Source organism: Triticum aestivum, chromosome 2B (genome assembly GCF_018294505.1).
Source record: "Triticum aestivum cultivar Chinese Spring chromosome 2B, IWGSC CS RefSeq v2.1, whole genome shotgun sequence".
Taxonomy (NCBI): domain Eukaryota; kingdom Viridiplantae; phylum Streptophyta; class Magnoliopsida; order Poales; family Poaceae; genus Triticum; species Triticum aestivum.
The window spans coordinates 374,424,613-374,496,701 of NC_057798.1; the positions used below are offsets into that span (position 1 = coordinate 374,424,613).

The 72,089-nt window shown below is 45.9% G+C and overlaps 1 protein-coding gene and 1 pseudogene across 2 annotated transcripts; both read left to right on the plus strand.

Moving 5' to 3' along the window:
• The first annotated feature begins 38,650 nt into the window (after window positions 1-38,650).
• LOC123044988 (U4/U6 small nuclear ribonucleoprotein Prp31 homolog) lies at window positions 38,651-47,811 on the plus strand (annotated as a pseudogene).
• LOC123044990 (reticulon-like protein B8) lies at window positions 47,506-50,356 on the plus strand. 2 transcript variants are annotated; one of them, XM_044467896.1, is made up of 7 exons: window positions 47,506-47,524; window positions 48,528-48,578; window positions 49,008-49,199; window positions 49,309-49,489; window positions 49,613-49,754; window positions 49,877-49,946; window positions 50,047-50,356. In XM_044467896.1, the coding sequence occupies exons 3-7, from the start codon at window positions 49,019-49,021 to the stop codon at window positions 50,214-50,216; spliced, it is 744 nt and encodes a 247-aa protein (XP_044323831.1). In that variant the 5' UTR covers window positions 47,506-47,524; window positions 48,528-48,578; window positions 49,008-49,018; the 3' UTR covers window positions 50,217-50,356. The 2 variants fall into 2 exon arrangements, with proteins under 2 accessions (XP_044323831.1, XP_044323832.1); XM_044467897.1 differs by lacking the exon at window positions 47,506-47,524 and having other exon boundaries at window positions 48,511-48,578.
• Window positions 50,357-72,089: the final 21,733 nt, after the last annotated feature.

A 72,089-nucleotide genomic window follows, 5' to 3' on the forward strand; every position in this document is an offset into this window, starting at 1 on the left:
TCCATGAGCACCTTAGTGAATTTGTATCCACCAACTTGAGGCGCCACCACCAAAGCCAAGTGACCCAGATTATCAACCCGGGGTGAGTGATCCTCTCGGCTCCACATAATGGTTTGCTCAGATATTGCAAGTAATGGGGAACTACCGGCTCAACGGCGTTCACAACCCTCTTATGGAGCTTCTGGTCCCGCTTGCATAGACTTGTGGTGAAGACGTGGTACTGCCCGCTATTCAACTGCTTTTGATGACTTTGAAATCCAGATTGCTGATGCTGCTGACCCCCCTGACCGGATTGTTGATTGTAACCGCCCTAATTGCCTTGATGGTTTTGATGACCCTGGAAGCCGGAATTAGAACCGCCACCACCATAACTCGGACCATGAGAACCACCACCACCAAAACCTGAGCCGCCACCCGGCCCATGGTTTTTTTGGAATAAATTAGAATTTTTGAAATCCCTCATAATTGAACAATCTTTCCAAAGGTGAGTGGCTGGCCTCTCCGTGCCATGCTTTGGGCAGGGCTCATTCAGCAACTGCTCAAGATTGGGACTTGATCCACCGGTCCGAGGAGGCGGCCTCCCCTTACGACACTGACCGTTGATCTGCGTATTGGTGTTAGCCACAAAATCTGAGTTACCATCAGCCTTGCGCTTATCGTTGCCCCCCTGATTCACCGGGTTATGCTGCGGACCCTTGGTGTTGCCACTCTTCTTTCCCTTTCCCGGCTTGTCATCATCAGACTCGGGGTCCTTGGTACTATTAGAGTCGGCATATTTAATTAGAGCCGCCATCAGCTGCCCCATATCATTGCAATCACGCTTGAGCCACCCCAGTTTCTGCTTAAGAGGCAAAAAACGGCAATTTTTCTCCAACATTAGAACTGCAAAACCGGCATTGATGTTATCAGATGAGTGTATGATAGCCTTGACCCGGCGCACCTAATGGGTCGTTGATTCACCCTCCTCTTGGGCGCAAGTAGATAAATCCACAATCAACATGGGCTGTTTGCATGTATCTTTAAAATTCTGGATAAACCGGGCCTTTAGCTCACCCCATGACCCGATGGAATTAGTAGGCAGTCCTTTTAACCAAGTACGGGCTGTCCCATCCAGCATCAAGGTGAAGTATTTAGCACACACGGCATCGCTGACCTCCAACAGTTCCATGGCATTCTCATAACTCTCAATCCACGCCTCAAGGGGTAAGTCGGCTGTGTAGTTAGGCACCTTGCGAGGTCCTTTGAAATCCTTGGGAAAACGCTCATTACGCAGAGCCGGTACCAAACAAGGTATGCTTGTAGTCCCAGAGGTCACACCGGCCTCCACCGATGTCGTCGGATAAACCAGAAGATGCTGATGAGCCGCCTGCCGAGCCGCCTACTCAGCTTTGCGACGTGCCCTATCCTGAGCGGCCAAACCATGCACACCATCACGCGGAGGGGCATGCCCACGTGGTTGGTTACGGCGCTGGTCATTGCTTGAAACGGTTGGTGAGTCCATGTGTCTGCTATAACTCCGGCTTGGGCGAGGGGTGGAATGAATCCTATCTCGACTGTAAGAATATGCCTCATGCTGCACCAATGTTGTTTGAAGAAGCTCCCTAGCTTTAACATCCCAAATTTCCAATTTGAAATGTTATACATTAGATCATCATTGCAAATAATATTTTATTGCATTTCGGTTAATCCTAGAAATTCTAAGTAACTCAAAGACCCACGTAGAGAGTTGGGGATTTCGTTATTTTCATATTTGAGTATTCTCAAGTTTTGAAAAGAGGATCATTTGGTTTTAATTATTTTTCTCTTTGAATATTTCTTATATGAAAATAAAAGAGAGGGGATAAAATCACTTCTCCAAAATAAAGAAATATTGGAGTAGAATATTAAAATCAAATAAGAATTTTATTCGGAGTTTTATTGCTATTTTATTTGAATTAGGAAAATTTTGTTTTCCAAAATTGCATTAGAGGCCCAAATAAATGTTCACCTTGTCCGCTATATTTTTAGAGGATGGGGAAACTTTATTTTAGGATTTTTGGAGTCCGTTTAGTATTTTTTTTATTTGTTTTTCCGCATGTCGGAATTATTTAAAAAAAAGTGGAACCGCCTTACCGGGCCGTGTCCGCCCAGGACTCCAGCTCGGTCGGCCCCTTTAAAGGCCGAGGCCCTGAGCCGCCGCCAGCCCAGCCCCGCCCCGCCGAAAACCTAGCCCCGCCGTGCCGATGTCGCCGCGCGAGTTCGCCGCCGTCGCCGCCGCGACGCCAACGCCCCACGGAGCCGCCGCCATCCGCCGACGCCACCCCGTCGCCTCGGCGCCGACACCGCCACCCGTCGCCGCCGCTGTTGTCCCGCCACCGACCCCGCCGCTGAGGTAACCGCCGCCGCGGTATGGTTTTTCTCGGAAAACCGATCAGTTTAAAAAAAACATAGATCTATTTTTTTAGATTAGATCGGTTTTTTCGGTTTAGTTAAATAGCGGACGTTCGTCCGTATGTTCGATTTAACGAATGATGTTTGTACCTTAGCCGCAGACAGCGAACATTCATTCGTTAGCCTGTTCATCAGTTTCTCTTTTTCCAGGGTTTTTCTGCGATTATTTTCGATCGTGATTTCTGCCTTGATCTTCGTTTTAGTTTATCTTTTCGCTCGTTTATCTGAATCTGGTGATTTACCCGCCTAGATCTTCGTCTCGAAGCCCTCTTTCTGTTTAAACAACTTGAATAAGATTTTGGTATTGTAAAATTTGACTATAGTTAGATTAGTAAACGGATCTTGTTTCTTTCGCAGTTTGAGTTTCGTTGCTCCGTTTGATTTGATTCTTTTAGCAAACCGGAGTTCTTCAGTTGAACTTTCTAGTTAGATCTCTTATTTGAGTTTTACCTGTGCTTCTAGTTGAGTGCTTATGTATGCTATTGTTTGTTTGCGATAGAGTACCCAGAGTGTGAAGCGTGCTACTACGAGTTTCTAGGTTTTGCGGATCATCAGCAAGGCAAGTAACATACCTCTTTACTACCAAGTTTTTATGCATTAGATCAACCCTCGAACAATTGCATGGTTATGATCTGTTTAACATGTGGGTTTTGGGAAGTAGATGATGAGGTCGAACCTATTGTCCTGTTTATTATCAAACCTTTGGGAGTTACTTCTACGTTATACTTATATTGTTATGCTATGCTTGTAGACGTGGTTTGGGTGAGTGAATTCATGACAGATGTGAGTATTGTTAATTAATGGTTAACTTAAGGTGGCTACTTAAATACACATCTGGGTGGATTGCTTGAGGCACCCTGGAGTACCCAGTGGTTGTCAGGGCACCTGGAGAATCTAGTGTTGTCCTAGGATATCCCGGAGTACCCGTGTGATCATCCTACGGTTTGCCACCCAGGTTCAAAGGGATCATAAGATTATTCATGCTGGAAACTTCCATGTGCAGCCACAAGCCAATATGGGCTCTGGCATAGTTGAGTAAGTTGTGTGAAGCTCTTGAAGAGGTAGACTAGTAGATGTAGTGGGTTGTAGGTGGTACTGTCTAGCCAGAGTAGAGAGTTAATACTTAAGAAAGACTGTGTCTCGAATCTCTGATCATGGATGTGTTCGCGTCTTGTGGGGAAAAGTGCGCAAACCTCTACAGAGTGTACGAACTAATCATGGTTAGCCATGTCCCTGGTTATGGACATCTTGAGTATCTGGTTCTTGGATTATTATGTTGATCGCATCACTCTAAAATTGATTTGTTGGGTTTAATGATGATGCTTAATTGGGATTGAGTTGGAGGAATCTTCTCAATGTTTAACAACCACCATGATAGTTAAATAAAGTTTATTCCTTTGTTGTAGGGAAAAATTAGCTTTATGCAAAACTGTAACCATAGAGCTTTCCACCAGCCATATATGCATGTAGTGATAGCATGTATTCCGTTCCTTACTCTATGTGTTACATTGCCAGCATATTCCATGTGCTGACCCGTTTCGGGCTGCAACATTTCATGTTACGGACTTTTCAGACGACGAGTAAGGTGCCATAGGTATTTGTCTTTCACTCAGCTATGTCGTTGGAGTTGATGGACTCACTTTATCTTCCAAGCCTTCCGCTGTTATTGTTTTTAGATGGCCTTAAGCCATATTATTGTAATAAGTTCTCTTTTGAGACATTCGATGTAAAAAGTGTGTGAATGAAACTCTGTTATAAATCCTCAAGTACTGTGTGTGTCAGCATTATCGATCCAGGGATGACACTGATGCATAGAGACTAGACTGTTTGAGGTCTGGTCGCTACAAGATGGTATCAAAGCACACGCTGACTGTAGGACACGACCACTAAGCTAAAACCATAGGTCACTCTTCTCTTCTCATTTCTGACTTCTCTCCCTTTTCTACTCTATAGGATGGCGGATGTAAGGAACAAGTTCACACAACCGGATGAAGATACACCTTTTGGACGACACTTAAAGGAAGTTACTAGGTACCTAAACATTGGAATACCAAGTTTCAGCGGGACCTACATCGCCACTTTACCAAAAGAGGAGCGTTGGATGATTCGAGTTCAAGTACCAGGAGGGACGTTCATGCCAGTCACTGAGCCCATAGAGTTTTCCTTTGATGCACCAACCTGGAGTCTAGGAAAGAGCATGGCAGCCCACATCACCATGGGACGCATTGGCGAAGTTTACCATAAGGATCTCAAGGATACTATCTACCAGATTTGTGGGCATCGAGATGAGCAATGGGAGATGATCAGCATCCGAAGGGATAGATCCATTGCAGCTTTCATCCAGGAGTTAAACCAGCACATTCGCCGCTAGGAGAACCAGATGTGCATATGCATGATAGATCTGAAAAAGGCAATGACCAGGATCACGGAGCTGGAGGAAGAACTCAAGTCTACACACGATGGATATGAGGAGGAAATGACGATACTCGTGGAGAAGAATGACGATTTGACAAGGAAGCTAGGAGTATTCATGGGAGACCCCGCGCTAGGAGGAGAAGACGATGATTCCATTTGTTCGGAGGACTACATCATCATCGACGATGACTCAGACCCTTACGATAGCGATGATGACTATGTTGATGAAGCTGTAGCAGATATCATGGAGTCTTCCACTGATTAAAACTTCTAGTAAGCCACCACATCAGTAGTAGTATTCCCCCATGTATATAGTATAGTCCGAGCACTTTTATAACGATAGTTAGACTGATTGTATGCCCTTGTTTGAATTGATTGAAGTGATATGTTTGTGTTTGTCTCATGTGCATATGGGTAGTGTTTTCCCTCTAAACCTCATTCTATTCTATTTTTTCATCTTTTCTAAACCCATCAGATGCCTCCGAGACGTGACAATGGATTTGCTTTCCCGCCGGAGCTCACTCAGTTGATCCAGCAGCAGAATACCCTGATGCAGCTACTAGTCCAGAATCAGAACCAGGGGAACAACAACAACAACAACAACCCACCACCGCCACCACCTGTTGATCACTTAGCCCATTTTCTAAGGCTGAATCCATCGGTATTCTCTAGTAGCACTGAGCTGATTGTTGCAGATGATTGGCTCCGCAAGATTGGAAGGGAGCTAACCACTGTAGTATGCACAGATGTGGAGAGAGTGCATTTTGCCGCACATCAGCTTGATGGACCCACAGCGTCATGGTGGGAGAATTTCACAGCCACTTACCCCATCGACACTGTCACATGGGACCAGTTTCAGCAGGCTTTCCGTACTGCCCATGTTTCAGCAGGAGCTATGGCCATGAAGAAGCACGAGTTTCGCAATTTGCGCCAAGGAGGACACACAATGGGCTAGTATGTGGATGATTTTAGTAAGTTAGCATGTTATGCCCCGGATGACGTCGCTACAGATGCCGCTAAGCATGAGAAGTTTCTGGAAGGACTGAATGATGATCTGAGCATGCAGTTGATGGTGGCAACCTTCAACAACTATCAGGAGTTGGTAGACAGAGCTCTCATGATCGAAGGGAAGCAGCAGTAGATTGACAACCGCAAGAGGAAGTATGGACAAGGGAAGTACAATTCAGGAGCTCAGCAGAGACCCCTTTTTACCCCGAACTCGGGAGGACACATTCACCATAACCATGGAGGCCATAATTCCAATGGAGGAAGTTCGCACAACCATAGTGGCCCCAAGAATGGGAATGTGAATGGAGGGGACAACGGCCAAAACCGTTCCAACCTAGCAACGCCCGCCAAGAAGGATCTAAGTCACATTACTTGTTTCAAGTGCGGGAAAAATGGACATTATGCCACGGAGTGTTCTGAAGCAAAGAATGGAAATGTCAATGGAAGCTCTGGGAAGAAGCCCAACCCTTTGAACAGGGGACAAGTGAACCACGTTAGCATGGAGGAGGTTGAAGCGCAACCCGATGCAGTTATAGGTAAGTTTTTGGTTAAGTCATTTACTGCAATCGTTCTTTTTGATACTGGTGCATCGCATTCATACATGTCAAGGGGATTTGTGGATAAGTATAACCTGCCAACCCAAGCCCTTAGGTCACCCATGTTAGTAACCTCGCCAGGAGCAGAGTATATGGCTAGCCTATGGTGTGATCGGTTACCATTACGGATTGGTAACTATGTGTTCCCCTCAGACCTAAGAGTATTGGAGTCACAAGGACTGGATGTAATATTAGGCATGGATTGGTTATCGAAGTATGGAGGGAACATTGATTGCGCCAGTAAGTCAATTTTTCTCACCAACCCAGAAGGAAGAAGGATTAAGTATGTATCCCGGCATGTGCCGAAGAGGACTCAAGTGAATTCCTTATCAGGAGATGTACAAGAGGAAGTACCAGTGGTGAAGGATTTCCCTGATGTATTTCCAGAGGAGTTGCCAGGCATGCCACTGAATAGAGATATTGAGTTTTTCATTGATCTTTTGCCAGGCACAGGGCCAATATCTAAGAGGCCATATCGGATGCCCACAAAGGATTTGGAAGAAATTAAGAAGCAGATTAAGGAGTTACTAGATAAAGGCTATATTCGCCCAAGTTCATCACCTTGGGGATCACCATTGCTTCTAGTGGAGAAGAAGGATGGATCATTGAGGATGGTTGTTGATTATCGTGGATTGAATGAAGTGACGATCAAGAACAAGTACCCGATGCCGATGATTAATGATTTGTTTAACCAGCTGCAAGGAGCTAAAGTATTTCCAAGATTGATCTGCGATCAGGATACCACCAGCTGAAGATTCGAGAGTAGGATATACCCAAGACAGCTTTTACCACAAGGTACAGGCTATATGAGTATACCGTTATGTTATTTGGTCTGACTAACGCACCTACATATTTCATGAACATGATGAACAAGGTGTTTATGGAGTTTTTGGATAAGTTTGTCATGGTGTTCATTGATGACATATTGGTCTACTCGAAGAATGAAGAGGAGCACAAGGAGCATTTGTGTTTGGTACTTGGGAAGCTCAGAGAACATCAGTTATATGCCAAGTTCAGCAAGTGTGAGTTTTTGTTGAAGGAAGTTGAATTCCTCGGACATGTTATATCCGAAGAAGGAATAGAAATAGACCCCACCAAGGTTGTCACTGTGACGAATTGGGAAGCACCCACGTCAGTTGGAGAGATCCGGAGTTTTCTTGGACTCGCAGGATACTACAGGAGGCTCATTGAGAATTTCTCAAATATTGCAAAGCCCATTACGAAGTTGTTGAAGAAGGACACCAAGTTCAAATGGACTGAGGAATGCGAGGCCAGTTTTCAGGAGTTGAAGAAACGTTTGGTTTCAGCCCCAGTGTTGATTCTTCCAGATCAACACAAGGATTATCAAGTGTATTGCGATGCTTCTTGTCGAGGACTTGGAGAAGTGCTTATGCAAGAGGGAAGAGTTGTTTAATATGCCTCACGACAGATTAAACCCCATGAGTTAAATTACACTACAAACGATTTGGAGCTAGCAGCTGTAGTGCATGCGTCGAAGACATGGAGACATTTTCTCATCGGAAACCATTGTGAGGTGTACACGGATCACAAGAGTTTGAAGTATATCTTCACGCAGAAGGAGTTGAATCTCAGGCAGAGGAGATGGTTGGAGCTCATCAAGGATTATGATATGAAGTTATACTATCATCCCGGAAAGGCTAACTAATAGCCGATGCGTTGAGTCGCAAGAGTCATGTCAATACACTCATGACCGGAGGATTACCCAAGGAGTTAGCAGAGAATATTCACGACCTATGTTTGGAAATAGTTCCGAGAGGTTATGTAGTAGCGTTGGAAATTCAGTCTACCTTGATGGATAAGATCAGAGAAGCTCAGAAGACTGACAAAAAGATTGTCGAGATAAAGGAAAGGATGAGCAAAGGAAAGGCTAAAGGATTTCATGAGGATGAGCATGATACCTTATGGTTTGAGGACCACGTATATGTGCCTAATGACCCCGATATCAGGAAGTTGATTCTGTAGAAGGCCCATGATTCGCTGTATTCGATTCACCCAGGAAATACCAAGATGTATCTAGATTTGAAGGACAGTTTCTGGTGGACCGGAATGAAGAAGGATATTGCTGAGTATGTAGCAGTATGTGATGTATGTCAGAGAGTAAAGGCAGAGCATCAGAAGCTAGCAGGATTGCTACAGCCATTGCCGATACCCGAATGGAAGTGGGATAAGCTAGGCACGGATTTTATCATGGGATTGCCTAGGACTCGTTCAGGCTATGACTCGATCTGGGTTGTAGTCGATCGTTTGACGAAGGTAGCTCATTTCATCCCAGTGAGGACCACTTACACCAGTGCTAAGTTGGCTAAGATATACATGACCAGGATCATATGTCTACATGGAGTTCCGAGGACCATTGTATCAGGTAGAGGAACCCAGTTTACCTCAAAGTTCTGGAATCAGTTGCATGAGACTTTGGGTACTATGCTACAATTTAGTATAGCCTTTCATCCACAGACAGATGGGCAGACTGAGAGAGTCAATCAGATTCTAGAGGACATGTTGAGAGCTTGTGAGCTAGATTATGGATCTAGTTGGGACGACAATTTGCCATATGCAGAGTTCTCTTACAATAACAGTTATCAAGCCAGTTTGAAGATGGCCCCTTTCGAAGCTTTGTACAGAAGGAGGTGCAGGACACCGTTGCTATGGGATGAAGTTGGAGACCGTCAGTTGTTTGGACCAGATTTGATTAAGGAGTCTAAAGAGAAGGTTAAATTGATTTGCGATAGACTTAAGGTAGCCCAGTCCAGGCAGAAGACCTATGTGGATTCTAAACGCAAGGAGACAGTTTACAAAGTCGGAGATAGATGTATCTTCGTGTGTCCCCACTCCGAGGAGTTAACCGTTTCGGAGTTAAGGGAAAGTTAGCGCCATGTTTTGTGGGACCATACAAAGTTTTGGAGCGTATGGGTGAAGTTGCTTACAAGTTGGAATTGCCAGAAGGATTGTCAGGAGTTCATGATGTGTTTCACGTTTCCCAGTTGAAGAAGTGCCACGCAGAGATGGCTGATATCTCTCTGAGGGATACAGTGCCACTGGAAGTGATTCAATTGGGTAGCGATTTAACCTACGAGGAGAAACCAGTGAAGATTCTCGAGTTTGCCAACCGAGTCACATGCAGCAAGGTTATCAAGTTCTACAAAGTTTAGTGGAGCCACCATACCGAGGATGAAGCCACCTGGGAACGAGAGGAACACCTACAGAAGGATCACTCACACCTATTTTCTAGCCAACCCGAATCTCGAGGGCGAGATTCATCTTAAGGTGGGTAGGTTTGTAACATCCCAAATTTCCAATTTGGAATGTTATACATTAGATCATCATTACAAATCATATTTTATTGTAGTTTGGTTGATCCTAGAAATTCTAAGCAACTCAAGGACCCACGGAGAGAGTTGGGGATTTCGTTATTTTCATATTTGAGTTTTCTCAAGTTTTGAAAAGAGGAGCATTTAGTTTTAATTATTTTTCTCTTCGAATATTTCTTTTATGAAAATAAAAGAGAGGGAATAAAATGACTTCTCCAAAATAAAGAAATATTGGAGGAAAAATATTAAAATCAAATAAGAATTTTATTTGGAGTTTTATTGCTATTTTATTTGAATTAGGAAAAAAATGCGTTTTTCAAAATTGCATTAGAGGCCCAAATAAATGTTCACCTTGTCCGCTATATTTTTAGACGACGGGGAAAATTTATTTCAGGATTTTTGGAGTCCTTTAGTATTTCTTTTATTTGTTTTTCTGCGTGTCGGAATTATTTAAAAAAAAGTGGAACCGACTTATCGGGCCGTGTCCGCCCAGGACTCCAGCCCGGCCGGCCCCTTTAAAGGCCGAGGCCCCAAGCCACTGCCAGCACAGCCTCGCCCCGCCAGAACCCTAGCCCTGCCGTGCCGCCGCCGCGCGAGCCGCTGCCGTCCACCGCCGCCACCCCGTCGCCTCGCCGCCGACCCCGCCACCACCGCCGCCAATCACGGAGCCGCCGCCGTCCTGCTGCCGACCCCGCCACTGAGGTAGCCGCCGCCGCCGTACGATTTTTCTCGGAAAACCGATCATTTTTTTTGAAAAACCTTGATCTGTTTTTTTAGATTAGATCAGTTCAGTTTTTTCGGTTTAGTTAAATAGCGGACGTTCGTTCGTATGTTCATTTTAACGAATGATGTTCGTCCCTTAGCCGCAGACAGCGAACATTCGTTCGTTAGCCTGTTCATCAGTTTTTCTTTTTCCAAGGTTTTTCTGCGATTATTTTCGATCGCGGTTTCTGCCCTGATCTTCGTTTTAGTTTATCTTTTCGCTCGTTTATCGGAATCTGGTGATTCAACCGCCTAGATCTTCGTCTCGAAGCCCTCTTTCTGTTTAAACAACTTGAATAAGATTTTGGTACTGTAAAATTTGACTTTAGTTCAGATTAGTAAACAGATCTTGTTTCTTTCGCAGTTTGAGTTTCGTTGCTGCATTTGATTTGATTCTTTTAGCAAACCGGAGTTCTTCGGTTGAACTTTCTGGTTAGATCTCTTATTTGAGTTTTACCCATGCTTCTAGTTGAGTGCTTATGTATGCTATTGTTTGTTTGCGATAGAGTACCCAGAGTGTGAAGCGTGCTACTATGAGTCTCTAGGTTTTGCGGATCATCAGCAAGGCAAGTAACACTTTGATCATACCTCTTTACTACCAAGTTTTTTATGCATTAGATCAACCCTCAAACAATTGCATGGTTAGGATCTGTTTAACATGTGGGTTTTGGGAAGTAGATGATGACGTCGAACCTATTGTCCTGTTTATTATCAAACCTTTGGGAGTTACTTCTACGTTATGCTTATATTGCTATGCTATGCTCGTAGACGTGGTTTGGGTGAGTGAATTCATGACAGATGTGAGTATTGTTAATTAATGGTTAACTTCAGGTGGCTACTTAAATACACATCTGGGTGGATTGCTTGAGGCACCCTGGAGTACCTAGTGGTTTTCAGGGCACCTGGAGAATCCAGTGTTGTCCTAGGATATCTCGGAGTACCCGTGTGATCATCCTACAGTTCGCCACCCAGGCTCAAAGGGATCATAAGATTATTCATGCTAGAAACTTCTGTGTGAAGCCACAAGCCAATATGGGCTCTTAAAGAGGTAGACTAGAGATGTAGTGGGTTGTAGGTGGTACTGTCTACCCAGAGTAGAGAGTTAATGCTTCAGAAAGACTGTGTCTCGAATCTCCGATCATGGATGTGTTTGAGTCTTGTGGGGAAAAGTGCGCAAACCTCTACAGAGTGTACAAACTAATCATGGTTAGCCGTGTCCCTGGTTATGGACATCTTGAGTATCTGGTTGTTGGATTATCATGTTGATCTCATCACTCTAAAATTAATTTGTTGGCTTTAATGATGATGCTTAATTGGGATTGAGTTGGAGGAACCTTCTCAATGTTTAACAACCACCATGATAGTTAAATAAAACTTATTTCTTTGTTGTAGGGAAAAATTGGCTTTATGCAAAACTGTAACCATAGAGCTTTCCACCAGCCATATATGCATGTAGTGATAGCATTTATTCCGTTCCTTACTCTATGTGTTACATTGCCAGCATATTCCATGTGCTCACCCGTTTCGGGCTGCAACATTTCATGTTGCAAACTTTTCAAACAACGAGTAAGGTGCCATAGGTCGTTGTCTTTCACTCAGCTATGCTATTGGAGTTGATGGACTCACTTTATCTTCCAAGCCTTCCGCTGTTATCGTTTTTAGATGGCCTTAAGCCATATTATTGTAGTAAGTTCTCTTTTGAGACATTCGATGTAATAACTGTGTGTGAAACTCTGTTATAAATCCTCAAGTACTATGCATGTCAGCATTACCGATCCAGGGATGACACTGATGCACAGAGACTAGACTGTTTGAGGCCTGGTCGCTACACTAGCCCTTCGTGTTTCAACCGCCGCTGGAGAGTCACCATCCACTGGGAGAGCCGCCAATCGTGTCGCCGCATCGATCATGTTATCCAAAGGGTTGGAATAATGACCCGGTGGTGTTGGCACATGCTGAGGCGGAGTATTATTCAAACAAGGTGGTTCCGTCATGCATGGTTGAACCGGCTTTCCAGCCCTAGGCGCTGCAACCCGGTTTATCTCCGGCGGGTTACTAGTCCCCGCTCGAGGCATGCAAAAGAGGTTTCTTGCCTTATAAACCGGAGGTAGACGAGACTTGTGCCTCCTCCTCATGATTTCATTTGAAGCGTTTTGATCCATCGTAAGCCGGAAAGCCTCTGACTGAATCCACTGGGCCTGAGCATCCAGGGCAGCCCGTTCTGCGGCCATCCTGATGTCCTCTGCCGCCAGGTCTTCCTTGGCTTGTGCTACCTCATCACGTAGTTTTGCAATTTCCGCGCTATACTGAGATTCATTCACCGGGTTAACCTCCGATGTTAACAAGGATGTAAGCTTATCCAGCAAATACGACAATACCTGAGCCGGCGGGCGCACAGGGCCTCCTGCCCTAGCTGCCGTCGTCGCCGCTGACCCGGAGATCATTGATACGTCCATTTTGCATCATGCTTTTATATCGATATTTATTGCATTATGGGCTATTATTACATGTTATTTCACAATACTTATGGCTACTCTCTCTTATTTTACAAGGTTTATCATGAAGAGGGAGAATGCCGGCAGCTGGGATTCTGGGCTGGAAAAGGAGCAAATATTGGAAACCTATTCTCCACAGCTCCGAAAGTCCTGAAACTCCGCGAAAGTCATTTTTGGAATTAATAAGAATTATTGAGCGAAAGAAGTACCAGAGGGGGCTCACACCCTGGCCACGAGAGTGGGGCGCGCGCCCACCCTTACTGGGTGCGCCCTCCTGCCTCGTGGGCCCCCTAGTGGCCCTCCGGTGCCCATCTTTTGCTATATGAAGTCTTTTACCCTGGAAAAAATCATAAGCAAGCTCATGGGATGAAACTCCTCCGCCACGAGGCGGAACCTTGGCGGAACCAATCTAGGGCTCCGGTGGAGCTGTTCTACTGGGGAAACTTCCCTCTGGGAGGGGGAAATCATCACCATTGTCATCACCAACGATCCTCTCATCGGGAGGGGGTTAATATTCATCAACATCTTCACCAACACCATCTCCTCTCAAACCCTAGTTCATCTCTTGTATCCAATCTTGTACCAAAACCTCAGATTGGTACCTGTGGGTTGCTAGTAGTGTTGATTACTCCTTGTAGTTGATGCTAATTGGTTTATTTGGTGGAAGATCATATGTTCAGATCCTTAATGCATATTAATACCCCTCTAATTATGAACATGAATATGCTTTGTGAGTAGTTACGTTTGTTCCTGAGGACATGGGCGAAGTCTTGCTATTAGTAGTCATGTGAATTTGGTATTCGTTCGATATTTTGATGAGATGTATGTTGTCTCTCCTCTAGTGGTGTTATGTGAACATCGACTACATGACACTTCACCATTATTTGGGCCTAGAGGAAGGCATTGGGAAGTAATAAGTAGATGATGGGTTGCTAGACTGACAGAAGCTTAAACCCTAGTTTATGCGTCGCTTCGTAAGGGGCTGATTTGGATCCACTAGTTTCATGCTATGGTTAGGTTTGCTTTAATACTTCTTTTATAGTTTCTTGCAATAGGGGTTAATCATAAGTGGGATGCTTGTCAAAGAAAGGACAGCACCCAAGCACCGGTCCACCCACATATCAAATTCTCAAAGTAACGAACGCGAATCATATGAGCGTGATTAAAACTAGCTTGGTAATAATTCCCATGTGTCCTCGGGAGCACTTTTCTCATTGTAAGAACTTGTCCAGGCTTGTCCTTTGCTACAAAAAGGATTGGGCCACCTTGCTGCACTTTATTTACTTTCATTTCTTGTTACCCGTTACCAATTATCTTATCACAAAACTATTTGTTACCTACAATTTCAGTGCTTGCAGAGAATACCTTACTGAAAACCGCTTGTCATTTCCTTCTGCTCCTCGTTGGGTTCGACACTCTTACTTATCGAAAGGACTATGATATATCCCCTATACTTGTGGGTCATCAAGACTCTTTTCTGGCGCCGTTGCCGGTGAGTGAAGCGCCTTTGGTGAGTGGAACTTGGTAAGGAAACATTTATATAGTGTGCTGAAATTTACTGTCACTTGTTACTATGGAAACTAATCCTTTGAGGGGCTTGTTCGGGGCATCTTCGCCCCGACCAGTAGAGAAAAGAGTTGCTCCTCAACCTATTGAACCTACTGAAAATGTTTACTTTGATATTCCTTCGGGTATGATAGAGAAACTGCTAGCTAACCCCTTTGCAGGAGATGGAACTTTGCATCCCGATTTACACCTTATCTATGTGGATGAAGTTTGTGGTTTATTTAAGCTTGCAGGTATACCCGATGATGTTGTTAAGAGGAAGGTCTTCCCTTTATCTTTGAAGGTAGATGCATTGACATGGTATAGGCTATGTAATGATACGAGATCTTGGGACTATAAACGATTGAAATTGGAATTTCACCAAAAGTTCTATCCTATGCATCTTGTTCATCGTGATCGTAATTATATATATAATTTTTGGCCTCGCGAAGGAGAAAGCATCGCTCAAGCTTGGGGGAGGCTTAAGTCAATGTTATGTTCATGCCCCAATCGTGAGCTCTCAAGATAAATGATTATTCAAAAAATTTATGCTCAGCTTTCTCAATGATCGCACCATGCTCGATACTTCCTGTGTTGGTTCTTATATGCTGAAGACTATTGAATTCAAGTGGGACTTATTGGAAAGAATTAAACGCAACTCTGAATGTTGGCGTTCCGACGATGGTAAGGAGTCAGGTATGACACCTAAGTTTGATTGTGTTAAGTCTTTTATGGATACCGATGCTTTTCGTGGATTTAGCACTAAATATGGACTTGACTCTAAGATAGTAGCTTCTTTCTGTGAATCTTTTGCTACTCACGTTGATCTCCCTAAGGAGAAGTGGTTGAAATATAATCCTCCCATTGAAGTAAAAGTAGTTGCACCTGTTACAGTTGAAGAAAAGATTATCACTTATAATGATCCTATTGTTCCTACTACTTATGTTGAGAAACCACCTTTCCATGTTAGGATAAAGGATCATGCTAAAGCTTCAACTGTAGTTCGTAAGAGTAATACTAGAACATATACACCTCCTGAGCAAATTAAAGTTGAACCTAGTATTGCTATGGTTAAAGATCTCTTGGTTGATAATATAGATGGGCATGTTTTCTACTTCTGTGAGGAAGCTACTAATATTGCTAAACCCGACGCTAAGATACATAGACCTATTATAGGCATGCCTATTATTTCTGTTAAAATAGGATATCATTGTTATCATGGCTTATGTGATATGGGTGCTAGTGCTAGTGCAATACATATTTCCTTATATGAAGAAATTATGCATGATATTGCACCTGCTGAAATAGAAGATATTGATGTTACTATTAAGCTTGCCAATAGAGATACTATTTCACCAATTGGGATTGTTAGAGATGTTGAAGTCTTGTGTGGGAAAGTTAAATACCCTGCTGATTTTCTTATTCTTGGTTCCCCACAAGATAGCTTTTGTCCCATTATATTTGGTAGACCCTTCTTGAATACTGTTAATGATAGGATAGATTGCGAAAAGGATGTTGTTACTATTGGTCTGGGGAATACGACACATGAGTTTAACTTTGCTAAATTTCGTAGACAACCCCATGATAAATATTTGCCTAGTAAGGATGAAATTATTGGTCTTGCTTCTATTGCCGTGCCTCCTACTGCTCCGTTAGAACAGTATTTGCTAGACCATGAAAATGATATGTTTATGAATGAAAGAAGGGAAATAGATGAAATATTCTTTAAACATGGTCCTATTCTGAAACATAACTTACCTGTTCAAATCCTAGGGGATCCACCTCCACCCAAGGGTGATCCTGCGTTTGAGCTTAAACCATTACCTGATACTCTTAAATATGCTTATCTTGATGAAAAGAAGATATATCTGTTATTATTAGTGCTAACCTTTTGGAGCAAGAAGAGGAGAGATTATTGAAAACTCTAAAGAAGCACCATTCTGCTATTAGATATACTCTCGATGATCTTAAGGGCATTAGTCCCACCTTATGCCAACACAAAATAAAATTGGAAGAAGACGCCAAACCAGTTAGAGATCATCAACGCCGAATAATCCTAAGATGAAAGAAGTGGTAAGAAAGGAGATACTAAAGCTCCTTGAGGCAAGTATAATTTATCCCGTTGCTGATAGTCAGTGGGTAAGTCCTGTCCATTGTGTCCCTAAGAAGGGAGGTATTACTGTTGTTCCTAATGATAAAGATGAATTGATCCCGCAAAGAATTATTACAGGTTATAGGATGGTAATTGATTTCCGTAAATTAAATAAAGCTACTAAGAAAGATCATTACCCTTTACCTTTTATTGATCAAATGCTATAAAGACTATCCAAACATACACATTTCTGCTTTCTAGATGGTTATTCTGGTTTCTCTCAAATACCTGTGTCAGCGGACGACCAAGCAAAGACTACTTTTACTTGCGCTTTCGGTACTTTTGCTTATAGACGTATGCCTTTTGGTTTATGTAATGCACCTGCTACCTTTCAAAGATGCATGATGGCTATATTCTCTGACTTTTGTGAAAATATTTGTGAGGTATTCATGGATGATTTCTGCGTTTATGGATCCTCTTTTGATGATTGCTTGAGCAACCTTGATCGAGTTTTGCAGAGATGTGAAGATACTAGTCTTGTTTTGAATTGGGAGAAGTGCCACTTTATGGTTAATGAAGGCATTGTCTTGGGGAAAATTTATGAAAGAGGTATTGAAGTTGATAAAGCTAAAGTTGATGCTATTGAAAAGATGTCGTGTCCCAAGGACATTAAAGGTATAAGAAGTTTCCTTGGTCATGCCGGTTTTTATAGGAGGTTCATTAAGGACTTTTCTAAAATCTCTAGGCCTCTGACTAATATATTGCAAAAATATATCCCATTTGTCTTTGATGATGATTGTGTAGAAGCATTTGAAATACTTAAGAAAGCTTTGATTTCTGCACATATTGTTCAGCCACCTGATTGGAACTTACCCTTTGAAATTATGTGTGATGTTAGCGATTATGTTGTAGGTGTTGTTCTAGGGCAAAGAGTCGATAAGAAATTAAATGTTATTCAATATGCTAGTAAAACTCTAGACACTGCCCAGAGAAATTATGCTACTACTGAAAAAGAATTCTTAGCAGTTGTATTTGCATGTGATAAGTTCAGACCTTATATTGTTGACTCTAAAGTAACTATTCACATTGATCATGCTGCTATTAAATATCTTATGGAAAAGAAAGATGCTAAACCTAGACTCATTAGATGGGTTCTCTTGCTCCAAGAATTTGATTTACATATTATTGATAGAAAGGGAGCTGAGAACCCCGTTGCAGACAACTTGTCTAGGTTAGAGAATGTTCTTGATGACCCACTACCTATTGAAGATAGCTTTCCTGATGAACAACTAGATGTCATAAATGCTTCTCGTACTACTCCATGGTATGCTGATTATGCTAATTACATTGTTGCTAAATTTATACCACCTATTTTCACATACCAGCAAAAGAAAAAGTTCTTTTATGATTTAAGACATTACTTCTCGGATGACCCACACCTTTATAAAGAAGGAGTAGATGGTGTTATTAGATGTTGTGTACCTGAGCATGAACAGGAACAGATCCTACACAAGTGTCACTCCGAACCATATGAAGGACACCACGCTGGAGATAGAACTGCACATAAGGTATTGCAATCCGGTTTTTATTGGCCTACTCTCTTCAAAGATGCACATAAGTTTGTTTTGTCTTGTGATGAATGTCAAAGAACTGGTAATACTAATAGACATCAAGAAATGCCTAAGAATTATTCTCTTGTTATTGGACCATTTGATGTTTGGGGCTTTGATTATATGGGACCTTTTCCTGCCTCTAATGGATATACACATATTTTAGTTGTTGTTGACTACGTTACTAAGTGGGTAGAAGCTATTCCAACTAGTAGTGTTGATCATAACACCTCTATTAAGATGCTTAATGAAGTTATTTTTCCGAGGTTTGGAATCCCGAGATATTTAATGACTGATGGTGGTTCACATTTTATTCATGGTGCTTTTCGTAAAATGCTTGCTAAGTATGATGTTAATCATAGAATTGCATCTCCAAATCACCCACAGTCTAGTGGTCAAGTAGAGTTGAGTAATAAAGAGCTCAAATTAATTTTGCAAAAGACTGTTAATAGGTCTAGAAAGAATTGGTCCAAGAAACTTGATGATGCATTATGGGCCTATAGAACTGCATATAAGAATCCTATGGGTATGTCTCCCTATAAATGGTTTATGGAAAAGCATGTCACTTACCTCTTGAACTAGAACATAAGGCATATTGGGCCATTAAAGAGCTCAATTATGATTTCAAACTTGCCGGTGAGAAGAGGTTATTTGACATTAGCTCACTTGATGAATGGAGAACCCAAGCGTATGAGAATGCCAAGTTGTTTAAAGAAAAAGTTAAAAGATGGCATGACAAAAGGATACAAAAGCGTGAGTTTAACGTAGGTGATTATGTTTTGCTTTTCAACTCTCGTTTAAGATTTTTTGTAGGAAAACTTCTCTCTAAATGGGAAGGTCATTACGTTATCGAGGAGGTCTATCGTTCCGGTGCCATAAAAATCAACAACTTTGAAGGCACAAGTCCGAGGGTGGTGAACGGTCAAAAAATCAAACATTATATCTCAGGTAATCCTATAAATGTTGAAACTAATATTATTGAAACCGTAACCCCGGAGGAATACATAAGAGACACTTTAGAGAATGTTTCAGACTCCGAAAAGGAATAGGTATGTGATACAGTAAGTAAACTGACTCCAGAACAATTCTAATACCATTTTTTCTCCGTTTTGGAATATTTAATAAAATAGGAAAATAAGAAGTAGTCCGGGAAGGAAACGAGGCCTCCACGAGGGTGGAGGGCGCGCCCACCCCTACTGGGCGCGCCCCCCTGCCTCGTGGGCACCTCGTGTGCTCTCCGGACTCCGTTTTCGTGCACGATACTTCTTTTGGTCGGTAAAAATTCATTATATAATCTCCCGAAGGTTTTGACCATTGTATCACGCAAAAATCCTTTGTTTTTGTTTCGAGCTGTTTTTCTAACACATCTAGAGCATCATGACGTCACCCTCCTCCAACAATGAAGATAAGGATGCTTGGCTATTGAAGATAGAGCTGAAAAGAGAAGAACCGGAGGAGATCAACAAGGATGAAGGGATCAAGAAGGCCATGGAGGATCAAGCTCCGGTGGCGGAAGAAGAAAACATCCCTCAACCTCTACCTAACCTCTTTACCCCAACTGAGATTGAGGCTTTCAAGATGATTGAGTTAGCTCGCATACAAAACAAGTATCTCACACAGGAAAATATTTTGTTGAAGGACCATATCGTCACACTCAAGGGCATTATCCGCAAGTTGGAGGAGCTTTTACGCTCGATGTGCGATTATCCACCATAATCATCACCACCTTCATCACCTTCGAGGCCATAATCACATGGGTATGGGCACTCCCCTTGGTAACTGCCAAGCTTGGGGGAGGTGCCCCGGTATCGTATCACCATCACACTCCTATCTTTACCGTTTTTCTTAGTTCGATCCTTTTAGTAATATCTTGATCTAGTAGAATAAAGTTTTGGTATGAATTAGTTTTGAGTTTTGCTTTGTGATCTCTCTATGTAATCGAGTCCGTGAGCTATATATAATAAAGATTAGTGTTGAGTCAAGGGCTTTGCTATCTTGCTTTGATCTTGAGAAAATAGAAATAAAAAAAGAAAAGAAAAAAAAGAGTTCATATTGATCTTATGGATAGTAATGACTTCACACATAAAGAGTATGAGGCATAAAAGTTGTTGAGAGTTGGCAAACATAGTTTTGGTCATCGTTGCAATTAGTAGAAAGTAATAAAGAAAGAGAGGTTCTCACATATAAATATACTATCTTGGACATCTTTTATGATTGTGAGCACACATTAAAGTATGACATGCTAAAGAGTTGATGTTGGACAAGGAAGACAACGTAATGGGTTATGTTTTCTCACATCTCAGTTAAAATATATTGTCATGGATTGTCCAACATGTTGAGCTTGCCTTTCCCCCTCATGCTAGCCAAATTCCTTGCACCAAGTAGAGATACTACTTGTGCTTCCAAATATCCTTAAACCCAATTTTTGCCATGAGAGTCCACCATACCTACCTATGGATTGAGTAAGATCCTTCAAGTAAGTTGTCATGTTGCAAGCAATAAAAATTGCTCTGTAAATATGTATGACTTATTAGTGCGGAGAAAATAAGCTTTATACGATCGTGTGATATGGAAGTAATAAAAGCGACGGACTGCATAATAAAGGTTCATATCACAAGTGGCAATATAAAGTGACGTTCTTTTGCATTAAGATTTCGTGCATCCAACCAAAAAGCACATGACAACCTCTGGTTCCCTCTCCGTAGGGCCTATCTTTTACATCATGCAAGAGTCAAGGTGATCTTCACCTTTCCCTTTTACATCTTATCCTTTGGCAAGCACCTCATGTTGGAAAGATCCTGATATATATATATATATATATATATATATATATATATATATATATATATATATATATATATATATATATATATATATATATATCCAATTGGATGTAAGTTAGCATGAACTATTATTGTTGACATTACCCTTGAGGTAAAATGTTGGCAGGCAACACTATAAGCCCCTATCTTTCTCTGTGTCTGATTAAAACTCCATAACCATAAATATTGCGTGAGTGTTAGCAATTGTGGAAGACTAAATGATAGTTGAGTATGTGGACTTGCTGAAAAGCTCTATTTTTTACTCTTTCCGATGTTATGATAAATTGCAATTGCTTCAATGACTGATGAGGGAGTCCTGGACTAGGGGGTGTCCGGATAGCCGAAGTATCATCATCGGCCGGACTCCAAGACTATGAAGATACAAGATTGAAGACTTCGTCCCGTGTCCGGATGGGACTTTCCTTGGCGTGGAAGGCAAGCTTGGCGATACGAATATGTAGATCTCCTACCATTGTAACCGACTCTATGTAACCCTAGCCCTCTCCGGTGTCTATATAAACCGGATGGCTTTAGTCCGTAGGACAAACAACAATCATACCATAGGCTAGCTTCTAGGGTTTAGCCTCCTTGATATCGTGGTAGATCTACTCTTGTAATACCCACATCATCAATATCAATCAAGCAGGACGTAGGGTTTTACCTCCATCAAGAGGGCCCGAACCTGGGTAAAACATCATGTCCCTTGTCTCCTGTTACCATCCGCCTAGACGCACAGTTCGGGACCCCCTACCCGAGATCCGCCGGTTTTGACACCGACATTGGTGCTTTCATTGAGAGTTCCTTTGTGCCATCGCAATCAGGAGGGATGCCTTTTCCCGTCTTTAAAGACGGCGCCGTCGTCAAGGGAGCTTTGGCCCCTGGCCAAACTATCTGGCTAGGCGGTTTTCTTATGACCGCCTGTTCGGCCGCCGCTCCGACAATGACCTCCCGAGTCATCAAAAGCGATCTTCACGTCAACTCGGAATTCACCGAGCAGCTAGATCCGATGGAGCTCTCCTCCGTAAATGAGCTCTTGGATCGCATCGCCGCCCTGGGAGTCGCCATGGACTACGATCAGATTGGGCTTAAAACCTATCTAAGAGAAATAAATTCTCCCCAGGCTACCCACCACGTTGTCGTGGTAGAGGAACAACGCGGCGACTCTTCCTCTATGTTAAAGACCAGTTATGTCCGAATTCCCGATCCCTTCATGCCGGATTCCCGCGGAGGGACGGATGTCAATCAAGTATTGAACCTAAAGTCAGGCATCGGACCAGATTTGTTGGATAACATCCAGCAATCCAAGCTTCCAAATCCGGAAACTTCTCGGCCTTTGAGCCTCGGATCGGGCGGGGTTCCGAATTTAATTCCGCCTGCCCACCCAAACATAAGCGATCTATCTCAAATATGGCAAGAGCCCGATGAAACAGTATATCACTACTGGGCCAGATTCCTCCTGGTCATGGACAGGATAAAAGACTGCCGTGAGGAAAGCGCAATCTCAATTTTCTGCAACAATTGCACGGACAAGGGAATCATGAACGCCATAAGTCGTTGCGAAGTTACACGCTTTGCCGATCTGGCAACCATAGTACAAAAATACTGTGCGATGGAGAGTGCCTGGAAAACCGAAACCAGGTTTTGGGACAATCCGGCCCTGAATACAACCCTAGTTTGAAATAAAAGGGTGCGTCATACTCAAGCACCTGGGTTAAAAACCAAAAAAGCAAAAAAACCCTAAAGGGCACGGAACCGTACTGGAGGGATGGCTCAACGGACCCTGTAAAATCCACAGTACAGAGGGTGCCACTCCAACACATAGCCTTCGAGCATGTTGGATACTACGGCAGGTGGCCAAAAGTGGCGAAGGCTTTCTAGCCCCGGGCAACCAGCCCAACAGTACCAGCACGGTATTAACAGTCTTCGAGACTTTCGCATCAAATAACATGCGGAAACGAACAATCCGCAGCCTCGCCGAAGTCTACCAAGTAGCAACAACAAATCCATGGAGCGACACGGCTATCACCTTCAATGCCAGCGACGAACCTAAATTTCGAACAGCTCGAGCACCAGCCGCATTGGTCCTCTGTCCGATAGTGGACGGCTTTCGTCTTACCAAGGTACTCATGGATGGCGGTAGCGGATTAAACCTCATCTATGAGGAAACCCTCCAAAAAATGGAAATTGACTGGAGCCGCATTGAGCGAAGCAGCACAACTTCAGAGGAATAATCCCTAGTCGAGAAGTACGCTGCACAGGAAAAATCACACTAGACGTAGTGTTCGGCTCGCCGGACAATTACAGGTCCGAAGAGGTCATGTTCCAAGTGGCCCCATTCAGCAGTGGATATCACGCCTTGTTAGGGCGAGAGGCATTCACAATCTTCCAAGCTATACCCCATTACGGGTACATGAAGCTCAAAATGCCCGGGCCCAATGGAATAATCACTCTTGTCAGTGATCCAGATATAGCACTCCGCGCTGAAAATAAGACAGCCGCACTGGCCCTAGAGGCATTATCCGAAGCCCTAGCAGCAGAGGAACTCACTGCGCTGCGCTCTACGGTGGATAGGGACGATGTGATACTCGATAAGAGGCCTAAGTCCACCTCTTTTAAACCAGCAGACGAAATAGTCAAATTTCAGGTCCATCCAACGGACCCTACAAAGACGGCCTCCATTGGGGCACAATTAAATCCTGATGTAGAAGCCGCACTATGAGAATTCCTTTGGGAAAATTGGGACATTTTTGCCTGGCACCCTTCAGACATGCCAAGAATCCCACGCAGGCTGGCAGAACACAGCTTAAATATCCTAAAAGGATTCAAGCCAGTCAAACAGGCTCTTTGGCGATTTTCCGAACCCAAAAGACAGGCAATGGGAGAGGAGCTAGCCAAACTCTTAGAAGCCGGATTCATCAGAGATATAAAACATCCGGACTGGCTAGCCAACCTGGTAATGGTACCAAAAAAGGACAAATCCTGGCGCCTTTGTGTCGATTTCAAAGACCTTAACAAGGCATGTTCAAAGGACCCTTTCCCTCTCCCTTGCATCGACCAAATCATCGACGCCACCGCAGGGCACGATTCATTGTGCTTCCTCGACGCATACTCCGGATACCATCAAATCAAGATGGCAGAAAAAGACCAGGCCGCAACGGCATTCATTACTCCGTGCGGACCATTCTGCTTCAACACAATGCCCTTCGGACTCAAAAACGCCGGCGCAACATATCAACGCATGATTCAGACATGTCTGGCCACCCAGATAGGCAAAACAGTGGAGGCGTACGTAGACGATGTGGTCGTTAAGACCAAACACATTGAAACTCTAATAGACGATTTGAGGCTTACATTCGACAACCTCCGAGCATACGACATTAAGCTCAACCCGGAAAAATGTGTTTTCGGCGTACCGGCCGGAAAGCTCTTGGGCTTCATTGTATCCGGTAGAGGAATTGAAGCAAACCCAGCCAAGATCCAGGCTCTGTCACAATTGGATATCCCAAAAGACCTCAAACAAATACAAAAATTGACGGGATGCGTGGCGGCTCTAAGCCGCTTCATCTCCCGTTTGGGAGAAAAGGCGCTGCCCCTCTATCGCCTCCTCCGGTGCACCGAACACTTTGAATGGATGGATGCTGCCACGGCCGGACTCGAAGAAATTAAGGCCATATTGGCAACAAATCCGGTCCTGGCCGCGCCCAACTTGGGCGAACCTATGTTATTATATATCGCGGCAACACATCAAGTTGTCAGTGCCGTACTCGTCGTCGAACGAGAAACAGAAGGGCAAAAATTCCCTCTTCAAAAAATAGTGTACTACGTATCCACTGTCTTAACTCCATGCAAGTCCCAGTACCCACATTATCAAAAGATGGCGTATGCGGTGTTCATGGCATCCCGGAAGTTGCGACACTACTTTCAAGAGTGTTCCATAATGGTGGCCTCCGAAGTACCTCTCAACGATATTATAAATAATCGCGACGCGACGGGCAGGATTGCAAAATGGGCCATTGAGCTCTTACCATTTGACATAACCTATAAACCACGGCGAGCTATAAAGTCGCAAGTTTTGGCTGACTTCATCGCCGAATGGACCGAAGCCGAACTCCCTAAAGAGTACGGCGCATACTCCAATTGGATCATGCATTTCGACGGCTCCAAAATGTTGGCTGGCTTGGGGGCTGGCATCGTCTTGACGTCCCCAACCGGAGACACAGTCCAATACGTACTTCAAATAATGTACACGGACTCCAACAATGCAGCCGAATATGAGGCCCTTCTACATGGCCTCTGGATGGCAATCTCCATGGGTATTCAACGCCTAGAGGTGTGCGGGGATTCAAACCTCGCAATATCCCAAGTAAATGGAGAGTTTGACGCCATGGATCCGAAAATGGCAGCCTACCGTAACGCCGTCCTAAGAATGTCAGCCCGGTTCGAAGGACTCGAATTCCACCATGTAGCCCGGGATAATAACCAGGCAGCACACGTCTTGGCACGCATTGGCGCAAAACACGACGCCGTCCCTCCAAACATCTTCCTGGAACGGCTCTTTAAGCCATCCGTATTATGGGAAGAGGAGTCCGGAAATAACAACCCGGAACCAACTACACCACCCAACACAGAACATTCTGACACAATCGGTGGCTCAGCCAATGAAATAACACCTTCAGCCCACGAAATAATGGCAGTAATTGCCCCGTGGACGGAACCATTCCTAGCCTACTTAATCAGGCAGGAACTTCCCGAAGACCAAAATGAGGCCCGCTACATAGTTCGGCGATCTAAAGCCTACAAGGTCCATGAGGGAGAACTTTATAAGAAAAGCACAACCGGAGTCCTTCAAAGGTGTATCTCCGAAGAGGAAGGGCGAAATCTCCTGGCTGACATTCACGCCGGACTCGGCGGGCACCACGCTGCAGCCCGGGCCCTTGTAGGAAAGGCCTTCCGTACAGGATTTTATTGGCCGATAGCCCGGGCAGATGCTCAGGACTTAGTCCAACGATGCGTTGGTTGCCAGCTCTTTGCTAATCAAAGCCACATGCCACCCACCACCCTCAAAACTGTACCCATCACCTGGCCGTTTGCGGTCTGGGGGCTTGACATGGTTGGACCCCTTAAAGGGGGAACCCACAAGCACAAATACTTACTGGTCATGGTGGACAAATTCACCAAATGGATAGAGGCCAAGCCGGTTAAAACGGCAGAATCCGGACCTGTGATAGACTTCATATCTGGGGTAGTACATCGTTTTGGCGTCCCCCACAGCATCATCACTAATAACAGCACGAATTTCACGGCCGACGAGGTTAAACTCTGGTGCAAAAACATGGGCATCAAGCTCGACTACGCTTCAGTCTACCACCCTCAAACTAACGGTCAAGTGGAACGAGCAAATGGTCTAATTATGAGCAGCATTAAACCCAGATTAGTGCCGTCCCTCACGGAATCTAACACGCACTGGGTAGAGGAGCTCGACTCCGTACTCTGGGGGCTGCGGACCACGCCAAACCGCACTACCGGATTCGCACCATTTTTATGGTATACGGCGCCGAGGCAGTTTTGCCCTGCGATATAATTCATGACTCACCTCGCGTGCGCATGTACGAAGAAAGAGAAGCCGAGTTGGATCGGCAGGACAGTTTGGACGCCTTAGAGGAGGAGCGCGACGTGGCAAAATCCCGTTCCGCATTCTATCAGCAGCAGGCTCGAAGATATCAAAGCAGAGAAGTACGGGCCAAAACTTACAATGTTGGCGAGCTAGTTCTACGCCTGCCGGACAAGAAAAAGGACAAACTTAAGCCCAAGTCCTTATCGGCGGTGCATACCGTCTACGCAACGCATCTAACAACCGACTCGAGCCAAACCCATGGAATGCAGCCCGTCTCCGAAGATTCTACGCCTAGCGCCGGACTCAGAGTTCGTCTCCTTCCTCCGTCCACCTTTCATATTTTTTTGCTGTCTTTGTTTTCCCTCCTTTTTCCTCCCTCTTTCAGTACAAGCCTCTTAAGGGCTGATCTACGCTTTGTTCGCACTCACTCGATGTGCTACTCGCACTCGTTATACCTGGGGGCTTCTTTAATAGAAGCTTATTTATATGGGCTTCATGCCCAACACATGTGTCATACTTCCGCATGTACCTTTTACTCACCATTATATGCATCGATATGACTTAAGTTTTGGCCAAGCCGGGTTGCCTGGCTCCTGTGCTTACCCCTACGTTCCCGTTTGTTCGGCTAGGAGATAAAGGGAGCACCTCTGCGATTGTTACTGTCGGGTCAGCCAGATGTGTACCTCAGACTGGGTGAAGTCGAAGGCTAGGGTTCTTAAGAGAATATTCGGTCGGTGACCTGAAAGATGATTTATTACTTATTTATTTATCTGCCCCCAGATGCTTTTTTTGCTCTTTTTTGCAGTCCGGTCATGCACTTTAGGGCATGCCTCCCAGGGAAAGGAACCCCTAACAGAACTATTCTCCCTGGAAGATGTTTCTTACTAACCATGCAATATAACATAGCTAGTTGGGCACTTGTCTGATAAAGCACTTATGACCCCTACGCCTTGTCTCCATGCATGCCCCGGTTTTTTTATAACCATAAGGGTATTCGGACACACTCCGGACTGTTGGGTCCCGAGGTTGAAGCGAAAAGGTCCGCAAAGACAAACGATCTACAATCCGGCTAGAAGGCATTTTACATGTCATTTAAAATTACATCGTCAAACTGACTGATTGTACTCCTCTTCAATCCCATCTAACAGGCTGTCTAATTTACAGTCCTGTTGGGAATATTTCGCGGCCAACTCTACTTGGCCATACATCAGGCTCACAGGGATCTCCTTCCCATCGGGCCCCGCAGGTCCGACCTCGGCCATGTGGTTTGGATCAGCCTTCGGGTACCGCGTCTTCACCATGGCCCAGGCCTCCCTGGCGCCTTGACGGCAGGCTGATATATTCCACAGACGGAGACGCCGCCGTACTCCCTGAAGCTTCTCAGCAAGCCCTCCAAGACCCTCGGGTAGGGAGACGGAAGGCCATAAGAGGGTCTCCCGTGGAACCAGGCATCTCCTCCGCTGGACGACCCATGAGCACACCTACAGACACATTTTTGTCAATCGACTTCCTCGCCGAACTCTTCTTTTCAAAAGAGTTTGCTCAAGCACTTACTATAAATGCCGCGACAAAGCCGCCGATTCTCCTTTACGGAGTTAGACAGCTGGACCCGAACATCTTTTAGTTCTTCGCCCAGCTGGGTGTTGGCATCTTGGAGTTTGTTCCTCTCCTGCTGCACCCTCATAAGCACCTTCTCGCCGGCCTTCAGCTGGCACAACAGATGTTGCTTGTCCGGATCTAGTCCGGCACCCTCTGCAATATTATTGTCAGACTATACACACGCCGCACTTCATAAACTATTTCTCTTTTCGAAATATGAATTACCAGAGGGGGTCTCTGTGGCTCCCCCGGCAGCGGCTAGTGCGGCCTCAAGTTGGGCCTTGCATTCTTGAAGCTCCTGGGACAGGTGGGTATTCTTCTCTGTAAGATCCTGCGTAACAAATGATCCTTAAATTAGTTAGTTTAACTATTTTAAGTCTCGGGGGCTACTGGCATATATAACTATTAAAATTCCTCACCCGTATGTCTTTTACATAATGCTCCATGGCTCTGGTTAAACCATCTTGAGCAGCACGGAGGTGCGCGTCTCCCACATTAAAGGCATTCAATGCCTCTGGGAGAAACACGCGTCACGAAGAACTGTCCGACGGCGCCTGTGATTCATGGCGCTCTCCACCTCAAACCTGGTGGCGGACAACCTGTCGGCATCCTCCGTTGGAGGAGCATCCGGCTCACGCCTTGCGCTCGCCTCCCTCTCCGGACCAGGCGTTGGAGCTTGGCTGGCGGAGGCTTGGTTGGAAACCTCTGCGGACTCAGTCCGGCGAGCGCTCTTTCTCCTGGAAGAATCACGAGCATTAATATACCTCCTAGGAGTCTTTCCCTTAAAGGATAATGGTGCGCCATACCTTTGCGGCGACGTTTCAATTCGCGCCGCACTCCTCTTCCGCCTGCTGGGCCGCACTGACCTTGGTTGGTCAGTCGCCGCGGGCTCGGCTTCCCGCCGTAAAGGCACCTCCTGAGAAGCACCGTTGGTACACGGTGGTCAGAAATAAGCATTAAAAAGGCAACGGTGTCAGGACTTCGGTCGTACTCACCTGGGAAGCCGGGGATAAACCGGGGTAGTCAGCCGTAATGGCGACTAGAGCATTGTCTATGCTGAGCTGGTGGAACACCCCGTCAATCAGTTCCACCATTATGTCCGGATCCTCTCCGGAGGCCGGATCAAGGGATCTTCCCGGATCCTCGGGTTGTGGAGTCAGGCTTTCTATGCCCTCCACATCCCGGCGCAGTTCCTGCGTCAAAATCATAAAGTAAGACAATTATCTTTGAAAGCACGGATCAGATATATAAACGTCCGCTTACCCAGCTCCGAGGGTTATTCATGGAGAATCCATTCAATGGACTCGTGCAGTGGAAGTCCTCCTTCTGCCCCTTGTACAAGCCGGACAGGATCTTCACCAGATTGGCGGCCGATCCCGGCCCCTTGCGGCCATGACGGGTGGCGTCATTCTCCCCATTGAAATCCCACATGGGGTGGCCCCTATATTGGAGCGGCTGCACCCCTCGCATAATGCATGTGGCCATGACTCCAATCATGGTTAATCTGGAATGGGCCAGTAACCGTATCCGGCCCATCAGATAGTGGACGCTCCTATCATCTTCCCGTTGAGGGCTCCACGGGCGCCAACTCAGGCGTTTCTTCAGAGGAGCGTTGCTAAACTCCGGGAGGCCAATCCGAACTGGATCCGGCAGCGGGGCGTCTTCCATATAGAACCACTCCGAAGGCCAGTCTTCGGACGCCTTCTTCGGGGTTCCGAATAGATATCCGGTCCCGGCGATGCGCCATATTTCGGCTCCGCCCACTTGATATATCGACCCCTTGTGAGAACGGGGTACGAGGCAAAACAGTCTCTTCCACAGCGCAAAATGGGGCTCGATGCCCAAGAATAGCTCTCAAACAGCTACAAAGCCCGCGATGTGCAAAATGGAGGCAGGTGTGAGGTGGTGAAGTTGGAGTCCGTAGAACTCTAGGAGCCCCCGGAGAAACAGATGTATGGGAAATCCGAGTCCCCTTATTAAGTAGGGGACGAAGCATACCCGCTCTCCTTTGGAGGGATTGGGGACGCTCTCCGCCTGCTTCCCACCCTTGTAGGTGGCCAGTCCGGCTCGAACTGGAACCATAAAAGGCTGGGGGAAGGTATCCCTCTGCTTGGAGTGTCACTAACTCGCTATGCGGGACTGAGCATCTCCTCCAATCTCCTGGCTGAGGACTGGGGGCGCGAGAAGAGGAGCCGCGTCGACTATCCATGTTAGAATGGATTCTTGTCAGATGCGCTTCAAGGAATACTTGCGGAAGGAGGATGGTGTGATTCGGATCTGGATCCACGCCTCTCTTATAGGTGGCTTATTCGCACAGCTAGGGGGGTAAAACATAAAAATACCCTGGCTTTTTGCATTCATACAACACGTGGAAGAGGGCCATTATTGGACGTGGAAGCCAAGGAGCGCAACATTTATGAAGAAACCGGACACTATTCGGCTAACACATGGAACATGGAGGAGAACCCGCCTTGCAAACACCGAAGACAAGATACGCGCTGGACTCGTCGTCATTGAAGCCTGGTTCGGGGGCTACTGAGGGAGTCCTGGACTAGGGGGTGTCCGGATAGCCGAACTATCATCATCGGCCGGACTCCAAGACTATGAAGATACATGATTGAATACTTTGTCCCGTGTCCGGATGGGACTTTCCTTGGTGTGGAAGGCAAGCTTGGCGATACGAATATGTAGATCTCCTACCATTGTAACCGACTCTATGTAACCCTAGCCCTCTCCGGTGTCTATATAAACCGGATGGCTTTAGTCCATAGGACAAACAACAATCATACCATAGGCTAGCTTCTAGGGTTTAGCCTCCTTGATCTCGTGGTAGATCTACTCTTGTAATACCCACATCATCAATATCAATCAAGCAGGACGTAGGGTTTTACCTCCATCAAGAGGGCCCGAACCTGGGTAAAACATCGTGTCCCTTGTCTCCTATTACCATCCGCCTAGATGCACAGTTCGGGACCCCCTACCCGAGATCCGCCGATTTTGACACCGACAACTGAGATTATAGTTTGTTAGTTCCCAATGAGGTTTCTAAACCATACTTGACATTGTGAATAGATTGTTACTTGAGCATAAGTAATCATATGACAAAATATATATATGTTGCTGTTATAAGAATAATCATGATGCCCTCATGTTCGTATTTTATTTTTATCGACACCTCTATCTCTAAACATGTGGACATATTTTTCGATTTCGGCTTCCGCTTGAGGACAAGCGAGGTCTAATCTTGGGGGAGTTGATACGTCCATTTTGCATCATGCTTCTATATCGATATTTATTGCACTATGGACTGTTATTACACGTTATGTCACAATACTTATGGCTACTCTCTCTTATTTTACAAGGTTTATCATGAAGAGGGAGAATGCCGGCAGCTGGGATTTTGGGCTGGAAAAGGAGCAAATATTGGAAACCTATTCTGCACAGCTCCAAAAGTCCTGAAACTCCATGAAAGTCAATTTGGGAATTAATAAGAATTATTGAGCGAAAGAAGTACCAAAGGGGCCCCACACCCTGTCCACGACGGTGAGGGGCGCGCCCCCTGCCTCGTGGGCCCCCTGGTGGCCCTCCGGTGCCCATCTTCTGCTATATGAAGTCTTTTACCCTGGAAAAAATCATAAGCAAGCTCACAGGACGAAACTCCGTCGCCACGAGGCGGAACCTTGGCGAAACCAATCTAGGGCTCCGGCGGATCTGTTTTGCCGGGGAAACTTCCCTCCGGGAGGGGGAAATCATCACCATCATCATCACCAACGATCCTCTCATTGGGAGGGGGTCAATCTCCATCAACATCTTCACCAGCACCATCTCCTCTCAAACCCTAGTTCATCTCTTGTATCCAATCTTGTACCAAAACCTCAGATTGGTACTTGTGGGTTTCTAGTAGTGTTGATTACTCCTTGTAGTTGATGCTAATTGGTTTATTTGGTGGAAGATCATATGTTTAGATCCTTAATGCATATTAATACCCCTCTGATTATGAACATGAATATGCTTTGTGAGTAGTTACATTTGTTCCTGAGGACATGGGTGAAGTCTTGCTATTAGTAGTCATGTGAATTTGGTATTCGTTCGATATTTTGATGAGATGTATGTTGTCTCTCCTCTAGTGGTGTTATGTGAACATCGACTACATGACACTTCACCATTGTTTGGGCCTAGAGGAAGGCATTGGGAAATAATAAGTAGATGATGGGTTGCTAGAGTGACAGAAGCTTAAACCCTAGTTTATGCATTGCTTCGTAAGGGGCTGATTTGGATCCACTAGTTTCATGTTATGGTTAGGTTTACCTTAATACTTCTTTTATAGTTTCTTGCAATAGGGGTTAATCATAAGTGGGATGCTTGTCCAAGAAAGGACAGCACCCAAGCACCGGTCCACCCACATATTAAATTATCAAAGCAACGAATGCGAATCATATGAGCGTGATGAAAACTAGCTTGACGATAATTCCCATATGTCCTCGGGAGCGCTTTTCTCATTATAAGAACTTGTCCAGGCTTGCCCTTTGCTACAAAAAGGATTGGGCCACCTTGCTGCACTTTATTTACTTTCATTGCTTGTTACCCGTTACCAATTATCTTATCACAAAACTATCTGTTACCTACAATTTCAGTGCTTGCAGAGAATACCTTACTGAAAACCGCTTGTCATTTCCTTCTGCTCCTTGTTGGGTTCGACACTCTTACTTATCGAAAGGACTACGATAGATCCCCTATACTTGTGGGACATCAATCATCGCTACCGCAGTTGAAGAATTCTGCCCAGGCTGTGTACCGACCATGAAGATTGCGACCCTGTTCGGCGGCTCATAGGGGTCCGGAATACTGTCGCCATCGGAATATCCCCCAAGCATGCCGTCTTGCAATTGATACAATGACGTAGTCTCGCCTGTGGACGACTCACCATCAGAGTAGATGGCCGTCTCACCGCCAGACATAGATCCTTCATCAAATTCCGCTCCATGGATGAACCCCACGAAGGCACGTTTTTCACAGCGGGCTGAGCCCGGGCGGGTCTCGCACGCTGAGCCGTCTAGATGATGTCAGTGCAGATGTCCGGCTCAGGGCCCGACTCGCCGATCTTGCTGGTGAAGACATGAATTCCACCAAAGAGGACCCGGTACCCGTACTCAATTGAGCCAGCCTCGGGGCTCCTGCCTGCATCGTCGATGTAGAGCTTGCCGCGACGACTCTTAGTCATCCGGCCCACGGCGTATCCCTTAATCCCTTCGAAGCTGCCCTTTAAGAACTCGAAACCACCGTGCATTGGCCCCACGGTGGGCGCCAACTGTCATGGAATAGTCATGACAGATGTCCTAGCGTAAGGACTTAGTCGTGGAGCCATCGCAACTAGGTTAGCTTAAAGGGGTTAAACGGGACAAAGGACACAAGAGTTTATACTGGTTCGGCCCCTTGCGGTGAAGGTAAAGGCCTAATCCAGTTTGAGGTGGTATTGCTTATGTCTCGATTACCAGGGAGCGAATACGCTTGACCTAGCTTTCGATCTGTTGTCTCTTACCCCTAACCGCCGTCGGGTCGTCCCTTTATATACACAGGTTGACGCCCAGCGGCTCACGGAGTCCCGGCCGGCTCATAGACAACGTGTCCGGCTCGGTGACTAACTATACATGCCTTACAATACAAGTCTTACACATATGACGGTTTACTCCTACGGGCCTTAAGTCGCCCTTGGGCCTTGGGCCCTTGCCTATGAACCGCCATCTTCAATATCCTCATGGGCTTCATATTATGAATCGCCATAGGTATAACCCGGCCCCTCCTAGGCGGGTCATACCTAATAGTTATATCCCCAATAGTTGGTATGGTTGGCAGGCCTGTCAAGGGTGCCGTGAATCTGGCAAGGTCGATCGAGTATTCGGTCCAGGCTAGATGAACCGTCTTTGTTTCTTTTGAATGGCCTCTTCCTGACCGGGTTTGGAGCCACTGAATCCGGTGTTGACCGCCGTATCTTCGGCGTTGTCAGTGTTGCTCCAACGCTTGTTTTTGTTGCGTCGGGGCCTGCCGTTTCTGTTCTTTGCTTCGGAAGTGCCAGGATCACTGGTACTGTTGCTGCTATGGACAAGCCAGCTATCTTCGCCTGTGCAAAAGCGGGTCATGAGTGATGTGAGGGCTGCCATGGACTTCAGCTTTTCTTGGCCGAGGTGTCAGGCAAGCCATTCGTTGCGGATGCTGTGTTTAAAGGTTGGTAGAGCCTCGGCGTCCGGATAATCAACAATTTGGTTCTTTTTTATTAGGAACCGGGTCCAGAATTTTCTGGCTGACTCCCCGGGCTGCTGGACTATGTGACTGAGGTCATCGGCGTCCGGAGGCCGGATGTAAGTGCCCTGGAAGTTGTCTCTAAAGGCATCCTCCAGGTCTTCCTAGCTTCCAATAGAGTTTTCTGGGAGGCTGTTTAACTAGTGCCGAGCTGGTCCCTTAAGTTTGAGGGGGAGGTATTTGATGGCATGTAGATTGTCACGGCAAGCCATGTGAATGTGGAGAAGAAAATCTTCAATCCATACTGCGGGATATGTTGTGCCATCGTATGATTCTATGTTTACGGTTTTAAACCCTTCTGGGAATTGGTGCTCCATTACCTCATCGGTGAAGCATAAGGGGTGTGCGGCGCCTCTATATCGGGCAACGTCACAACGTAGTTCGAATGAAGTCTGTATGCGGTTCTCAGCCCAGGTGAGGTTGTGCTTGTCGCGCCAGGCCTGATGGCCATCCTCTCGTGCCGGGGCACGCCCCCGTGATCCATAGATTGATCTGGTCTGACCGGCTCTATTGGCCAGGTCCCGTCGTAGGTCATAAGTGTATCCTGCAGTTGTTGTCTCTCTGCCTTTATGGCGGGGTGGTGTAGGCTGGTGTTCGGCTTGAGTTGCCGCTCTGTCCCGGTCACGTGGTGGTCGGTCAGGTCCGTCGGCGACGTTGTGTGTTGGCGGTATAGGCTTTGGGGCTTCGTCGTCGAATTGGGGTAGTAGCTTGCACTTCCAATAACTCTTAGTTGGGCATTTGAGGCCGTATTCCTCGGCTGCCATGACATCAGTCCATCTGTCATTGAGCAGATCTTGATCAGCTTGAAGCTACTTCTGCTTCTTTTTCAGGCTTCTTGCGGTGGCTATTAGCCAGCGCTTAAAGCGCTCTTGTTCTAGGGGTTCCTCTGGCATGATGAATTCTTCGTCGCCGAGGCTCTCATCCTCTTCGGAGGTTGGTAAGTAATTACTATCCTCCGAGCCCTCGTTCCCAATAGGGTCGTCAGAGTTGACTTGCCCATCCTCCCAATCATCATGCTCGGATGTTGGTTCGATAGGGGCTTCTTGATCTTCGGTGTTATCCAGAGTATTGTTGTCTTCGGCGCCGGTATTACTGTCCTTTTTGCGACGCGATTTCGAACGGCACCGCTGACATCGATGCTTTGGTGGTGCCACTCGGGGCTTGTCCTTGACTGGGTTTTTACCACCATCACCATCGTCCTCTTTGGGTGCGTCCACCATGTACACGTCATACATGGAAGTAGCCGTCCAACGTCCAGTAAATGGCGGGTTCTGGCTTTGTTCATGCCGTCGATGTCTTCGGAAGCGTAATCGAGCATGTCAGTTAAATAGTCGACAATGGCTATGAAGTGCGTGGCGGGTGGGACGTAAAATTCCCTGATCTCAGCCCCTGGTGTGGGCTGGGCATAGTTCGGTGGCGATCCTTCTGTAATGGCGAGAGATTGCATTAAGTCCAGGGCCTCGTTTAAGGGTGAGGTTTGGACAGGGAAGCGAGAATCCGTGGAGCGGGGCGGGACGGGAGTTCCCTGGCCGAGCTCGTATAACACAGACCTCGAGAGTTCGGAGCTAGTGCACAGGGGTGAGTCCGGCTCGATGATGATAGATGGAGCTTGGAGTGACTCTGGGCCTATCGGTGAAACGATCCCCTCTGTATCTCTAGTGTTGTGCTCTATGGCCGCGGAGAGTCCGGCGGGCTCTAAACTCCTGTCTTCGGACTCGACGGGGAGTTCCGGATCTAAGGCCGGAGCTGCGGTTAAGGCCGCTAACCCTTGGAAGATCAAGTCTCCTCGGATATCAGCGACATAGTTTAGGTTTCCGAAACTGATCTAATGACCAGGGGCGTAGCTGTCGATCTGCTCCAGATGGCCAATCGAATTGGCACGCAGTGCGAAGCCGCCGAATACGAATATTTGGCCGCGGAGAAAAGTCTCCCTCAGGGTGGTGTTGTTGTGGATGATTGGTGGAGCCATTGAGCCTTCTGGTGACGACACAGTGGAACTCTCAATGAAAGCACCAATGTCGGTATCAAAACTGGCAAATCTCGGGTAGGGGGTCCCGAACTGTGCATCTAAGGATCAAAGGTAATAGGAGGCAGGGGACACGATGTTTACCCAGGTTCGGGCCCTCTTAATGGAGGTAATACCCTACTTCCTGCTTGATTGACTTTGATGAGTATAGGGGTTACAAGAGTTGATCTACCTCGAGATCGTAATGGCTAAACCCTAGATGTCTAGCCTGTATGATTATGATTGCCCTACGGACTAGACCCTCCGGTTTATATAGACACCGGAGGGAACTAGGGTTGTACAGAGTCGGTTTACAGAGAAGGGAAGGTGCATGATCCGAACACCAAGCTTGCCATCCATGCAAAGGAGAGTCCCATCCGGACACGGGGAAATGTCTTTAATCTCATATCTTCATGGCCCATTAGTCCGGCCCACATCACATAGCCAGGACGCCCGAGGACCCCTTAGTCCAGGACTCTCTCAGGAGGGAGTATCATTTTCGACTAAAATCACAAAAACCACCAATTCCGGGGCAGGTGTGCAACACACTGATTTACGTTTAAGCTCATTCTAAGAGTGAATCTCACCCGTGTAATCTGCATGTGGGTCCCACCTTCCATTGACTTGCTCTCTATCTTCTTCCGGTGGAACATTTCATCGAGTAGCTTACGAGCATCGTGTGCTCGTGTCTATATCGGCACTCCGTGGCTCATTTAATGTGACTGCGCACGACATGAGCACGACATCTTCACCATGTTTATTCCCTAGCCTCCTCGACCCACCCCACTTAAGCTGCTCGATGTGTCTGCCACCACTTGAGCTGAACAAGGGGGCAGCCATCTAGGGCCTTCTTGAACCTTCCAGAAGGTTCCAGATTTCTAGAACCTTTCCGGACCTTCTGTTGCCTTCTAGGGTTTCGGGACCGGAACACTTCCTTCTCATCCGAATCACTTTCGAAACCTCTCTTAAACACTTTCGGTATTACCAGGACATTTTTTACGCAGACTTCCACTACGCCCATATGCCCGTCGTCGTCTCTTCGGCCAAAGGGTGCCTATTTCTAGGCACGTCAGCCGATGCCGCTTCATCTGCCGAGTCGCCTCGCCTGCTTTTCGCCGGGTTGCACTGATCACACTAGATGAGACTTACGAGAGGATCATCAACAAAGAAAAGAGATGAGAGCCGGGTTGTCGACTGGGGCTAGCTCACCCGTGACATGAGGCCACCATTGCTGTTGTCGTCTCCAATAACGACCTCACCAAAGAATGGTCCCATCGGCTGCAATGCCTCCACTGCCAGAGGAGGAGTGCGCAGGGAAACTCCTGACTCGTGTCACGTACCGGTTCGTTTTCTTCCCCTAGCCGAGCCATTCCAAGAAGTTGGATCTTTTGCCACACTTTACTTCTCCATTTGGGGCTCATTCGGTTAGGAGGAAATCAAAACGTATGAATTAGGAATAATATAAGAATTTGATAGGATGACACTTGTCATCCTAAGAAATCGACTTGCCTTGTTCCTACGCGCAAAACGAGCTTTGAGCGGATGTGTAGTTTTCTTTAAAAACACCGAAAATGAATAGTATTCCTACGAAATTCCTATACGCATTTTCTATAAACCGAATGTATGTTCCTACGAAAATCTTCTAAACTGAATGCCGTCTTGATAATTTGCCACCAGAGAGGCTATCAGGTGGGCCGGGGCCACTGATTATTGAAACAATCTTGATCAAATCATCAAACCCCTTATAAATTGGGGCAAATCATCCGGTCCCCGGGCGACTCCTCGAACAGAGAAATAACAGAGGAAAAAACAGAGAAATCGAGCGACCTCTCCGTGACGGGTAGGGTTCCAGCCCGCGGCCCCCTTCTGGCCGGGCTGTCAGCGGCGCGCCGCCCTTCCGGCCTACCCCTTCCTCTGGCGCCAACTCCCCTGTCCCTGCCCCCGAGCAGCCCGCCAGCGCCGCCGACCAGACCTCCGCCCTTCCTCCACCGCCGCTCCTCCTCTGCAGGCCTCTCTCTCTCTCTCTCTCTCTCTCTCTCTCTCTCTCTCTCTCTCTCTCTTGTTTTGTACAGGATAGTTTTATGTGATGAATTGATACTTCCTGTATTGATTTTTTTTTTCGAATTGTACATGCCATGGTTCCTTGTTAGTTTTTCTTAAATTTGGCCAGAATTTGGCTGTTTTTGAACTACTTTTGTTTGTCTGCTTGTGCAATAATGGCAATATGCCATTTATCTTATTATTAGACTTGGGAACTATTTCCTTCATATTCTGGCAAAATTCTGGCCACATGATCTCTATTAGGTTATGATTATTTGAACTGAACTGCATTTTAGTTGTTATTTTGCTTGCTGTGTGAACCTGATGTGTATTTGCTATGGTGTGAACTGTATTTTAGATGCTATGTCAATTACCCATGTGCCATGTTTTCTATTTTCCTGTGTATATAGCCAATTTTTAAAAAAAGGTTAAGCACCCATTGCTCTAAGCTGTGGCCTTCTGCTTCACTTATGCTTTCCGCTTTTTGAACATTGAGTGCCTATCAGGGCACTATATATTTGTTGTGATTTTGAGCTGATCGTCCTCTTCAATAACTTCTCTTATAGGTGTAGCCTGCCGAGGTGAAGACTTGGGACGAGATAATGGTGAGTTCATTTCACCTCCTGTTAAGCAGCTAAGCAATCTTGAATTTGCAATTTATTTTTGGCAAGTGATCTCATGGTGTGTCTAAATGGTGCCATTTCATAGGCAAACCTCGCTGATTCCTTCTTGGCCGATCTTGACGAACTTTACCGAAAAAGGCTTTCGCCCCGCTTTACAAATAAAGCAAACCGCCAGAGAGCACAGATACATAATCAAGTCCACACACACACACCCAAGTCTCACAATAAAGTACATAGGTTCTGCTGAGGGCACAGCTCAACAAGCCCAGAAAAGAAAAAGGACAGAACACGCCGGACGAAGAAATCGCCTAGTCTGGCTCCGGCGGAGGCGGCGGGGGCGGCGGCGACAGGCGGACGGCCATCGATCGGAGGTCGGCGATGAAGGCTGAGATGGCGTCGCAATCCAGGGGGCGGCTAAGCGGCCGCCAAAGCTGCAAGAAACCCGAGAGTTTGAAAAGAGCGTCAGTAGCCCGACGAAGAGGAGTGCGCTGAATCACTAGCTTATTGCGGACAGTCCAGAGGGTCTAGGCGAGGACCCCAATCTCAAGCCACCTAATGTGGCGAGAAGTCGCGGGGGACAACTGGAGTTCGGCAAATAAGTCCGGGAAGTTGGTGTGACACCAATCTCCACCGACCACTTCGCGAAAACAGCTCCAGAGGAACTGAGCGGAAACACAGGAGAAGAAAATGTGGTTCGAGTCTTCGGGAACCCCACAGAGTGGGCAGACGCCCGAACCCGGGCCATTTCGCTTGCGCACCTCCACCCCGGACGGGACCCGGCCGTGGATCCATTGCCACATGAAGATGCGGCTTTTCAGGGGCAGGCGGATGGACCACACCATCGAAAGGGGGAGGGGGGCAGAGGAAGGGGCGATGGCCAGGTATAGCGACTTGGTGGAGCCTATCCCGTGAGTTGATTACTGTATCTACTGCGTAACCATGTTTTAGAAGGATATATTTCTTGGCAATTCCTTAATCAGTTGTCAAATTTCAGGAAGAAGACAACGCTGAGGCAGTGGGTGTGGATGAGGATGGTGACGATGATATGCCTGACCTCGAGTCTCTTAATTATGACGATCTTGACAGTGTCTCAAAACTACATAAGACACAACGTTATATTGACATAATGCAAGTATGTGATCAAACTCGTAAATCTTGTAACCTTATACCTTTCTCTCTTGCATAGATCTATGTTTATATCTGGTAAAAAATAAAACCTTATTTGTGCGGTTAGGGTAATCAGTCAGTTATAAGATGCTGCACAATGTTTTCACCAAAACAGGGTTTGCTAGTTTGAAAGAAATCTTAAATGGCACATATTGTATGGATTTTGGAGAAACACTCAGTTGATTGTTCTTTTCATGTCTGATTCCCAAATAGAACTTTAAATGTTCTTAGGGTGCAAATGGAGAGATATTTTAGTATGTTTAGTGTGCAAAAAGAAAGAAATAGACCAACCAGGGATTAGTCCCTGGAGAGCTTTTTAATATTATAAGACAACCTGAGTCACCTGCAAAGGCTAGGCCTTAAATGCAGGTTCTGCAGTGACACAGCATGCACACTCGTGCTGTATCGCTCAGTTCTCGCTCAATGTTACAAATGATTTATGTGGAAAATATGCTTCCATTCAATTTGAGTTCATAGGGCTGCGATTTGAGTCCATAGGGCATGCGGCGTTGTTCATCTTTAGTCTAAAAAAAATCTTTGACTCACCGCATGCATGACAATACATTAATATACAGGTCCATTTGCTGCGTGCAGAAAGTCGAAGGAGCGCTTGAGAAAGGCACAGATTTGTCTAATCAAGGGTTCATCCTGGAGGAGGATCCAGAGTACCAGCTCATTGTAGATTGCAATGCTTTATCAGTAGATATTGAGAATGAACTCATTATAGTCCATAATTTCATACGTGATAAGTATCGGCTGAAGTTTCCTGAACTGGAATCCCTTGTTCATCATCCGATTGATTATGCCCATGTTGTTAAGAAGATCGCCAATGAGATGGATTCAACACTAGTAGATCTGGAAGGGCTTTTACCTTCTGCAGTTATAATGGTTGTCTCTGTAACAGCGTTGACAACTAGTGGGAAGCCTCTTTCTGAGGAGAATTTGGTAAAAACCATTGAAGCATGTTACAGAGCCCTTAATCTTGATGCTGCAAAGAAGAAGGTGCTTGATTTTGTTGAGGGTAGAATGGGTTACATCGCACCAAACCTTTCTGGCATTGTTGGCAGTGCTGTTGCTGCTAAACTGATGGGGATTGCTGGTGGTTTGGGAGCACTGGCAAAAATGCCTGCTTGCAATGTTCAGTTACTTGGAGGAAAGAAGAAAACCTTACTGGATTTTCTACTGCCACATCTCTCAGTTTCGTGTTGGCTATCTTGAACAAACCAAAGTATTTCAGAGCACCCCTCCAGCCCCGAGGACCCGTGCTTGCAGGCTTATAGCTGCAAAGTCGACTCTAGCAGCAAGAATCAATTCGATTAGAGGTGATCCAACTGGAAAAGCTGGTCGCAACTTGTTAGAAGAAATCCGCAAGAAGATCGAGAAGTGGCAGGAACCACCTCCTGCAAAGCTTCCAAAACCACTTCTGTACCATACTCCGAGCCTAAAAAGAAGAGAGGGGGTCGCCGCCTTCGAAAAATGAAAGAAAGGTAAGCTTTTCTCAACTATATATATATATATATATATATGTGGGGTAACTACCACCGGGTGGTAGGATGGATTTTCCATATATATATATATATATATATAGGACAAATTTTATCTACAAGTAGTGGTAGTTACCACCTAGTTGTTTAGCCTCCACGTGTCCCTCACCGTAGTATTAGTAATCAGCCAGTTATATAGATCTGGGTTAACTAACGGGTGCTGCAGAATCCGATAGACAACCTGTCTATTTTTCAAATAAAATAATCCGGCAAGTGATCGGTTGGTTCAACTCCCTCCTTAATTCCTGGCTACGTACAAGTAAGTAATTATCCTTCAGATAGGCACATGAAATGTAACGCTGTTTTTTTTTATTATGTGTAGGCAAAAAGAAAAATAGTCTAAGTATGTACGTCATTTTCATTTGAAATAGGTACTCCAGTATAGAGTATATAGTGTGAGCATTAGATTTTATAAAAAATAATACAAATATATTGCTTTTTTTAACCGCATGGAGCATTATCCTGTATAGTTGGAGTATTAACATATAATTATTGTAGTATGAAGTATGGAGTGTTAAAATAAAATTGGAGTATGAAGTATGGAGTATTAGCATTAAACTGGAGTAAGGAGTATAAACATATCAAGAAAATATTTTGGCATACAACTCCATGCTCGTCAAAAAGTAATGTTTAGTATGTAAGTATATAGTGTTCTTTTTAGTATGGAGAAAGTGTCCATACTCTTTGTTGTAGTATGGAGTATATTTATAGTTTTTAGTAAGGAGTTTGTGTATTCTTTTAATCGGAAGTATATGATTTTTTTTGTTCTGAAAAAGAAACATTCATACATACTTCTCTTTGAAACTAAATATTGATTGTGCATTTATGAACATACTATGAAGCGGTGGCTTGAACATTTCTTTAAGACTTGTGGGAGTATGTAGAATATGTGTTATCAAGAGTAGTATGGAGGATTTTTTTTCAAAACTATCATGTTTTTTGTAGCAATTTCGGAAACTATAGGACGTAATGTAAAAAAACCAAAACTAGTAGCCCGTCGGCCATTCTTTGGCCGAAGTAGTACTTTTCGGCCACAGCTAGGCCGAAATAGTTACTTTTCGGCCACAGCTAGGCCGAAGCAGTACTTTTCGGCCAGAGCTAGGCCGAAGTAGTACTTTTTGGCCAGAGCTAGGCCAAAGTAGTACTTTTCGGCCACACTTAGACCGAAATAGACTTTTTGGTCAAGTCTAGGCCGAAAAGTCACTTTTTGGTCATCCCTAGGCCGAAGTTGCATGGCTCATGCTGAATTGTATTTTGTTGCCACCCGTTTCCCGCCCACCCCTTCCCGCCACCCGTTTCCCGCCAACCCCTTCCCGCCTTATTTTCCCGCCAATCCGTTCCCGCCTTATTTTCCCGCCAATCCCTTCCCGCCTTATTTGCCCGCCAATCCCTTCCCGCCAACCCTTTCCCGCCATACCGCAGTTATTCTTTCCCGCCATTTTCTCCTCTGTATCTATAAAACCCCCTTCAGGCGGAGGTGGATAAGCATTCCAGTGTAGTGTAGTCGAGATGTCCCATTATCCATTCGATCGTACTTTTCACCCTGAGATGAGCAGCACTTTGCTGAGTCTAGCTACCGATTTCAGGATGGACAATAGGATAGTTCCATGGGACGAACTCACCGGTAGTGACACCATAATGAATGAGTTGGCTCACCAACTACGTAGGTCTGGGTGGCCTGAAAGGACCTATGAGGAGTCTGAAAGTAACATATCGGTGGTGGTGGTGGAGTTTGTTAGTTTCAGACTCCTCATAGGTCCTTTCAGGCCACCCAGACCTACGTAGTTGGTGAGTCAACTCATTCATTATGGTGTCACTACCGGTGAGTTCGTCCCATGGAACTATCCTATTGTCCATCCTGAAATCGGTAGCTAGACTCAGCAGAGTGCTGCTCATCTCAGGGTGAAAAGTACGATCGAATGGATAATGGGACATCTCGACTACACTACACTGGAATGCTTATCCACCTCCGCCTGAAGGGGGTTTTATAGATACAGAGGAGAAAATGGTGGGAAAGAATAACTGCGGTATGGCGGGAAAGGGTTGGCGGGAAGGGATTGGCGGGCAAATAAGGCGGGAAGGGATTGGCGGGAAAATAAGGCGGGAACGGATTGACGGGAAAATAAGGCGGGAAGGGGTTGGCGGGAAACGGGTGGCGGGAAGGGGTGGGCGGGAAACGGGTGGCAACAAAATACAATTCAGCATGAGCCATGCAACTTCGGCCTAGGGATGACCAAAAAGTGACTTTTCGGCCTAGACTTGACCAAAAAGTCTATTTCGGTCTAAGTGTGGCCGAAAAGTACTACTTTGGCCTAGCTCTGGCCAAAAAGTACTACTTCGGCCTAGCTCTGGCCGAAAAGTACTGCTTCGGCCTAGCTGTGGCCGAAAAGTACTATTTCGGCCTAGCTGTGGCCGAAAAGTACTACTTCGGCCAAAGAATGGCCGACGGGCTACTAGTTTTGGTTTTTTTGCATTACGTCCTATAGTTTCCGAAATTGCTACAAAAAACATGATAGTTTTGAAAAAAAATATATATGAAATCTGTAGTATGTAGTATATATGGAAAAGGTAGTATGGAGTATTAAGAAAGTAGTATGGAGTATATGGTATTTCACGAAGAATGGAGTATCTGATAGGAGTATTTCATAACGAATATAGTATGAAGCATCTCCTACAAGAAAGACTACATACTCCAAATATAGAAATAACCTGTAGATATTTACAGATAGTGAAGGATGGTATTTGTTCTGTTCTCTCCACATGACCAGGTAGAATATATTTTGAACAAAAATGCGTGCATTTGCAGTGCAGAATGAATATCTATGTACATATCCTTCACGCAGTTGCATATACTAGCCAGAAGAATTTGAACAGGCAGATTCATTGACTGGTGGTGATGCATGCATTAGCATGCACGTATACACAGACATAACTCCATAATCGGCTTGATATACACATCTGAGTATGGAGTATATAGTACATGCAAGTCCTTGACGGGCGCTGAAGCCGGAGGAGGAGTCGGTCGGCCGTGTGCAGTCGTTTTGTCGCTGTTGCCGCCGCCCACGATATTAGAAGAGTCACCCGTCAGCCGTCCGCGGTTGTTCGTCATCATGGGGCCGCCAGGTGGAATGTGCTAAGTTTATCTTCGTCGCCGTGGCCGCCGTCGGAGCAGTCACCCATGGGATGTCGTACGTAGTCGTCGTCATGCTGGGCTGGAGCAGTCAAACGGTTGGACATATGCACCTGTACATGCCATCGCCGCCGCCGCTGCGGTGGGCACTTGCATGCAACTGGGCAAAAGATACATCAACGATCAGCCTACAGAACGTATAGATTATTAGATAAGCACTACCAATGGAATTAGGAACACGAAGCAATCAGTTTGCATGATGCATCCGCAGAAATCACAAAAGCATGCGTGGATGCATACCTCCTTTTCCCATGAATTACCGTTCCTGATTGATTCAGATTTGTCTCATGAAGCTTCTGATTCCGTGAAACAAGGAGAGAGAGAGCGTGCTTAGGAGAGAGAACGAGGATATATAGCGATGTATGGGGATAACGCCCAAAAAATAGGAAGATAGCTGACGCCCAACAAATCGGAAGGTATAGGGTGGAACTTTGTTTTGCCCATACCTGTTAGGAACTGCACGGATCTAATGCAATCGGACGGCTTCTAAGATAGAGGTAACTACCACTAGATGGTAGAATCTATTTTCCCTATATATATGGACAGGGGTGCGTGGAAGCTTGCTATCCATGTGCCAGAGCCATGAGTTGGTTGCGAGATCTTATGGGTTTCACCTCTAGCCTACCCCAACTTGTTTGGGACTAAAGGCTTTGTTGTTGTTATATATATGTTGAACAGCTTCATGCTTATTTGTTTCTTGAACTACTTATTTGCATTCTGTGCTGAAACTTGATTCATCACATATACAACATGGTATCTTGTCATGACTTCGGAACTTGGTTCTGCAGATATGCGGTAACTGATATGATGAAGCTTGCAAACCGAATGCAGTTTGGAATACCAGAGGAGAGCTCATTAGTTCAGTTGGTTTTGACAGTATGGTTGGAATAACATTCTGTTACTCCCTCCGATCCATATTACTTGTCTCACTCAAATGGATGTATCTAGATGTATTTCAGTGCTAGATAGATACATCCGTTTGAGCGACAAGTAATTTGGATCGGAGGGAGTAGTTAGTTTAGCTACACTTTACTTTAATATTGACATGATCACATCTTGTTATCACAAGGTGATGGTTTGGGGGAAGGTTATGGCATGCTCGGGCAGGCCGGAAGTGGGAAGCTACGTGTCTCAGCTGCACAGAACAAATTCTCTGCTAAAGTGGACAAAAAGTATGCCTTCTTTATTCTTCCCACAGTATCTTATTTTGTTCCTTTCTGTTCCTTGCCATTTGGTGTTAAAGCATAAAGCACATCACTACTAATAGCTTGGCAATAGAGGTCTTCTGCACTTTTACTCCAAAAAACACGGTATAACTTGCAGTGTAATGTTTTCTGTTTGACTGTTTCTAAATTCAACACAAGTTTAATGTTTCCCTGCACAAACCTTACATCATTTAGGTGTTTGCACACATTTTTATGTTACGGATTATTTGCACCCTGTACCAGTTCTAGCAGCCTTGCAGGCAATCCTTATGCTACTGTAACTCTCGTAATTATCTTGAAATTGCTGTTTCTATTTCAATTCATGACCACTTTCTTGATATCACGCACTGCAATCTCTCTTTGATTCCTCATTACTTTCTAATATTAGATTCAAGGAGAAGAGTTATGGTAGGAGTGGTGCAACATCTGGACTGACATCTAGTTTGGCCTTTACACCAGTTCAGGTGAGTTTATTTTTCCCTGGTTCACTTTAATAAGATAGGTAATTAATGTTATGCATGATCTTTAGTCAATCCAGTTGTTTAACATGGGATCATGACTGATACTCTAGATTGCTATGTAATTTTTTTATCTTGTATTTGCTTAGTTATTGTTTGACTTGCTCATGTTGAGGAGTCGGAAAAGGCATTGCATCCATTGTTTTTGTCTTTTTGCTGCACCAGAAAGTCCTTTTTTGCTTATGTGAGTGAAGTCATCATGAACAATATATTTTGCTATACTGTACAAGTGTACATAAATATGCCAGCATTACATATTCTTTTTTCTTTCTTGTAAACCGGGTGCTGTATGGCTGCTGTTAGTTTGGACCATGCTTTTATACATTTAGCACCTTCTGTATAGATGGTAATCAGTAGGCTGTATGCATCTTTGGCGCCATTATACGGTTTCAGTTAGTTGGATTGTCCTATTTTGTTATTTTTAAAGAGGTTAACCACATGAAATCTCTGGCATCACTCCATCTTTCTCATATACCTTACTTTCCACTTGCAGGGAATAGAACTGTCAAACCCACAGGCACACGGGAACCTTCTTGGAAGTGGAATCCAGAGCACCTACTTCTCGGAGACCGGCACATTTTCTCGGATCCGTAGGCCTGGAGGTTAGAATCTGAAAAAGTAAGAACCTGATTTTGAGATCAGAAGCGATGATTGTTTCTTGGTCCGAGCAATTTCATCCCATTCTGCACACAATTCCCAATAACCAACTGTTGGGATGCACTTGCGCACAACCAGCTTGTAATATTCTCAGTTGTGTCGCGAGGTCTGTAATGTAAATACAGTTTCCCCGCAAAAAAGGAAAAAAAAAGTAAGCACATGTCACGCACTACAACATCACAATGTATGAAGTCAGGCAGTACATAACATTCATTTTTTTTGCGGGGTAGTACACAACATTCATTACCTATGCTTCGAGCGTGGATAATTTTTCTAGAAAACCTGCTGGAATTACCTTGTCTGAAACTGTTGCATTCGAAATGTTGGATCGTTCCACACCATTCAACCGAGTTGAGCTCCAGACAAGATGCATAGTTGTCATTGACCTTTTTGAGGAAATATTTTTTCTCGGAAGTAGAAAACCATCATGTTCTGATCTAGATAAAACAATGTAGACTGCATGGTGCTGATATTACGTGCTGTGGTGTTTGGTAACGGCATGACCACGAACCAGTAAATATCTTTCAAGTTTTCTTACTTTTGTACTACTAGATCAGCATCAATTAATATGGATCCAAAAGAGTAGTTCTTTTTCTGAGAGAACTTTGAGTACAAGACATAGTTTTTCCCTCAAAAAAGTTACATGGTTAAGGTAACTTTGTTTTTCTTATGAAAATTTCGAGGCTATTTTTAGGTAAGGAATCTCCAGGCCACTACAATACTACTGATGACGACAAACCCAATTGTTGGTTCACACTTATTGCTCTAATATGGCATTGGCCCACAGCCCAATTACGACAAGCCCACTGGCCCACCTATCCCTTTCGACAAGCTCACTGGCCCACCTATCCCTTTCTTTCAACAAACTAGTTGCTCTTAAGAATTCCTTTTCTCCTCCTGACAGTTCCCAACTTTCCCCTCTTGTCTGATTGGTACCTCTCCGACGCCTGCTTCTTGGGATCAGTTGGCCGGAAGATCAGCAGCTTTAGTTGCCTACTGATTCCTCTTTTGCTTGGTAAATTCATCTCTCACAGCTTGTGCTATTTTCCCCTTCTTTTTATGTTTGTCGACCTTGCCTTGCCTTTTCCGTGCTTAGAAAACTGGATTAGTTATTTTAGACAAAATGGAGCCTTTAACTTCTTCAAAGTTTCAGATGATTGGAGACTCAGACCATATGATATGGGCATGCCTTAGTTTGATCAGTCCAATCATCTTGCAGTCCTTTTTTAGTTTATAAACAAATTATACTTGAAGGTTCTTCACCAAGATTATTTACATATTAATTATACTAGCAAATTATTGATCTACTTGAATGATCTGATTCACTCACAGCTAGCAGTTCTGAGAAGGGCACTAAGGAGACATCGTAGTATATTCATGTTGAAAATGAATATGAAGCTTGAGTTGCTCGCGTTTTATGCTAACCAACAATTGTATTTTCAAGGGTGTGGAAGGATGGCAGAGCACTCTGAGAATGCGGCAGAGAACATGATGAGCGGCATCATGGACGCCATTGCCGACAAGCTCCCCAAGCAAAAGTCTGTCAGGTTCGACGATGAGGGCTCCATTTCCGGCCAAGCCAAGAAGCTCTTCGGCGGCCACAAGTCTGTTCACCACATCCTCGGCGGTGGAGAATGTCCGGACCTCTTATACTTTTATCTCCCTCTTATTAATTTGATTCGGTCCACACGGAGTTGCTGATGATATGTCGCTTCCTTCCTCGCGACGACAATGACTGGCCGCAGCCGCTGATGTGCTACTGTGGAGGAACAAGAAGATCTCATCGAGCGTTCTTGCTGTTGCAACAGCTGCCTGGGTCTTCTTCGAGTGGCTCGACTACCATTTCTTGACCATCGTATCATTTGTGCTTGTTCTTGGCATGGTTGTCCAGTTCGGATGGTCCAGCTTCGCAGGCATGCTCAATGGGTATACACTATGCAACAATACAAAAACTCCAACCAATTCTGCAGTTTTTGTTTTCTATATTTGCTGTCGATACCTGAACTTTGGTAGGCAGCATAATCATAAGCAAGCATTTTATGTTTTCAGGTCTCCTTCTAATGTGCCCCGTGTGGAGTTACCAGAAGAGCTGTTTGCAAACATCGGCGCAGCTGTCGGCGCCCAGGTGAACAAATTCTTGGGAAGCCTTCAGGATGTGTCCTGTGGAAGAGACCTGAAGCAGTTCCTCATGGTATGTTGCGCCTTAAGCTTAATGCCTATGAGATGAAATCCGTCCTGTCAGTTTGTCCTCTCCTATGAGCACTTCCAGACATGTAGTGTACCAGACCAGGCTTGATTTTTTTTTTCTTTCAGGTGATCGCCGGGTTCATTGTCACCGCTTTCATCGGGAGCTGGTTCAGTCTCATCACCGTCATCTACATCGGTAACAACCATGATTTCACTTGATAATATGTTGAGGAGGGATTAACACCTGGATATTTTCTTGGTTTCTGACTACCATTTACACTAGTGCTCTGTTGCAGGGTTTGTGTGTGCACACACTCTACCAGTGTTCTATGAGAGGTATCATGATCAAGTCGATGAGGTGCTGTACAACATGCTTGGCTTGATTGGGAGTCAGTACCAGAAGCTTGACAAGGGCGTCTTGAGCAAGATGCCTAAAGGGAACCTCAAGTTGAGGAAGAGCCAGTAGTAGTTGGATTCACCAACGGAACATCTATGCCTGTGATCCGGATGAACTTGTTAGAATTAATGGGTTTGACCATGTGCATTTCCAGAAATTCCAAAAGCCTATGAATAAATGGTAAGACGTGGTGCAAATCTTTAATCCCATATCGCTACCATCTTATCAAAAAGGCTTTCGCCCTGCTTTATATATAAAGCAATGATCAACAACATCCGGTACAAACGCACGCCCCCACAATACATGCACACACACCCAAGGCAGGATACATAGGCGCTGTGCGCAGCAACACCATCCCTAGCACTACAAGAGCAGTCGGGGGATACAGTTGTGAACACGTCACCGTGAAGAAGTAAAGCCGCATATGACGAACCGTGGGCTCCAAGATGGTGCCTTCAGGAAGGGGACGACTGGGGCACCGCCACCGTCTGATCCAACGATCAGAGTTTTCCCTTGAGCAACATGACCGGCAACGAGAGCCGCGACGACGCCTTCAAGAAGGGAACGAGCTTCGCCGCCGCCGGTCCGTCCAAAGAAAGAGCAGATTTTCACCCCGGCCATCACTCACCGCCACCGAATGCCACACCCCAGCTACCACGCCGCTCACACGGCCGTGGCAACCGGGCAGCACCAAGTGATACGTCTCCAACGTATCTATAATTTTTGGTTGTTCCATGCTGTTATATTATCATTCTTGGATGTTTTAGAGTCATTTTATATCATTTTTTGATACTAACCTATTGACATAGTGCCCAGTGTCAGTTGCTGTTTTCTGCATGTTTTTACATCGCAGGAAATCAATATCAAACGGAGTCCAAACGCAACAAAACTTTTTGAGGATTTTTTTGGGCCAGAAGACATCTAGTGGGCCAGAAAAGCACCTGGGGGTGCTCCGAGGAGAGCACTACCCACCAAGGCGCGCTTGGGGGCCCAGGCGCGCCCCGGTGGGTTGTGCCCACCTCGGGTGCCCCCTGAACCGCCTCTTTGCTTTATAAATACCCCAATATTCCAGAAACCCTAGAGGGGTCGGCGAAAATCAATTCCAACCGCCGCAGAGTCCAGAAACATCAGATCCAATCTAGACACCATCTCGGAGGGGTGCATCATGTCCATTGGTGCCTCTCCAATGATGCGTGAGTAGTTCTTTGTAGACCTACGGGTCCCTAGATGGCTTCCTCTCTCTCTCACACACACACTCTCTTTCTCTCTCTCTCTCCCCCTCTCTCTTGATTATCAATACAATGGTCTCTTGGAGATCCATATGATGTAGGTCTTTTTGCGTGTGTTTGTTGGGATCCGATGAACCTTGAGTTTATGATCAGATCTATGTTTTTATCCATGAAAGTTATTTGAGTCTTCTTTGATCTCTTATATTCATGATTGATTATAGCCTCGTGTTTCTTCTTCGATATTTGGGTTTTGTTTGGCCAACATGATCTATCTATCTTGTAATGGGAAGAGGTGCTTTGTGATGGGTTCGATCTTACGGTGCATGATCCCAGTGACAGAAAGGGAAACGACATGTATGCATCGTTGCTATTAAGGATAACAAGATGGGGTCTATTTCTACATAAATAGATCTTGTCTACATCATGTCATCGTTCTTATTGCATTATTCTGTTTCTCCATGAACTTAATACACTGGATGCATGCTGGATAGCGGTCGATGTGTGGAGTAATAGTAGTGGATGCAGGCAGGAGTCGGTCTACTAATCTTGGACGTGATGCCTATGTAATGATCATTGCCTGGATATCGTCATGATTATTTGAAGTCCTATCAATTGCCCAACAGTAATTGTTTTCCCATTGTTTGCTATTTTTCTCGAGAGAAGCCACTAGTGAAACCTACGCCCCCAGGTCTCTTTTCATCATTTGCCTTTGCGATCTATTTTCCTTTGCATTTATTTTCAGATCTATTAAACCAAAAATACAAAAGTACCTTGCTGCAATTTATTTGTTCCGCGATCTATTTATCATATCTACCACTTTTACCTCATGTTATTTGCCTATCTTGAGGCGTCGTACCCGAAAGAGATTGACAACCCCTTTTACGCGTAGGGTTGTGAGTATTTGTTATTTGTGTGTAGGTGTTGTTTACATGGTGTGAGGAGGTTCTCCTACTGGTTCGATAACCTTAGTCTTATCACTGCAGGAAATACCTACCGTCACTATACTGCATCATCCCTTCCTCTTTGGGGAAATGCCGACATAGTTCTAGCAGACATCAGAAGGAATTTCTGGCGCCGTTGCCGCGGAGGATCTTCAACATCAACCAGGTTCGTAATCACAAATCTCATCTCCTCGCAATTTATATTATTTGCCATTTGCCTCTCGTTTTCCTCTCCCCCACTTCATAAAAATTTGCCATTTTATTCGCCCTCTTTTTCATTCGCCGTTTTCTCGTCAGATCTATTTGTGTCCTTGTTTTCTCTTCACTATGGCTAGTTTGAATGCTCCTCCTTTGTTACCAGATTTTGAAGTTTTATACTTCAAACAAAGACAAGGAGAAAATTTAAAAGATGCTTGGTATAGGCTTATGGAGTCTAACCGTGTTTGCAATCTAAAGGAAGATGCAAAAATTTTGCTTACAAATTTGTACATAGGATTGGCTTTGCATCATAGACAACTCTTGGGTTTTGCCACAAAAGGAAATTTTATCGAGCTTGATGTCAATGATGCCTATGAAATTTTAGAGGGAATTTTGGGGGTTCCACCACAAAAGAAAGGATTTTCTTTCACCCCAGAGGGGGTCCAAATTTTGGACAAACTCGGTGATTTGCATAAACATATGGTTGAATTGCAAAAATATAATGAACCTCTCAAACATCTCAATGGTAGTATCAATAGTATGAACACTTTGATTTCCCTTTGCAATAAACGGTTGGATATTTTAGATCTCAAGATGGTTTCTTTTCCGGAAAATTTAGGGAAGCGCAAAGAGCCTCCCGGATTTGAAAAGACCCTTACTAAAGTGGCAAAGATTACCGAGGACAAAACTTAGATCGTATGCGTTATGCCTAGCTAGGGGCGTAAAACGATAGCGCTTGTTGGGAGGCAACCCAACCAGTATCTTTTTGAATTTTGGTTTTCTTGTTGTTTTCAATAAAATACCCAATTATACCTCTGGTTAGATGTGTTTTTGTGCTTTAAGTTAGTGTTTGTGACAAGCAAGACCTTTGGGTTGATTTGGGTGAAAGTTGATTTGATCTTGCTGAAAAACAGAAACTTATGTACTCATGAAAATAATTTTCATAAATCACAGAAATGTGCTTTTGAGTTGTTTCTTTTTGCAGAAGATTAATAAGTTATAGAAGTATTCGAAATATCCAGATTGCTACAAACTGTTCTGTCTTTGACATATTCTGTTTTCTTTGCGTTGTGTGCTTGTTTTGATGATTCTATGGCATTCTTTGATGAGTTTTTGCCATAGGAAAGTTGTAATACAGTATATATAATGCAAAAATAAAATATGAATAGGTTTTCAACAGTACGTATAGTAGTGGTTTGCTTTATTATACTAAGGGATCTCACGAAGGTTTTGTTGAGTTTCGTGTGATTGAAGTTTTCAAGTTTTGGGTGATCTTACGATGGATGAAGGAATAAGGATTAGCAAAAGGCTAAGCTTGGGGATGCCCGAGGAACCCCAAGATAATATTCAAGAAGTAGCAAGCAACTAAGATTGGGTATGCCCCCGAGTGGCATTCCCGCTTTCTTCTAACAACCATCTGTATTTTACTAAAAGCTATATTTTTATTCGTCACATATTATGAGTTTTCTTGGAGCATCTTGTATGATATGAGTCTTTCCTTGTTTTGCTTTATGTTCTAAGTGTTTAATCCTTGTTGTATACACATTTTTAAGAGAGCCAAAAATTATGCTATGCTTGCTCCTATGCTTCACTTAAATTTTTAGAGCCATGGATTTGCTCTAGTGCTTCACTTATATCTTTTTGAGCACGGTGTGCTTTGTTATTTTTGAAGAAATGCTCTTATGCTTCACTTAGATTTGTTTGGGAGTTAGTAAAATTTTCAGAAATTCTCTCTTGCTTCACTTGGATTATTTTGAGAGAAAGAAAAAAAATTATGCTCATATTCTTCACTTATATTTGTTTGAGCTTATCAAAAGCAACATATGAAAATAGTCCCAAAGTGATAGATATCCAAGGAGGATATAATAAAAACTTTCATGAAGATCATTGGACAAAATAAACTTGATTCTTAGTAATGGTTTTGAGATAGGACGATATGATATGTGGGTCATGTTGATGAGTAATTGTGCTTTAGTAAGAATATTGATGTTAAGGTTTGTGATTCCCCATGTGATGCGGAGCATCCTTCCATCATCCCCATGGACTCTACTTCGACCACACTTGCTCCAAGAGGACCCATGACAAGAGCCCGAGCACGTTCCATCCAATCCGAGGTTAACTCTCTCCTTGTTGAACTTCCCTTTGACCCATTTGAGACATGGCTACTACCTCAAACAGAGACACTTTGTGTGCTCATGTACCATGTAAGCAGCCAAGGAGAAGGAGTGGTGCAAGATGGACATCAAGATCAAGGAGGCATTCCACCCAGCCTAGAAGGACCGGTACAACCGCCCAACCACCGCCTGAGCGGAACAACCGGCCAGCCACCGCCCAACAACCGGCCGCCATTCTGTGATCAAGCGGTGCAAGGCCGGTACAGCACCGGTTCTACCAGTTTCTGCCCAAAGACCGGAACAACCGCCCCGACCTCCGGTACAACCGCTGGCTCCTTCGACGTCCACCTCCAGAAGCCAGCGCCCGACCTCCCAGCGGTAGTACCGCCTTCCTCGGCCGGAACTACCCCCCTCATGAGCTCTCAGCGGTACTACCGGCCCCATGACCGGTACTACCGGCCTGCCTGCGCACAGTGCACTTACCCCTTCGTGGCTTAGCACTATATATACTTGTCTCCTAGCTTCGTATTAGGTTTAGCATAGGTTTAGCTCATATTTTGTGTGAGAGCCTTGCTCATCCACTTGGCTACTTCTCCTCGGAGCTCAGGACCTCTTCGGAGAAGATCCCCCAAGCGGATTCAAGACCCCTTTCTAGGGAAGACCATCAAGGCCTCCGTAAGGAGAAGAACAGTTCCTTTGTATCCTTACCTTTGTTGATTGTGGATCATATGTTACTCTATGTTGTCGGTGATCTAGCACTCGTGTGATTGATTCTATGTTGGTTTAGTGATTCTTCCTCTCATTTTCCCCGTGTTTCCCCGTTGTGCTTCCGTGTGTTCTTCGTGATTCTCCCGTAGGATCCCTCCAAACGTGAAAGATCGACCACTTAGGGTTCCGCCCTACATCATCTTGGTATCAAGAGCCACGTTGATCACGTTTTTGGAGCCCCTACCCCGTGTTTTCTAGCTTGATTTTGTTGTTTTCGTCCTAAATCCGAAAATCCCCACCAAAAATAGCCCCCAATTTTTTTGTGATTTGTTGGTTTGATGATGTTTTGTTGATTTTGATCCGTGGATTTGCTTGGTTTCAAGTGGATTTAGCATTCCCCCGAGTTTCCCATCTTTCCATCCACGAAATCCACCCAATTTTGCCCCGAAATCATCCATTTCCGCCACAAAATCGCGCCCCGTTTCGTGCTGTGTCGAATCCCGACACGAGCGGTACAACCGCTCCCCCCGAGCGGTACCACCACTGTGTACCACAAGCGGTACAACCGCCCGTCCGAGCGGTACTACCGCCCAGGCCAATTTCAGCAATCCGAGTTTCACCATTTTCAGCGTAACTTCCACATCCGGAGTCCGATTTTCGCGTTCTTTAGCTCGTTGAGAAGCTATTGACATCCCCCATCCACCTCCACTTTCTGCTTCCACCATTGTTGCTTTGGTCTTTGAGAATTTGAGTTGTGGTTCCCGTGTCCTATTGTGTTTCGGCTATATAGGTACGGTTCAACGTCAACATCACCACCGCTCATCTTCGCCAAGGACTCATCATCGCAAGGATGGTAACATCGACGACATCTTTGTCATACCTTGCAATTGCATTTGATAACCACATAGCCTTACTTTTGCGTTGCTTACCCATCGAGACTAGCCATTGAGTATTGCCGGCAACGTGACTTGGCACATTAGTGATCATACTCCATAGCATACATATCATACCATAGTGGTGCATATCTTGAGATCTACTTGTGTGTCACAAAGTTGTCATAGCATACGCAATTGCTATCTTGGTACGTGAAGTTTTGCATGAGAAAAGAGCTCAAAAGTGAAGAGCCACCCAAGCTTTTAAGCAAAAGAGAAAGATAAGCAAAGAGTTTATAAGCAAGAACCATAGCATCGTATTACATTAAGATTGTCATATCGATCATCTTGGATCATAGGACCGAAATATCATACATATAGCATACTTGGGATAGAGATTGTTGCATTTTTGCCTAGTAGGTTGTGCACAAGTTTGCGTCTCTCTAGTATTGTGCAAAAAGAGCATTTCGTGGTTTCCACATTTTGGCTCACTTTTGGTTTGCACAATCCCACTTATCCATTTGCGTGTGTGTTTCCGTGTCCCATTACTTGCTTGGTCTACTTGTTACATTTGCGAATTTGCGAATCTTTTTCAACATCTTTGAGTCAAACTAACGATTGCAATCAATTTTGTGCCACCATCCTAACCAAGCTCCACCATAAGCTTTTACTTGTGTAGGTGTGAGAACCGACAAGAATTGGTACCAACAGTGCTATTTCATTGTCCGCATTTGAGTGAACTTGATTCATCTTCAACATCGGTCAAGGTACATTTGGTACACGTTCTTTTCCTTCTACCACTTACATTTTGCTTGGTATGATGGATAGGCCAAGTTCTTCTACCACTCCACCTCTCATCGAGAACGGCGACGACATGTCATCATTCGTCACAAAGAGCCACCTCTTTGGTGCTCAAAGGGCGTTACACCAAGAGCAACAAGCTATGAGCGACTGCATCGACAACCTCGCCACCAACTTGCGACTCTCCGAGCAACGTACAAGAGACTACTTCGACGACAAGTTCGACTCTCACAAGCAAGAAAATGATGCAAGAATGGACGAGATCCGCGCCTTGATGAGGAACCGGCATCATTACACTTCTTCCTCCTCAAGACGGAGCCGCTTGAGTCGACACTCCGATGACACCTTCTCCGGCTCAAGTACACCGTCTTCGACCATTCTTCGACGAGCCGCGCATCAAGACCGTCATGCACCTCGCAACCCGCTACATGACAAGCATTCACAAGAGCAAGTCGATGAGCAAGTCCCTCGTCCTCAATCAAATCAAGTGGCTTTTGCTCAAGCTCAAGAACGGCAACGACTACGGCGCCAAGAAGAAGAACGAGCGCGTCTACACCAAGAAGAACAAGACGACAAGGCTCAACGTCTTCAACAACAACAACGAGAAGCGCAAGCTCTTGAGGCGCAACGTGCCCTTCAAGAATCAAGTCGAGCCATCGCCAACCGCAATCGTGAACGGCGCAATCAAGAGGAAGCTCTTCGAGAAGAAATCCAAGAGAGGAACTACCAACCGCATGTGCAACGTCAAGCTCCACAAGCACCGCAACTTCAAGCTCAACAAGAACAAGTTGACAATGGACTTCCTCTGCGCCAAGAGCAACATGAGGATGATTACCCTCCACGTTAAGGGCGTCATCATCACCATCGCCAACAACACAATGAAGAGCAACGCTATGGCAAGCTCAAGTTCACAATGCCCAAGTTCAATGGAAGCAATGATCCCGAAGAATACCTCTCATGGGCATTGAAGGTCGACAAAATCTTTCGTTTGCACAACTTTGAGGAAGAGAAGAAGATCGCTATGGCATCACTTGAGTTCCAAGACTATGTGCTCATATGGTGGGAACAAGTCCTTGAACGCCGTGAAGCAAGAGGTGAACCACCAATCACCACTTGGGCTCAAATGAAGGATGTCATGCGGGCATGCTTTGTACCAACATACTACAACCGCGATCTCTTCAAGAAGCTACAACTCCTCAAGCAAGGAACAAAGAGTGTTGAAGAATACTACAAGGAAATGGAGATAGCCATGATTCGAGCCAATGTCAAGGAAGATGATGAGCAAACAATGGCACGTTTCTTGAATGGACTCAATCATCCCATCAAGAAGATTGCCGACTTCCAACCCTATTCCAACCTCATTGAGCTCGTACATCAAGCAACCAAGGCGGAACATCAAGTGCAAGATGACTTCAAGTACGCCAAGTACTCCTCCAAAACTTCCGGCTTCTCAAACACCCAAGCTTCAACGACTCCTTCAACATCTACGTCAACCAAACCTTCTCAAAGCAACAACGACAAGTCCAGTTACAAGAAAACTTCGGCAAGTTCAAGTCGCCTTCCTCCTACGACAAGCAACTTCAAGCCGCGTGCTCCATCATCTACTCCAACCAACGAGACCGTCAAAACAAGCTCCTTCAAGTGTTTCACTTGCGGCGGCCGAGGCCACAAGTCCTACCAATGCATGAACAAGCGCACCATGATCCTCAACGACGACGACACATATGACTCAATGAGTGAAGAGGAGATGGAAGCCCTTGAGCAAGTGGCCATGCACCGGCGCGTGAACGAGGATGAAGATGATCAAGTCTTTTGTGATGAGGATTCGAGCCCCGCTCTCGTCACTACTAGGAAAAGGGCTATAGATGGGATTGACACTAATGGCGCACCAGAAAGATGGTGCGCCATTAGTATATACTAATGGCGCACCACAATCTGATGCGCCATTAGAGTTTAAACTACTAATGGCGCACCATGCTAAGGGTGCGCCATTAGTATCAATTTTTTTTTTAACTAGTGCGCCTGTCCAAACATACTAATGGCGCATCCGGGCAAAGTGCGCCATTAGTAGTTGTAACTACTAATGGCGCACCAGGCAGTGGGTGCGCCATTAGTATAGAATTTTTTTTTTGAACTAGTGCGCCTATCCAAACATACTAATGGCGCATCCTGCTTAAGTGCGCCATTAGTAGTTGTAACTACTAATGGCGCACCATGCAAGAGGTGTGCCATTAGTAAGTGGGCAGCAACAAGATATTTGGGACAGCCTCTCCTACCCACACACTCACTTTCTCCCCACTTCATTCTCTCCACCTTCTCCTTGTCTCGGGTGCCTCCTCTTTTTCACCTCATTTCCACCATAGATTCATTCAAATTAAGTGGTTAAATTACCTTGTTTTAATAGGTAAGTAAGGGGGGAAGCTATATTTAGGTTGTTCTCCTTACAACAATGTGCACATGCACTTTTTACGGCCTAGCTAGATCTATGTATGTTCGTGGTGTTGCATATGTTTGTGGTGTTGCATATGTGTTTGTGTTTGGAGGTGTACCGGTATTTGATATGCGATAGTTGCCAATATTTTGCCGGAATGTTGATTCATTTCCGTTTCGGCGAGAATTTTGGCATTAAGCATTCTTTTTGGTCCTATTTTTAGGGAAAGTCATGCCAAATTTTTGTTTGGTTCTAAAATATCGTTTTGCTCTACCCCGCAGGCGACCATGGTCCGCACGATGACCGAAGGCATCGTGAATAGGTTTTTGAGGTCCGCGAAGGCCGAGATGCTTCAAAAGAACGAGACGGAGATAAGATGTCCGTGTCGAAGATGCAAGCTGAAGAGCCTTATTGCGGACCCGGATTCCGGGCAGGTGCGGGACCACCTGCTGTTGCGTGGTTTCATGGATGGCTATCGGTGGCAAGGTGATGAAGATGACTACGAAGTCGTCCATGCGGGCCGGGCAAGAAATGAGGAAGGGCAGCAAGACAACCACCGCGGCTCGGGCGGGCGAGAAGACGAAGAATCCCCAGGAGATGATCACGACTGTGATGCTGTACACAGTCATCATGTAGAAGATGCAGGACATGATGATGAGGAAGATGCCGGAGCAGGCGACGGGCATGATCATGAAGATGATGATGCCGGCGGAGCAGACGACGCTGGACCATCGATGGGCTGGGTGCAGGACCCTCATATTCAAGAGCTGCTTCTCAAGCAGACGGATAACGCAAGAGCTGCCGCCCGAGAGAAAGCCAAGATGGATCAACTTGAGTTAGACGCGGTTACTCCATTGTATGAAGGATGCAGGCCCGAGGATACCCGCCTGAAAGTAACGCTCATGGCCCTGGAGATGAAGGTAAAACACAAAATGACCGACGCATGCTTCGACGAGAACATGTCATTCTGGCACGAACGTCTTCCCAAGGGGAACAAGTGCCCGACCAGTTTGGAGGAGGCGAAGAAAATCGTGTGTCCTCTGGATTTACCGCACGTGAAATACCATGTGTGCATGAACAATTGCATCATTTATCGGGACGAGCACGCGGAGTCTACCATATGTCCGGTGTGCGGCGTCACTCGATACAAGAAGAGGAAGAAAGCTCCTCGAAAAGTGGTGTGGTACTTTCCGATCACTCCTCGTCTGCAGCGCTATTTCGCGGACCCTAAGGTAGCAAAGCTCCTGCGTTGGCACGCGGATAGGGAGGAGAAGAAGCGGGAAGATGACGCAAATGATCCGGAGATAGATAAAAAAGACAAGATGCTGAGTCACCCTAAGGATGCGAGCCAGTGGCAAGCGTTGAACTTCGAAGACTCGGAATTTGGGAACGATCCAAGGAACATCGTGCTGGGCGCGAGCACCGATGGAGTCAATCCGTTTGGCAGCCAGAGAAGCACACATAGCACCTGGCCTGTGTTTGTGTGGATGTACAACCTTCCCCCCTGGTTGTGCATGAAGAGGAAGTACATTCACATGAGTATGCTAATTGAAGGGCCGAAACAACCAGGGAACGACATCAATCTGTATCTGGGGCTGCTGAAAGAGGAGCTTGACACGCTGTGGAAAACGCCAGCCAATACGTGGGACGCCGCAGAGAAAGAATATTTCCCTATGAGAGCCGCACTGCTCACGACGGTGCACGACTATCTCGGTTACGGATATGTCGCGGGGCAGGTAGTCCACGGATTTTCTGGATGCGTAAGGTGCATGGATGACACAACGTATCGCCAGCTAGATAGAGATCCCGGGTCTTCGAAAACCGTGTTCATGGGACATCGAAGGTGGCTTCGCGACGATGACCCGTGGAGGAAACGCAAGGATCTGTTCGATGGTGAAACCGAACCCCGAAAACGCCCGTGTACGAGGAGCGGCGAGGAAATAGACAAGCTGTTGAAAAATTGGAAAGACTGCCCACTGCCGGGAAAGAAGCAAAAGGCGCCAGAGCCGGGAAAGAAGCGAAAGGCGCCAGAGCCGCTGCTGAAGGTATGGAAAACGAGGTCTGTTTTCTGGGACTTGCCGTACTGGAAGATCCACCGTGTGCCTCACAGCCTTGATGTCATGCATATCACGAAGAACGTGTGCGAGAGTCTGCTTGGTACCCTGCTCAACATGCCAGAGAGGACCAAAGATGGGCCGAAAGCAAGGGCAGACTTGAAATCAATGGGCATCAGGCAGGAGCTTCACGCTATATATGATGATGATGATGATGATGATGATGATGATGATGAGGCGAAGCAGGACACAGAAAGTCGTCGCAAAGGCAAAAAGGCCAAGAAGACCGGAAATGACTACCCTCCCGCGTGCTTCACTCTAAGTCAGGAGGAGATCGAGCAGTTTTTCACCTGCCTCCTAGGAGTAAAACTTCCTTACGGTTACGCGGGGAAGATAAGCAGATACCTAGACCCAGCGAAGCAGAAGTTCAGCGGGATGAAGTCTCACGACTGTCACGTGCTGATGACGCAGATACTTCCAGTTGCAATCCGTGGGATCATGGACGCGCACGTCCGTGAAACGCTATTTGGCCTATGCAACTTCTTCGACGTCATCTCTCGGAAGTCGATTGGCGTGAGGCAACTCAGAAGGCTACAGGAAGAGATCGTGGTGATACTATGCGAGCTTGAGATGTACTTCCCGCCCGCATTCTTCGACGTTATGGTGCATCTGCTGGTCCATATAGTGGAGGATATCATCCAACTCGGGCCGACGTTCCTGCACAGCATGATGCCGTTCGAAAGGATGAATGGTGTCATCAAAGGATACGTTCGCAACATGTCACGTCCAGAAGGAAGCATAGCCAGGGGCTTTCTGACCGAAGAGTGCATCTCCTACTGCACGAATTATCTAGGCATCGAGAACCCCAGTTGGTCTGCCCGTCAACAGGCACCTCGGCAGGCTCGCTGGATGGGGTCACCGTGAGGGTCGCCGCGAAATGCATGTCGACTTCGAGGGTCGACTCGCCGACTTTGAAAGAGCAAACCTAGTCGCGCTACAACACATAGACGTGGTCGATCCTTGGGTGGTAGAGCACAAAACCTTTATTAAAAAGACGTACAATGACCGAGGCCAACAGATGACGGATGGAGATACACTCAAAGAGCACAACTCATGTTTCACGCGTTGGTTCAAGCATAAGCTTCTGTCGTACCCTTTACATGAGGATTCTTCCGCGGAAGAACAACTCATATTCGCCTTGTCACAGGGCGCCGAGCACAACCTGATGACCTATGAGGCGTACGATATCAACGGCTACACATTCTACACCGAGGCCAAGGACATGAAGAGCGATGGTTATCAGAACTCCGGGGTAACGATGGAATCCTACACCGGTAACGACAAGGACAGATACTACGGAAGGATCGAGGAGATCTGGGAGCTGAGCTACGCTGGAGAGAAGGTCCCGATGTTCCGTGTCAGATGGGCCAAGAACGTCATAAAAGAAGACCGGTATTTCACCACCATGGTTATACCCGAAGCCAAATCCAAGACCGCGGGCGCAAACGTCACCGCGAAAAATGAGCCATGGGTACTGGCTTCCCAAGTGGACCAATGCTTCTTCATTACCGACCCGCCAAAGCCCAGTCGTGTTGTCGTGAGGAGAGGCAAAAGGAAGATCATCGGAATGGATGGAGTAGCCAATGAGCAAGACTTCGACAAGTACGGCGACCCGAGGATCGAACATGACGACGATGATGAAGTAGCAGCATACACCACAAGAAGAAGCAGGACCACCCTACCTAAAGGACGTCCGTTCCACAGAAGAACTCCATTTGCGAAAAAGAAGGGCAAGAAGATTGTGAACAGATAGCTAGCTAAGATCGATTGTATTTAAATCGTAGCCTTCATTTCTCGATTGTATTTCATGGGTACTTTTTGAACTATCATGAATATTTTTAAATTTCATGGACACTCGATCTCGATCCCCCTCCATCTCGATCGCTATCCCACCTCGCCAGATCCGGCCCCCCTCGCCGCCGAGCACCCCCCAGTCCACCGGCCGCCGCCGCCGACCCCCCGCACCCTCGATTCCCCTACCCAACCGCCGCCGCCGACCCCCCGCACCCCGCGCACCGTCTTATAAAAAAAATTAGTATCAAACAGCTTTTTAAATGCTACTGTCTTATAAAAAAAATATTACTGTTATTATTTAAACAAGTTTGAACATATTTAAACACAAATAAGTATCAAACAGCTTTTTAAATGCTAAAAAAAATTTGTGGAGCCCACCTCGATCCCCCTCCATCTCGACCGCTATCCCACCTCGCCAGATCCGGTCCCCCTCGGCGCCGAGCACCCCCCCAGTCCACCGGCCGCCGCCGCCGACCCACCGCACCCTCGATTCCCCTACTCAACCGCCGCCGCCGACCCCCCGCACCGCGCGCACCGTCTTATAAAAATAATAAGTATCAAACAGCTTTTTAAATGCTACTGTCTTATAAAAAATATTACTGTTATTATTTAAACAAGTTTGAACATATTTAAACATAAATAAGTATCAAACAGCTTTTTAAATGATAAAAAAAAATTTGTGGAGCCTGGGAGTCAAACCCAGGACCTCCTGGTGTGAGAACTTGCTGCTGACCAGTCAAGCTAGTAGAGTGGGCTTGACATGGATAGGTTCTGGTACTACATAACCTTTCGGCTCGAGTTGAAATAAAAAAATACTAATGGCGCACCACGGTGAGGTGCGCCATTAGTATGGACATGCTAATGGCGCACCACGGTGAGGTGCGCCATTAGTATTGTGGCCCCCCTTCGCCCGATCCCCCCTTCGCCCGATCCCCCCTTCGCCCGATCCCCCCTTCGCCCGATCCCCCTTCGCCCAATCCCCCTCGCCAGTTCTCTCCCTCTCGATCCACCGCCGCCGCCGCCGCTGCCCTCGCCCTCGCCCTCGCCCTCGCCCTCTCCCTCCCTCGCCCTCTCCTCGCCGCCTGGACGCCGCGCCGACGCCGCCTCGACCCCGCCCCGACCCCGCCGCCCGGACGCCGCCCCGACCCCGCCGCCCGGACGCCGCCCCGGACGCCGCCCCGACCCCGCCGCCCGGACGCTGCCCCGCCGCCCCGACGCCGCCTCGACCCCTGCCTCTCTACGAGGAGGTAACCCTAACCCCACCCGCGCCGCCCCACAACAGACTATTTATGTTATCTCATTTCCTCTTCTCCAACGGATTCGATCATCTCCTCACTGCAATTCACACGCGGATTCCTTCGAGAATGTATTTTAGTGTAGAAGATAATGTGGCATTGTATGTCTTGTATCACTGCTTAGTTAACTAGGATTATTCAGCTGCAATTCACACATGAATTCCAGTGAAAATTAGGCGTAGTGGCCAATGTGACAGTCTTCAAGGCTTGGGTAAAGTGCTGTGCATGAACAGGATATATATCTTTACCAGTTAAAACTTAAATGAGCCTGGTAGGGTGAGCGCATGATCAATATGTACATGCTTAATCGAAGCAACGCCCTCTTATTGCTCTCTTGGTCATTAATTTTTCAGCCTGTCAGTTAGATGTTCTATCAATTGGTAGAGAGAAGGATTAGAGAATAATATCTCGCCACTGACGATCATCCAGCTGCAATTTACACACGAGTTCCTGTGAAAATTCAGGGTGGTGGTGGCCACTGTGACAGTATTAGCTTGAGTCTCCAATCATTGTTCTCATGTTTTGATTATCTGAAGGCCTTGGGTAAAATGTGGTGCATGAAAAGATTATCTTTATTTCCCAGTTTAAGATGAACTGAGTAGGTTTGATTGAGTGCATGATCAATATTTACACCGCTTGATCGAAACAATTCCGTCTTATTGCTCTCTTGGTCATCAACGTTTCTGCCTATGAGTTCGATCTTCTACCAACTGGTAGAGAATAACATCTCACCACTGATGATAATGGTGTTCTAGCATCGCACATTGCTGCATTAAACAAGTTGGGTACAATAATAGCCTTTCATAACTTATAATGACAAACATTGGTTCCATTAACCCCACAAATCCCGACAGATTCAGGGGAACGGGGTTCAGACTCACGTAAGCAGCTTGCCATGAACCGTGCGGTAATGGTGTTCTAGCACGCACATTGTTGTGAATAGTATATATCGAGAGGACTCCACTATGCAACCTTTGACATGCTCATCACATACTGTTATTTATAGTGAACCTTCTTTACTTGTATTTACAGGGAAACAATTGGTACAATTCTTGCCCGGGGCCACAGCTGAAATAGAGACGCCAGTTAGTGCTGTTTCCATTAGGAGGATTCCAAGGTATATACCCCAATTCTATTTAAATATAAATTGGAAAAATCTCTTTCAAAATTTGGTACAATTGCTTGAATTTTTGGAAAAATCTCTTGAACAACTGCTGATATCCTAAAAATTCAGAACAGTATAGCTATCATTTTGAAGTTTGAAACTAAAAAATATCGACAGCAGTAATTGTTCTAAGATGGTTCAGGATAGTGGATCTTAGGCATTACATTTTTCTTTTTGATGAAATAGGCATTATATTTAAGCTGGCAGTACAGTAGGCATAACCTTCTACCTCACTTAAACAGTTGACAATTCTTTACCTTAGTCTTTGCATCCCATCAGCAAGCTTTTATTGGTCATTTTTCTTTTGTTTGAGAGAGAGTTAGCTGGAATTTTTGAATAAAACGTAAGTCTAATCCCAGCGAAAAATTCAAGCTATCTTAACCTCCAATTTTGAAACCAGATGACACTGATAATTTTAGTGGAAAACAAAGGACTCTTCTGTTATTTTTAGTGAAAAGTTGGTCCACCGACCACTCACATATCCAATTTCCATGATCCTCAACGGAAGTCAGAAACACAACATATCCATGGACTTCTCATTGTTCAAAATCTTCTCTTAGGATTAACCACAACAGCATATCGGGGGTTCAGGAATCAAAATATCAGTTACATCAAGAGTTAGCAATGACCAAACTGGCATGTAACAGAGACACTATAAAAGATAGCCAACATCCAGTTAGGCCAATTTTCTGAGGCTATTCCAAAATTAGACGGCATTTCCCCTTTGCAAGCGGTTGCATAGTCTTCAGCGAGGTGTGGTGCAGCTTCCTTGTGAGGGCATATGAACTTCTCCACAAATACCTTCTTGCTCAGCATGACTATGCTATAGTAGTCCCGGTACTGACCTAGCAATCCATTTGCCTTAAGAAACTGGATAATTAGAAGAAGAAACTGTCTCCTGATTTTGATGTATTTTGCCTAAAGTCTCTAATTTTGATGTATTTTTCTTAATTCAGCGAACCGTGAGATGGACTTAGAAGAAGAAACTGTCTCCTGATTGCAGTTGATTAATTAGTATATATGTTGTAGACTTGTAGCATACCTACCTCTATATGGTTTTATATTTCAACTTGATTTCTGAATATTCCAAACTTGTTCATGTACTGAACTACTAATGCCTTGTGATGCTCTGAATTACTTGTGATGCCTCTGAATTACTTGTGATCACATTGAGAAAGACTTGTAAAGATGATGATCATCTTTAACAGAAAACAATTTGTGATGATTTTGCTAGTTTGCTGGGTTTTGTCTCCGACCATCGTGTCGTGATGATTTTGCAGGTACCCCGAGAGGCCCTTGAGTTTGCCGGAATGTCGATTAACTTCCGTTCCGGCAAATTCGGGTACTCCATATGTCCTATTTTCAGCAAAGGTCATGCTGAAATTTTCCGTGAATTTTAGCATGACTTTGCTAAAAATAGGACATATGGGGTACTTGTGACTAATGCATAGGCCGGGGTATCTTAGTAGTTAATTAAGTAGGATCAAGTGCCCCGGCGTACTTGTGACTAATGCATGGCTTTTAGGGTGCCTCGGTGTCGATAAAAACCGAAATGATGAAAAGTTAGGCTTTTAGGGTGCCTTGGCGTCGAAAAACCCTCAATGATAAAAGCTTAGATTTTAGGATGCCTCGGTGTCGACAAACCCTAAATGATGAGACCATGATCTTGTTCCTTGACAATAACCAACTTTTTGACCAAACTTTGTTTCTATTTAGAGAGAAACATGGCCCACAACGATGAGGCCGGGGGTTCGGGCGGCAAGGCATTCTGGGAGCTGTCCCAGGAGATGGAGGAACAACCTCACTTGTATGAGGCCGCCGCCTTCCCCACCGATCCTGAGACCACGGATGGTGCCGCCGAGGATGACCACACTGATGCCACCACTGATGGTGCCGCCGAGGATGCCACCACTGATGATGGCGGCGCACGCACAGATAGCAGCCAGCCGAAGAGGCAACGGAAGGACCGGCGCCCGATCGTGCTCCGCACCCTCAAGGAGGAAGTTACTGAAGTGGACTCCAACGGGAATCCAACGGCGCCCGAACGAATAGTCAAGGGGTACTCGCTTCAGCTCGGGTGCATTGTCCGGAGCACCGTCTCGATCAACACCGAGAACCTGAGGCATCCTGACCGAGGGAATTTGCGCCACCTCCTCTTCACGAAGCTGCACGAACGATACAAGTTCCCCGCTGAATTCGAAAACACAAGCCTCAAAGGGAATAAAGTGAACAATGCTGCCCTCACGAAGATGAGCAAGGCCCTGTCTACTTGGAAAAGCAATGTGAAGAGAATGATCGAGAAAGGTGAGAGTTATGAGAAGATCAAGGAGAAAAATCCTTCGATCACCGAAGATGACTACAACGACTTCAAGATCAATTGCTCGAGCACCGCAAGCTCCCAATCAAGTGAGTGGGGGAAACAAATGCGGGAGCTGAACATAGGGGAACACACACTCGGTCCCGGCGGTTACAGAGTGGCGGAGCCTATATGGGACAAGGAGGAGGCGGACCGTGCCGAGCAAGGCCTACCGCCCCTCTTCGATAAATACGGTGACAAGCAGACCAGGAACTTTGTCAGGGCCCGGTACAAGAAGGACCCGAAAACAAAGGAGCTTACCACGGATCCGAAGACCAGGCGGCTTGAGCTTGTTCTGGTAAGGAATACACCCCCGCGTAATTAGCTCCATATGGTTGCATTCTAATTAATGAAGCCGAATTTCTAAATGGTTCACATTCCTTCCGCAGGCGACTGAAAGCAGTAGCGCGGGGTCGACTCAGAGCAACCCTTGGGACACCACTCTAAATAGGGGGTTGAATATAATGAAGAACAAGGATAAGCTCAGTAAGCCGACGTCAGCTGGTCGTGTGGCCGGCAAAGGCTTGTCGACAAAATGGGGGTCATACTATACCGCTGGTGTGCGGAAGGAGAAAAAGACCAGCTCGGAAAGCCAGGCGCGAGAGGTTCAAGAACTCAAGCACAGGTGGCGCGGATTCCGGAGATTGTCCAAGAGCAAGTGGAACAACGACTCGGAGCGACGATCACCGCCCTTGTGCCTACCTTGATCTCGGGGTTGAGTGCGTGGATTGCGGGCGGCCAACAGGGGCCGCCCCCGATTCCTAGCTTCACGGCCAGCAACTCGCATAATGCGATGGCGGGGCCATTGGTGCCTCCGGCGGAGGCGGCATTGGTGTCTCCGACGCCGGCACGGGAGCTTAATGCACCCGGGTGTACGCCGGCCGGCACCTCTGCAGCAAGCGGCCCCTCCGTCAACTGCACGCCCGCCGTTGGCGGTGCCTCTACATTAGCCGAGCTCGACGCCATCATCACGGTAACTAATTAAGCCTCTCTCGGCCGAGGACTTCATCTCCTTGCCTTTGACTGGGCATCCCTGACGCCCTACATGTTTTCGCAGGGCGCCGCCGACGTTCCGTGCACTCTCCTCCACTTCGTGAACAACGAGTTGGTCGATGTCGCCAAGGGCAAAATCGTTCAACCGGGCAACCCCTTGTTCCACGGTACCCAGATGCCACCCAACTTGTTTAGGGTTCAACTGGTTCGGGTGCTGCCAGGCTGCGACGACTTGTTACCTCCGAATCGACCCGTCGGGGCCGACGATGATGACGTGATGACCCTCAGCGCCTGCCTGAGCTGGCCCCTGCTTTGGCCGAAGAGCCAGATTCGTTTGGGGGCGGGGGACACCACCCCAAAGACAACACCGCCAGTCGTGCCGGCGCCAAGTCGGCCCCATGGCAAGACCGCCGTAACGGTGCCAGACATCCCTATGCCACTGGATCCAAACATGCATATGGCACAGGATCAGAATGACGACGACGACGACTATGATACATTTGGCAACGTCGATCAGTACTTTGCCGAGCATGGGTACGATGGCGACTTCATGGGGCCTCCTTCTCAAGAACCAAACCCAACAAAAGACGTGTGCGATCTAGCTCGTACCGCGGAGAAGCCAAGTTGCAACAGGCGCCGTCTGGCGTTCAGCTCTCAGGAGACGCCTCCAGCTGCCGACTTCACCGAGCCTCAGATAGGCGAGGTGCGAAATATTATCAGCCCCAACACACTCAAGAAGGCGGTCTGTGAGCAAAACTCGGTCCCATTACAGGAGAAGAAGAAGGCACGCAAAAGAAAGACTAAGAAGGGTGCGAGCCAGCCGGCACCGAGTACGATCCGTGCTCAGGACGGGCCACCTTCACCTAAGGATATCTCGAGGAGGGTGCATGTGGCGGGTAGGGCGATGCTACCACCAAATATGCTCAATGCTGCAACCGGTGCTATGCGGAGTCTGCACGACAGTGTTCTTTCTTTGGAGAAGCGGCGTCTCAGAGAGAAGGATGTGGCATACCCGGTTTTCGTGGCCAAGGTGCCAGAGGGCAAGGGCTTTGTGGATGGCGACATCGGGGGTACGATCGTCCTGCGGTTTGATGACATCTTTGCTATGTTTAACCTTCATCCGCTGCACTACACCTTCGTTCGGCTATTTTCGCTGAGTATGGAGATGCGGATCATTCGCGACAAGACCCCGGACATCGTGATAGTCGACCCCTTCTACATGCGTGCCAAGATCTTGGGCAGCGCTGGGGACCGGCAAGTCGCGAGTTCTTACCTCGAAGGCGTCATTCTGGCAAACCAAGATAAGGATAACTTCCTCGTGCCTTACTTTCCCGAGTAAGTCCTCCCCTCAACCGGCCCGTAACATATGAATTCTTACATTTCGATCGTTTTTCTTTTAACATTCCGTGTTTTCTGCAGTGACACACGTTGCACGCTCATCCTCCTAAGCCCCAAATATTCCATGGCCACGTATTTCGACCCGGACCGTCAGTCGAACGTAGACTACACAAATGTCAAGAAGGTTCTTGATGATGTTCTCCCCGGCTACGCCAAATCTGGAGGCACCTTCACCAGGCCTATTCGTAAGTACGGCAAGCACGTGTTCTCCCACAATACGACGTTCTGCTGCGTCAAGCAGCCGCCTGGCGGTCAGAAGGGTGCCTACTACGCCATCCATCACATGCGGGCGATCGTACGGGACCATCATCAACTTCTGCTACCGAGTAAACTCCAAGATTGGGCCGCGAGCGTGTCGGCAATCCAGGACGCGGACCTCCGACAAGAATTCTTTCGCATCCAGTCGGAGTTTGCGGAAATCATCCATCAAGATGTCCTTCGTACCTCGGGGCAGTTCTACCTCAGAAATCAACCGTCCAACAGTGACATCGACACAATGCTACAAATGCAGGATGACAACGCCCGTTCTTTCATGACTCCCACGATAGACGGCGGCTTCATCCACGCTCCGGTCCCTTGAGTCGAGTTGTCTAGTTCTGAAACATCGATTGGCTCATGTTGTAATTAAACTTTAATGAACTTGTAGTATGTCTCTTTGGTTTCGAGAGTCGTTCAACTTAGATGTAATCGATGCTATTAATGTCTTGCTTTTCTCTTCCGATCGTTCTGTTGCATACTTATATATTGCTTATGTATTGTCTGTGAATTGGTACTAACGTTTCGTTTGGCTAGTGCATAGCGATGCCGACGTATGTCGTGTACAAGGGTAAGGTTCCCGGAGTCTACGATGACTGGGAGGAGTGTCGGAGACAGGTTCACCGATTCAGCGGTAACAGTTACAAAGGGTACACCACTAGGGCCGAGGCCGAATCTAGATACGCCCGCTATCTAGCGGGAGAGGGGAGGGAGCGTTGGAGGAACCGGATGAAGACGAGTTTCATCGTGATGATGCTCATCGTGATGACCGCAGCTCTCTTCTATGTGATGGTAGTTTAGATGATCGATATCGACTTGTAATGCGAAGATAAACTCGCTACTCGCGGTCTCGAGACTTGTAATATAATGTTCTATCTTTGTTCGGTCTTTTCAATTCGGAGACTAATATGATGAATTGTATTCGGAGACTAATATGATGAATTGTATTCAAAGACTAATCTTCTATTGTATTTGATGAATCTATTGTTGATGTGTGCTGTCTATATTTTGTCAAATTATACATTTTGTAACCTGTGCAAAAAACAGAAAATAAAAAAATAAAAAAAAACCTAATATTCATACTAATGGCGCATCACATGACAGTGCGCCATTAGTATGACAGTGCATACTAATGGCGCATCACCGGGTAGTGCGCCATTAGTATGCTGCGGTTACTAATGGCGCATCCAGAGGTGGTGCGCCATTAGTATGCCAAAGCACCTGGGTATACATGCCCCCTGGGAGGCATACTAATGGCGCACCCTCGCATATACTAAT

Bases quoted from the DNA above. Each gene is read 5' to 3' on its own strand.
- LOC123044990 (XM_044467896.1), top strand. From the start codon at position 49,019: ATGGCAGAGCACTCTGAGAATGCGGCAGAGAACATGATGAGCGGCATC. The intron at 49,200-49,308 runs GTCCGGACCTCT...GACTGGCCGCAG, and splicing joins CATCCTCGGCGGTGGAGAAT to CCGCTGATGTGCTACTGTGG. The intron at 49,490-49,612 runs GTATACACTATG...TTATGTTTTCAG, and splicing joins TTCGCAGGCATGCTCAATGG to GTCTCCTTCTAATGTGCCCC.